Genomic DNA, 60,948 nt, shown 5'->3' on the forward strand with positions numbered 1-60,948 from the left:
TTGTAGTTTGTTTTTGAGATATTAATATAAATGACTTAATGCAGAAAATGTGGCAATTGTTAATAAATGAAACAAAATGTTATCAATTTTTTTGAGGTACTTGTCTTTTTCTTCTCCTAGGTCCTAAATAGTGATCTCAGTTCAATATTTTGTTAAGGTTGTCATTTATGTAAAACAGGTTCAATGAGAACTTCTCTGACTATAGCAGTTGGTCAATCTCCATGATATCAAGTTGAGACTTCAACTACTATTATGTTCGGCCAAAGAGTGATTCTCTTGAGTTTTCTTAGTTAACAAGTACTATTCTTTAAGTGATTATATCTTCTTTACAACTTTTTTGGAACAGTAACTATATGATCCATATGGATATATGTCAGTTTTATCCAATAATATTTTTTTTGTTAATGGAATTTGCTATTATATAGTGATAACTTGGTTTATTTTTAGTGGATTTATAATAATACAATTAAGGAATTGTGATTAACTTTGGTATTTCTCATTTCACAGACCTTGTAAATGTTTTTCGAGAGTTTCTTCCAAAAGTCGTGCAAGAGTGGACAAGGTAAATTTTCACAATATGAAGATGAACAAAAAAGAAACCCTGCCCCCTAATTATGTATAAAAACAACTAATTTAGAATGCAAGTATTTTAAATAACAAATTCTCTAAGAACTTGAAAATAAAATTTTAAAGTTACATGTGGCATAAAGTTGTTGAAAATTAAAACACAGGTACAATGCCCAATCAGTGAAAGAAGAATTGAAACACATTAATTGTTATGTGCTAGTTTATGCATTTATCAATTAGAGACCAATGTTACGTCTCTATAGAGAACCTCTAACATCAACTTCTTCCTTTGGTAAACAGCAACATGTTATGGAAAAAAATTGTACTTTCATCGTTATTCTTGATCCGTTCCAATTTACAACGCTAATGCCAATTAATGTCTTGGCCTGCTAGATCTTCATTATTTTTCCTTAGAGAATATTGAGTCTCCTACTAACTAGTTGTTAATAATACAATTCTTGAACTCTCTTGGCATTGATACTTGCTCATCGCTTAACAAATACACCTTTTATCCTAACCTTGACGTTTGGCCTGCTCACATCATCGTGTAGCAATGCAAGTCATTCCTTTTCATCTCACTAGACGTTGCTTCTTGAGACTGGATACTTCGAGGTGTGAAGGTTCCACTTCTTCCATTACTTCAAATGTCGAATGACCCATCCTGAAGATAGCATTTAGGACTTCCTCTCCCTGCCTCAGCTCTCTGGCTCTCTAACTTTTTGGGTTTGGCTTTGTCTGCATAAGTATTCCACTTGGCTCTCATTTGAGTTGGGTCATACGCTCTAAGGAGCATTGCGCTTATCAACTGGCTCCTTAGGCATAATAGAAATTTTCATAGCTAATGTGCTATGTAAGACTACAGAGACACTCTGTTTTCCCTCCTTAGATCGTCTATACAGCCTTAGAACAATACTTCGAATAGCTTCAACAATTAACAAAATATATATGCTCAATTTCAATCCTTTCCTTTTATGTTCCTGGACACTTCTTCTCCCTAGTGGCTCTCTCATTTTGCCATTCCACACTCCAGACTTCCTCTTGTCCTTTCCTTAGAAAATCACACTCCCTTCTTCTCCCCCGATTACTTCTTCTTTTGATTTTTAGCTTTATTTATAGTGACATTCTCGTCTAAAAGTCACTCTCATATTTTACACCAGTCTCCTCGCCATTTTTTCACGTCATGCTGCCAACCCACACCCGACATGTGGTCCGAACATCAGTGGTGATTTGTTTTCTCATTGAGACGCACACCTTATCTCCTTAGGAAGTTCTGCTCTTTAACTGTCGAACTCTCCTCTTATTTTCTCGGGAATCATCAGATTGGTACTTTTTGTGTCGTCCAGTCACATCAACACGGTACCTACTTCTCGCCATACATTTATAGGCATGGGTACTTCTTTTTGCCTTATTAAACGACTAACTTTTGATATTCAACGTAGGCCTCTTCCTTGCTACTTACTCTTGTCGCATCACTTACATTTATGTGATGTGATTTAGACAAGCATTTCTCTTCTTGTCACCTTCTTCTCTTTTTCATGCTCCTTTGCAAAATGTCTCATAACTTATATGAAATGTCTTCTTAGCAAGGATCCTCTCCAACAGGCTTCCTTTCTTTAAGTCAAGGTCTCACGCATATTCCTTTTGGCGGAATACATATTTTATTATCAGAAATCTCTTCTCTCAGCATCCTCGGCGCAGTGTCTTTGTCGCCTAGGGTGTACACAATTAGGGCCTTACACAATGTATGGGGGGTGACCTTCCGTCTGCCACAAGCCAAAGAAGAAAGCATTTAGTGTTACATAAAACCTATAAGCAGTCACCATTTTTCAAATAAGTTTAACACAAATAATGAAGCCATATGAATGAAATATGAGAAAGTAGCTATGATTCTTAAAACAATCAAAAGATAACAAAACCTACCTATTCAAAACCAAACCTACCAATTTACTCAATTAGCAATCAAATACTAAGAAAAAGACATCAATTCAAAATCATAACCATAAAGATCAGCTCTAAAAAATAGCACACGTAGTAGAAAGTTTAGATAGATGGGGTACTAAAGCAAAAGAGAGAGATCAAAGCAACGACGAAGACTATTGCATATACATCACAAACATAGTAGAAAATCATATTGCCCATCAGTAAAATACCTTGTTATTTCGAGTAACTCTAAAAGAGTTGCTTGATAATGAAGTGTCTCACTTCCTGCCATAGCATTTTAGAATTTTAGAGCAAATTTTAAATTAACTTAAATAAATTACTTGCTGGAAGAGATAGGAATGGCGACAACACTAGAGGACATGGGCAGTATTTTAGGGTTTTCTATCGTTCGCTTTCTCTTCAAACGTGGAGGAAATTTATGTCGTTTGCGTTCACAGATTTGTGTTTGGGAATGGAATTTAAAGGAAAACTCCCAAGGTAATCTAATATGTGTCGGGAAGTTCCCTTAATTGTCACGCCTTACTGAAAGCTTTGGCAGTTGTCAAACATCTTCTGACGCCTACACAATACGACGTCGAGAGATTCAACTAACTTTCGATGTATTTTTTATGTGTCGGAAGATATGGTATCTCCCGACGCTCCATTTGTTGTGTCATAATATGTGTCCTATCTCCCGATAGTGAAAATCTACGTCTGGAGTTTCAAATTTTCTTTTAGTGATGGGCCACTCCTTTCGTGATTGACTGATTTTGTAATGAAACTCTAAACTATCAAATAAACTAAGGGTCCGTTTGTATTGAATTAAGGATTGAATTCAGGAAAAAATATTTTTTAAGAAACTCATTTTTGTTTAAACACCTTTTCCTAAAAATTGTTTAAAATACACTTAAAAATATATTTTGAATGTCCTCCAAACACTTTAGTTTTTTTTAAAATAACTTACTTTTTAAATTAAACACTTGAAAATGTAATCTAAACACACCATAAGTTTGTATCTTTAAATTGCTTACTAGTTCTCTTATGCAATCTCATGTCTTCTTGACATTTGTTTGAGGAGGGTGACACGATTGACGCATATACATATTAGTTACATAGCTATAGGTTTGTTACAAATTGTGAAAGATTCTAATATAGGTTTGTCTTTTAATTATATCTTTCAAAATTTCAATATATCAGTCTATAAATATTTTTACAATAAAAATGTATTTTTAAAAATGTGTTTTTTTAATAAAACGTAGAAATAAATAATGTGGGGTTTTTTTAAAAAAAAGAACAAAACACGAAAATATTTACATCGTATAGAACAATTTTAAAAAAGGAAAATGTCCACAACGTGAAATAACAAAAATACATCTGTAATTAATCGATCACACAAGAGTGAAAAATGATTTTGTACTCAATCTAAACGATCTCGTAGCAAGTCTAAATGATCACGTACCAAGAGTCTAAACGATCTTGTACACTTGTACCTGATCTAAACGATCTTGTATCCAATTTCCAACGATCTCGCACCCTTGTACCCAACCTAAATGATATTGTACCCTTGTATCTAGTCTAAACGATCTTATATCAAATCTAAACGATCTATTAGTGATAGTGGTTTGTCTCTGTCTATCTAGGATATACAAATGATCGTTTAGATACTGGTACATTAATCATTTAGATACTGGTACATTGATCGTTTAGATCCTGTACCAATAACATTTAGATCTTGTACCAAGAAAAATAAAAAGATGATAATGAAGAAGTGGAAATATGAAGAATGAGAATTAATAATATAAAAAAGAGAAGAATAAATCGAAAAGAACTGAAAAATCATCTCGCAATAATCAAAATCCAATAAAAATAAATATGAGATTTATGAAAAAAACAATTAGCTTCGTAGCCTTTTATTAAATTGTCATACGAACCTTAAATATTTAGCACTATTGTTATATCTATCGAAATTTACCAAAATAACAATATGGGGGAGAAAAAATATAATAATAAAAGAATTAATTAAGAGCATGGCCCCCTTGTCCCAACACAGAGGTACCTATGATTGAACCAACTTGATTTCATTGGTTAAAATGAGTGAGTCAACTTGGTTTTTAATAAACCGTGAGTGTACAACTTATAACCTAAGAAAAATAAGAAGTATATAAAAATTCCCTTTACATTATATTCTTCTCATAACCCACTTTATAATTTCACACTTTCCCTTATTTTCTCCTCCTCCCCTCCATAACCACTCCTTTTCCCCATTCTTTCACCTCCAAAAATTAAAACAAAACAATACAAAAATATTGAGATTGTGAAGATACTCAAAATGGGAAGCTTACTTGGGTTTGAAGAGACAGAGCTCCGTCTTGGTCTGCCCGGCGGGGACGGAAGAAACGATGGCGACGCCGTGAAAAAAAGAGGTTTCACTGAAACTGTGGATTTGAAGCTGAATATTGTGACTGATTCCAACCAAGGCAACAAAACGACCGACAAAAATGTCGTTTCGAGCTTCGTCAATAAAGATCTTCCGAAGCCTCCTCCGGCCAAGTATGAACTCCCATCTCTCTCTATTTTTCATTATTATCATTTCAAAAAAAAGATTAATGACAGTTAATAAAGAGAAATTTTCAGCATCAAAGGTACACAATTTTTACATTCTATTCTCACATATATTTTTATTTTCTAGAAAACAATTAGATGAATAAAAAGAACTCAGTATTTGCATCCCCCTAGATTTACTTCTATGGATTTTAGGCTCAGAATTAAATATTTATTTTTAAATTTAAAATATAATTAATATTCATTAAAAAAAATGAATTTGCAGTTGAAATAAAAATAATGTAAGGATGATGTGTATATGGGCATCAAAAATTGAGTTGGGAAGAGAAAGAAATGATGACCAAGTAAACAAAAAAAAAGAAAGAAAGAGAGAGAAAAGGCAAAATAATTGTGGTTTCGGATTTCATGGAAATTTTTTGTTTTGTTGTCGGACAAATACACCAAAACTACAAAACATATGGAATCTTTTCTTTTTCTCAATAGTCAATGTGTCCAAAAGTTATTAACTAAATGTTTCAAAAAGATAAATTCAAAACAATTCTTCTAATTCTTATTTCTCTTTGCTCATATCCTTCCAAGTTTATTTTTATATGCTATATAAATCACCATAAATTACTACTTATATATCTTTTATATTATGATAGATATAGATAATATCGTACCATAATTAGATTGTGTTATTTGTACCTATAAAAATATTTTTCATCATTATTTCAATTAATTTCAAATTTTATTCGTAATGGTTTAAATTGATTGAAAGTTAACGCTAACAAAATAAAGTTAGAGGAACTAATTGGATAAGATTATCTTACTTATACACATATTTTGTTCCACTAAATTTAATATGATAGTTTTGAGAGATAATGACATGACTCCCTAATAATAAATCATGGAATGCATGAAAGAAAAAGAAATTAAATTGAAGATTTAGAAAGAACCGAATTGAAAATGAAGTAAAATATGGTAAAGTTAAGTAATTAAGTAATGATTGGTTAGGGAGAATTATTGTTTAATAAAGGAATAACAATAAATTAGTGATGTGAATTTGACAGGGCCCAGGTTGTGGGTTGGCCACCGGTAAAGTCGTTGAGGAGAAACATCGTAGGGCCGCCAAAGAAGAATAAATTAGAAGAAACCGAGAAGAACGCCGTCATAAGCGGCGGTGGCTGTAGCGTCGGTGCGGCAGCGTTTATCAAAGTCAGTATGGACGGCGCACCGTACTTACGCAAAGTGGACTTGAAGATGTACGGTAGCTACCAAGAGCTTTCCGATGCCCTACGCAAGATGTTTGCCTCTTTCACTGCAGGTCATTTCCAAATTAATTACCCTTTTTATTATTATTATTTTGTAGGAGTTTATGTGTAGGATAAAAAGTTGAATGATTGGGGGTTGAAATTGAAATATCAGGTCAGTGTGGAGCACAAAAGATGAGGGATTACATGAATGAAAGAAAATTAATAGATGTGTCAAATGGGTCTGATTATGTGCCTACTTATGAAGACAAAGATGGAGATTGGATGCTTGTTGGAGATGTCCCATGGGAGTATGTCTTTCCAACTCTCTCTCATTTTTATTTCAAATTTTTAACTCCCCAACTCTTTTTTTAACTGGTTCTTCATTCACAAACTAGTCAATTTTTTATTGAATTTTTCATTTTAATCCTTAAAATGTACCATTTAATAAAAAATTTAAGGAACCAAAAGGATTGGTTTGATCCCTTACTTTTAAAGAGTTTGATTATGTACCAAAATTATAAGTTTGGCTGTAAAATATCTAGCTATTATCTACGTCCTTAACCTTTTAATGTTTTGTTCAATAGATATGTCAGGAACTAATTATAAATGTTGTTTGATTGATGAACAGCATGTTTGTGGATTCGTGCAAACGCTTGAGAATAATGAAAGGATCTGAAGCCATTGGACTTGGTAAGTTATAATCTAATTAAATATAAGAGTTAGTTTTTAAATATACTAAAATAAAATTGTAAAATCTATTGATAACATTATAAAATTTATTTGTATTTTATTATATTTGTAAATATTTTAAACAAATTTATCATTGAAAAAATGAGATTAAGGTTCTTTAAAAAATTTCTTAAAAGTAAATTAAATTGTGTGGTAACGATGAGCGATGTATTTTCCTTGGATTTCTTTTATGCCCAATTTTATTTCTTTTTTTTCTTAATACTTTTGAATATTTTTTTTATAAACGTAAATTAATATATTAATTGTCAATTTTACAGCACCAAGAGCATTGGAGAAGTGCAAGAACAGAAACTGAACTACTAATAGATTTTAATTTTTTTTTATTTTGTGAAATAATAATAATAGTAGTAATTATTGTTATTACTATTTACTGTCATTTGGTAGGGTTGCAATTAATTGTTATGTCCAATTGATGATCATATATCAAACTCTACTCTATAGAGGGAGGGAGTTTGATTTTGATATGTAACATATCACCTTCTGTCGATGTAATTACTATATAAATGAAATATATTTCTCACCAGATTTTGTATTCTATTATCTTAGTTAACATGCAGTGAAAATATGTTATCTAAATATGTAGTTTATCTTTGATATAATACGTAGAGAAAATGATTAAATCTCAAACCTTTTTTAGAAGTTGATAGTAACGACAGTTGAATTGTGTTCATGTCTACTACAATAAAGACACTCACCTACTTGATGCTTAAAATTATAGAAAACCTACGAAATTGTTGGAAATTGTTTTGCGGATGTCATAAATGGTTCGTAGTCAAGGTGACAGTCAAGAGACCTGGCAAATATACAATTAACTGAAAATTACAAACACTACTCTTGATGTCAATAATACACCAGCTGGTGTACCTTACCTATAGTCATATATGCATTAAAAATTCATGCATCGCCCAAGGGTAAACCCTAAACCCAATACACAAGTTTTTGTAAATACAATATCAATTTTGAACATTATATACACAAGTTTTATGTGCCAATAAATTAATTGACGCATTACATTCAAAAGAAATTATATTTATTTTTTAAAATTGATATTGTAAGTGCAATATCGAAAAATTGCATATCTTTAACAATCGATTTAAACAAATAACCACGGACATAATAGCATTGAAATGAAATGAAATACAAAAAAAATTATTTCAAAATGCAGTTAAACGGTGAACGTCAATTAAATCGTACATTAGGATAGTACACAATAATAAATAAAAAAAAAACAATCGAAACCAAAACAAAGACCAGTTACGCACTTCAAACAGACACACAATCACGAAATATTTGATTTAAAATTTATAGTTTTATGGAATTAAAATTATTTAAATATGTGTGGGATGAATATTTAATTAATTATTGAATTTGGATTTTGAGTGTGTTGAATTTTGAATTTAATTAAATAATTTTTTATATCTATTTAATTAAATTAAAAAGTGAAAGCTGGTTAGAAATTTGATAATTATAGGTATACGTGGATATATATATATATAATTGTTATGGAAAAATGAAAAAATAATGTTTATCTTTTAAAATACAATTATTAAGGAAAATAAATTTTAGAAAAAGAGAAAAATTTGATGTAATATATTGAAGAAACAGAATAATTAAAATGAGGATAGAAAGTGATTGAGAGGAAGAAAGAGAATGAATAAAAAGGATTAAGGGAAAATACACGAATTAAATACTAAAATAAAGATGTTTTGAAAACTTATTACAAAAAAAAAAAAGTTGATTTGGACTTTTTTTTTCTTTTTTTTTACCTAAAGAAGGGGGCAAATCTTTTTAAAATATAAATAAAAAGAAAAGAGATGGGCGAGTACTCGCCCTCTCCAACTTTTGTTTAAAAGGTTTATTTAAATATTTATATTTCTTTTATATCTTTTCTTAATTATTTACTTTTTTTAATGTAAAATTTATTTTTTAATTATTATATATATTTTTTAAAACTTGATTTTAAATAATTAGAATCATTATTAATATTAGTATCCTTTTTCGAGTAAATAAAGTAAAAAAAAAATATCAAATTTGATCATAGCGTGTTAGATCCTAGAAAATTGATATCTTAATTTTGGTAGGATTAAAATAAATTTCTTAGACACTATGTAACGTAAGGATACCAAATATAAATGATCTTGTTAAACGCGTTTAGACTTATAATGAAAAAAGAAGGACACAATACCTGATAATGAAAAAAGAATAAGGAGATGACATCGAAGATGAAGAAATGACAAAGAAGGAAAAAAATTGTAGAAGGGAGATGAAAAAATCACGAATAAGAACATGTGAGAATATGAAGAAGAAGAAGAAGCATTTAACACAAAAATCAAAACCAACAAGAAAATGACAAGCAAAAATGTGTCATTTATGTTGTTTACAATTGATCATATTATAGATGGGGTCGATGGGGTTGATTATGACCAACCTCCACGTGAAAACTTAAATAGAACGTAAGATCTAATTTGGGCATAAACTTAAATGCACAATTAGTGTGCGATTATAAAGAAATAATAGCTAACAATAAATATAGAAACTTTAAAACAGACACTAGTGATGACTTCGATGATCATAAACATCAATTTCCTTCCAATATATTGAGTGAGTTTGAAGGAAAAGACTCCACCTGGGAGGAAGAACAAAAACTCCATTATTTCAATAAATAATTTTGAAAGAGCATTAATTTGATAAATAGTTTTTGGAAAACTAATGTAAACATAAATTGTTTTTTCTACCTCCTCTTCCATAACTTTTTTCCTTCTTTATCATTTTCCATCTTCGACGCCATCTTCGATGTCATCTCCTTTCTTTTTTTATTATCAGGTATTGTGTCTTTCTATTTTCATTATGAGTCTAAACGATCGTTTAACAAGATCATTTAGATTTGGTATTCTCACATTACATCAGTAATGTCTAAGAAATTTATTTTGATCCTATCAAAATTAGGATATAAATTTTCTAATATCTAGGATCAAATTTAATATTTTTTTTACCTTTTGGTCTTATTTGCTGCTTGGAAAACAATATTAATATTAATAATGATTCTAAAATATTTAAAATACTTTTAAAAAAATATTTTAAAACATATATATAATAATTAAAAAATAAATTTTACATTTCTAAAAAGTAGAATTAAGAAAAGGATAGAAAATAAATATAAATATTTAAATATGTTTTATTTAAATGTAAAAAGAAAAAAAAAACTTTTAATCAAAAGTCTCATCTCATTTCACCCCTTTCTTTTTATTTATTTATTTTAAATGGAAGACTCTCCCCTTTTTTTTAAACGTTAAAATCAACGTTATTTATGTAAAAAGTTTCAAAACTACGACATTTTGGTAATAAGTATTGAAAGCAACTTTGTTTTGGTATTTAATTCGAAATAAACTTATTCTTTTCCCCACTTAATCCTTGCCCCAAACGTGAAAAATCATTTTCTTTCCGTCCCCAAACCGCCTCTAAGAAAATTGGAAAGGAGGTTGTCTGTCGATAAGCAACATCATCAATAGTATTAATTTTTTAAAAAATTAAACGGCTCCATAAAAATGTGTGGAGGAAGTGATTGAGAGAAAATAGGGAGAAGAATCGGTGTATATTTTTTCTTTTCTCATTTTTTTAAAAAGTAAATTCAAATTTCTTTTATAAAAATAAACTAAAGTAAAGTACATAAATGAATATAAAAAATAAAAAATGAAGGACAAAATATGTTATCTATAGCTGCCATACTAATCCATTGTGATAGTATTGCGGCTATCGCAAAAGTTCATAATCGTTATTATAGCTGTAAGAGACGACATATATGTTACAGTCTGATTACAACTTGACTAATCCTTTTTTGGAAATGAGTTTAAAATTTAAACACTTAATGTTTGGTTAGACTTTTTTTATAAGTGTTTATATGTGAATTTGATTTTCTAAGATTTCTCCGGAATAGATTATTTTATAAATGAATTTTTAAAAAATGCATTATTTTAATTTGTCAAACACTACCATTTTTTTCAAAATGGTTTTTTTGACGAAATTAAATACTTTATAATCTCAATCAAACACACCCTTAATCCCATAGAAAACTGAATCACTTATGAGATAAACCCAACTTGAAAGACTGGAGATCCCAAGAAACAAGTTCAATAGGTAATAACTTATCACAAGTGTTATGAAGAGAATCATGCTAAAATACCTAAAAGTTTCATTCTTTATGATTGAAAATTAGCATGACATCCTGAAGTGTATGAAAAGATTGAACTTAGTTATTAATGAATTCTATACTTGATATCAAGTAGGGTTCCTAGGTGTAGGAGTACTTATCATAGATTCACTTTTGTGGATGTGGAAGTGAGGACCGCTTTCTATGGAGTTCTACGAAAATTCCTAGAGCATTCACTAAACTAGGATATACGTGCAAGGCCTTAAAACACAGTCAATTTTAGAATTTCACTCGAACAATGTTGTGTGAGTAATTTTATTAGAAGTAAAGTTCAAAACTACGTGTTTACTTTACAATACTCTAAATTATTGTCACTATGTAAATGTTCAAGTCATTAGACATATTTTACTAAGCATAGTATTATAAAGATAGACATTGCTGGATGAAAATATTTTATTTCAAGTGGGAAACTGATAGTAAAAAAAATTTAAGTGGGGATTGTTGATGAAATTATTTGAAGATGTCATTATTACAAAATATTCATCCAAATGTGATTTTGGAAAGGTGAGAAGATAAACAAATAAGTTGTGTTATGCCATTCTAGACGATATGGCTAGGCGGTTAGATTCACTAATCTCCATTCGCAAAACGCCATTCTAGGCGAGATGGCTACAAGATTTGTTGTATTCTTCGCGCACATGCCACCATCCTAGGAGTGATGGGTAGGCGATATGATGTAATAGTGGCAAAATCTTTATGACCATTTTGTGTCATAAAAGAACTAAACGTTTTATTATCGTTTTAAATTTAATTTCAATGTTATCCACCATAAACTACAAAAGTTATTTTCCTTAATTACCATCGTTTCCAAATTAAATCTCCTTTTAATTACCAACTGTCTTTTCTTTTCCTCCACTTTATAAATTCATTTCATTCTTCTTTCTTATGAATGAGAAAAAAACAAGAAAAACTTTCTTTGTGAGATTTGAAACAAAAAGTGTATGTTTGAATGTTGAGATTCAAATTAGTTTTCAATGCAAAACTGATTGAAGAACACAATTGTTTTATCTTAGGGACGACAAAACTTTAGAAATTTGTTTGCACAAAGTAGTAGAGTCGTGAAACATATTAAAGAAAGCGAGATTCGCGACTAAACCTTATTTCTTAACTACTTTCTATTTTGCAGTAGGCCTATTGACAAGAGGCATTTTGTTCAGGCAAGCAAATCCTTAGTCGAACTGATTAGTACATAGTAAGTTCTTATGAGCTGATCCGTAGACATTTTAATCTCTACACAAGACGAGACATCAAGTGTCAAAACAAGGAGAAATACAAATTTCACCCGTTGAAATACAAACAACTATTAACCTTTTAGTTATGATGTAATTAAAATTTTCTTAGAGTGTCTCATAGTTTGAACATTTAATGGAATAATGAGTTAATTTGAGTAAATTTGGGTGTCACCACAAAAGACCTAAATGATTAAAAAGTGGTACTTCATTATGGTTGATACTTCGGCACAATTTAGAGGTGGTTGAGACGATTATTCTTATATGTGACCAAACCAAATTTAAAATTTGGGAAAACCACGATTGGTATTAAGTATGCAAAAGCAAAGTCCCCCATTGTAAGTTTAATGGGGCTAAGGCATCCAAGAGAGATGAGCATTGTAAGTTTAATGGGGCTAAGGCATACAAGCGAGATGAGAGTTTCACTTTCACTCTCACTTTCACTTTCACTTTCACTTTCGAACGCTCAAATAACTCGGGATTCGGACAAGCTCAATCTAAACCTTAAAGGAGCTTCTGCAAGCGTTCTGCTACGGCCGAGACATCGGCGGGACTTGGAGAGATGGCCGAGAACCTCTTCGAAGGCCTTCCACCGCCGATTTCAGCCACAAACCTTTCGCCGGAGACCCAATTACCAGACGCACCCACCAATCAGATTCGGCCCTCCGATCCTTCTACCAATCCCGCCCCGGTCATCAAGAGCGCCCTCAAGCGTCCCAAGACTGCCCAAGAACCCAACTCTGCAGGTTTCTGCTCTCCTCCTGAATCTCTTCGATTTGTTTTTGTTCATTATTAGTTTTGAGATTTTGAGGGGTTGTTTGATTTCGTAGTTTTTTTTTTAATTTTTTTGGGCGCTGTGCTCTTTTGGTCCCTTTTTGAACTTTACACTTACCAGACAATTCATTTGAACTCGATTCTTCTTTTTGGATTTTTTATTCTCGAATCTCGTTTATAGTTATTAGAAGTAGAAAGGACAAAGGAATAGGAATTGGGGATAGGATTTGAAAATGAAAGGATGAAAGGTGAGATTTAAGAATTACTTACTGAGAATTATTGTATGAATTTTCATTTGGTCTTGAACATTGAATTATAGGTTGAATACAGTTGTGTCCTGCAATTGTAGATGGTGACGGTCATATCTATTAGTCTATAAAGTTTAAAAAGTTGTAATTACGTTCTTGAAATTTGAATTCTGATTCTGTATGCCCCCTATGATTAATACCTGAATAATTATAACAATGATGTGAAATGGCTATTATATTAAGCACCTTTAGGTTGATTTAATTGGTAGAAAAATGACAGAGGGTAGAGAACTAAAAAGAGTAGAGTGGTCTATGAGGTATCAAAGTTGTTCCTTGCACTCAGAAAGACCTAACGAGATGGGAGACTGGGGAAAATACTCTCCCTGTTGGATAATCAACTTCTCAAACAGAGCAAGAGTTTAACAAACCCTAATGAGAAACAAAACAAAAACCCTGCACATAACCCCTGCATAGTCTCCTCTTCCCCTCCCTACGTAACAACTTTTACATGCCCCTACCCAATTGACGTGGGAGAAGTTCCTATCTTACACATCCTCTCATATGTATGTCAATAGGAGGTATTACAATACCCTCGAAGTTGAAACTCACCTTATCTTCAAGATGGAATGTAGGTGTTTGGTTCTTCTTGAATTCCACAGATTCCCACATGGCCTCCCTGTCTTGATGGAGTTTTCATTTGACTAAACAATCCACTTTCTTTTTCTCTCATTCCACCTCATTCTCATAATCCTTATGGTGTCGTTAGTAGCTTGGAACCCTCTGTATAAGATGGGTAATGAGACTGAATTATTGTGCTATGTTCATTGCCTTTCTTCAACTGATAATAGTCCCTCGTTTACGAAGGTGTGAACTATTAGGAATAAGAGAGAGAAGGCATAAGGAGAAGGATTTAATATGTGAGGGGTCAAAGTTGTTTTACAAGATTGTAACATATGATTGTCTGGGAATGGGGATGCAATTCGTTGGACAAAGGTTTTCGACTTTTCATCGTTTTGTCATATTGTTTTGTAGTTCTTTTGAGTGTAGAGGAGAAGGGGAAGATTTCGAATTCTCTTGCCTTTTTTTCCCTAAATAGTGAATACAATTACTATCAGTCATCAGATACATGGCAGTTGTTCTTGTTGTGTTTGGTAGTTTCGGATGGTAATTCCACCCTATTTCTTGCTTCCCCAATCCTTTCCAACACTGGATAAAGGCCACAAAACTAAGGACAAAGTTTTTCAAACCTTTTTATAGCTTGGGAATGGTGACGATATTGATAGGGGTATAGCTTGAGGAAGAATACTTGGAGGAATGAGATAAGCTACCATATGTGGACTAAGTTGGGCCTCTATTGAATTCAATTTGATTTTTATGTTGATAGGATCCCCAATGCAAAACTCAATATCTCTACGTTTTTGGTCAGCAAACTTCTTCATGCAACTTTGAGCTACATTCTATTGTTATTTCAAAGCTAGCAAGGCCACATCTTAATCAATCAATTGTTGTCCAAGGAGCTATTTGTGCCTGATGGTTATATATTCCGCAACCACTTCATAATTAGAGGTTTTTGTAAACAGCAACCTTAACTGTTCCACCCACTTCTGATGAATGTAGTTGTGGGTAGCTCCACAGTCAATAAGAACAATCACTTCCTTATCTTGCACCATCCCCTATAATTTCATAGTACCTGGAGCATGTTCGATCATATTGCCCACTCAGCATTGTTCCCCACTTCGAGTGAGATAGCTTCTGTTGGGTAGCGTTCTATGTTTCTGGTTTACTGGGAATGGGTAGCGTTTCAACTTGTTTTATGCTTTCAGGCTTACTTTTCCTGAAGAATAACTTTTACTTGGGTTTTTCCCATGGGTGGGCACTGAGGGGGTTATTTTCTACAGCCAAATCCATGTCGAAGTTCTGGTTGTCAACAATATGGACCTCTTTCAAGATCTCTTCAAGCCTTAATAGAAGTTTTGGTTACCTCCACCTCCCACACTTTTTTCTTTCTTTTTTCTTTTTTCTTTCTTTTTGGTGAAAAGGAAACAAAAACTTCAGGTAACTAAATGAAAAGTGACTAATGGTCAAAGTATACAACAATAACGACAAAACAACGTAAGTACCTTAGTAAAAGTCGAGCCCATTGGTAATCAACTAAATGCCCCATTCTTAGACCTTCACCTTCAGTGTTGGAGCTAAGTCATTGAGGAACGTACTCATTAACACATCATCTGCACTCAGGAAGATCCAACAACACAGAAATCAGGGGGAAATATTGTTCTTATGCCATTGATAATCAACTTCTCAAATAGAGCAAGAGGTTAATGAACACTAATGAAAGAAGCAGAGCAAACAATTATTGACAAAACGAAGAAGAACAATAACTTCCGATAGATTCACGAGCGTCAGTTTCCTATCCTTCAACCAAGCTTCCTTTGTCAAAATTTCCACACACATTTGACATTCCTCTGCCACTAAACCCTTGAGAAACTTTGAATTGGTTCCTTTCTCCCTCCATACATCATCAATGTTGCACGACCAAACTGTCATGGGTGAAGTTCCCTTTCTTGCCCCTCCTCTCATATGTATGTTTAATAGGTCTTACATCTAGTTAACAAATGAAAGGGAAAATTACCTTTTTAGTCCTCAAGTTTTGAAGAATATGTGAGTTTTAAAAATATACTTTTTTAGTCCCCAAGTTTATAGAAATAGGTTTATGTGATCTCTAAGTTTTCAAAATGTACATTTCTGGTCCTTGAGTTTTTTAAAACAGGTTCAAAAGGTCCTTAAAGTAAATTTTGTTTGATTTTTAAAAATAATTATATGATATTTAAAATTAGAAAAAATTAGTGTTAAGAGCAATATGATTTTTAAAAATTATTCTTCTAATATAAGTGTCATATAATTATTTTAAATAATAGTATAAAGTTATTTGAGGGATTTTTAAACCTATTTTTAAGAATTCAATGACTAAAAAGGTACATTTTGAAACTCAAGGACAAAATTAGCCTATTCTTATAAGTCTGGGTTCTAGAAAGGTACATTTTTAAAACTCAATGACCAAACGTACATATTCTTCAGAACTTGAGGACTAAAAGGGTAAATTTTTTCTAAAGTGAAATTTATGCCACTTATCTTGTCCGTTATTTACCACATTTGGATTAAATTAGTTAATGTTTGTGCAATAGACAAGGATGTCAGGATTTGTTTCACAGTCAGGACTGCATAGAATCCCAGATTCACAATTCTAATGTTAATAACAAAAACATGATCGGAACTTTTTAAGATTAGAAACTGAATAGACACTATTTATATTTAACCTTGATTCTATATTTTTGTAATAACTCTGGTAGAAGATGACATATGGAGTTTGGTTTTCAGCTACAGCACCGGCACCAGGAAAACGTTTAAGGTTCAAAACCACAACAGATGCCTCAGAGACCCAAGTTTTGGAGGCTATGCAGAAGATAGCTTCGCATATTAAGAACCCCACGAAGTTTGGCAAAGCTGCAAAACTTGCCATACAGCTCATTCAGGCAGGAAGTGTGAAGCCAGCTACCAGTGATTGTTTCTTTACCATACTTGAAGCTGCCATGTCCATGTCTTCATCCACTCCTTGCACCGATGCTTCAGTACGAGGAGACTATCATGCATTGTTTTCAGCTGCACAATCTACCATGGAAGTATGATGATCATATTTTTGGTTTTACGATTGATGCGATGATATTTTCTGTCTTCTCTAAAACCGATTTTAATTTTCTAGTAATGGTTTCTTATTTTAATTTTCAGTGCCTTAACAGAAAGCAGAAGAACCAGTTAACAACCTGGACAATTCAGACTGTGTTGGCAAATGATTTGTTGACAGACGACAGTTTTGTGGTAGAGATCATATCCCCTACTTGTGTAATCAAAACCACTGCTCCTTTGATGTGATATACATAAAGTATATAAAATCTACATGTATTTTCTTTGTTTGGTTTATTGCTTTAGAAAACATCCCTGAAATCTTAGAGCAATTTCAAAGTTTTTTATAAAGTTACTTTTTTTCTTTAGCCTTCAAAACGTGGCTTTGAAAAGTGGCTTTAAAAATGGTTTTTGAAGAAGTAAATAAGCTTAACTTTTAAAAAGTAGAAACATCATCTGACGAGTTCTTTGTCATTTTTGTTGGTTATTTTGAGACCATTGTGCTCTCTTTATTCGTGGAACATCAATTTTCCATTTTTCATACTTGGATTTATGAACCATGTAGTTTTCAAAGACAGCTGGACAAATAAAAGAAGCTATCTCTGATCTTCCAGTCGCAACGAAGGAGGATGATTCTGAGGAAGCTGAAGCACTTAAAGGTCATGAAGAGAGCACAGATGATGAACATCTGAAAAAGAAGAATGCTGCTCCAGCTGAAAAGAAAAACCAGGAAGAATCCGATCCATTTGGTCTAGATGCTTTTCTGCCTGGTTCATTAAAGAAAGGTGAGAGAGCAAAGGTAAAAAATGATGTGGTATCCAAGACTAGGAATGATGAAGAAGTGGAGGCCAAGAATTTTCTCAAAGCACAAAGAGGTGCCCTGATTAGCTGTTTAGAAATTGCTGCTCATCGGTACAGAATTCCATGGTACAAAATCTGCACTGTCTAGAATGACAGTTCCTTGCATTGTTTTTAAAACTGGAATGTGAAACTGACTTGCAATTTCTCTTGTTAGGTGTCAAACTGTCATTGATATCTTAGTGAAGCATGCCTTTGACAATGTTACAAGGTTCACATTGCAGCAGCGGGATGCAATTGGGAAATTGTGGGCTTCAGTAAGGGAACAACAAAATCGTAGGAAACAAGGGAAATCAGTGTCGGGTAAACTTGATGTAAATGGATTTGAATGGCTTCAACAAAAATATGCCAATGAGAAGATCAGCATTCGACATTCTGTTGGGGGTAGCGGCGATCGAAAAGCACAACAGTGGCTTGGTTGACAAATCAGCGTTCCCTTAAGTGGGGTTTACTTGATGTTCGCTCATAACAAAAAAAAAGTGCATTGATTGTATTGTTGAAAGTTCTATGTACATGAGTATTTAGATATAGGATCACAATCTGGAATCTTATCTTACCAATAACCCATACAAGAACAATATCCTTCACTGAAGTGGTGAAATCGGTTTCTATCTCTAACTATTATTGTTCGTCCATAGATTTTTGATAATAGCTTCGTTGCAGCATGACAATCATCACAAATCCTCAAATTCTTAACGATTCGGATGGGTGTACCAGGAGCTGTGCTTATGAGTCCAAATGCTGTAGCAAGTTTCTCGCTATGGTAACTGAGTGCAGATTCCTTCTCTTCCTCATCTATGTTTAACAAAACTGCTGCTGTGTTCGGTGTGTATCCCGACTCTCTCAATTTGATGCACATTTCGGTCACCATTTCATATACTTTTGTAGTTTGTGTGCATGCCTTGTCTCCAGATTTGAAGTGGTGAACTGAACCACTTACTTCAATCCAGCTGAGGCCTGGTTCTTTCTTCATTCCTGAATGGCTCATTGCTTCTCTAACGCTTGTTACATCATTCCATCGCTTTGCTGATGCATAGATGTTTGACTTAAGAACACTATACCCACAGTTTTGTGGATCCAATTCAAGAATCTTTCTTGCAGCCACCTCCCCCAAGGCCAGATTCTTATGCAGCTTACATGCAGCAAGCAGAGCACCCCATATAATTGTGTTAGGCCTCATGGGCATGTTTTCAATGATGTTGTGAGCTTCGTCGAGATGTCCAGCTCGACCAAGAAGATCCACCAAGCATCCATAGTGCTCCATCTTTGGAACAATTCCAAAGTCGTGAACCATTTTGTTGAAATACTTTTTTCCTTCTACTACCAATCCGGAATGACTACAAGCATGGAAAATGGAAACGAATGTGATATCATTAGGTTCAACACCATGGCTCTCCATCTCTGAAAAGAGTTCCAAAGCTTCTTTTCCACAACCATGCATCGAGAATCCAGCCATCATTGTGTTCCACATGCGAATGTCCCGTTGCATAGCTTCATTGAACAGGCTACGAGCAATTGTTACATCTCCACATTTTGCATACATGTTGATTAAAGCTGTTTCTAGAATGACATCTACTTCAAGACCATGACGGTTTATGTATGCATGAGTCCACTTGCCAAGGTCAAGGGCTCCAGCCTCTGCACACAAAGAAAGAAGGCTAACCATTGTCACGTTGTTTGGTTTCACGTCATTGTTCAACATCTCGACGAAGAGGTTAAAAACTTGATCCATGCAACTCACATGTGCATAAGCCGATATTAAAACACTCCAAATCTTGACATCTTTTTTCTTGACACCGTTGAAAAGAGCTCTTGCATATCCAACTTGCCCACACTTTCCATACATGTCTATGAGAGCAGTGACCAAAGCCAAAGACATACCAAACCCATTTCTTAAGAGATACGCATGAAACCATTTGCCCAAATCCAAGGTTCCCACGAAACCACATTCAGTAATCAAACTTAGTAGTGTAATCTCATTGGGGAATAATTTTTCTTCGAGCATTCTATTAAAGTTCTTTGCCCCTTCATCTAATCTGCAACTGCGAATACAACCTGCTATCATCACCGTCCATGAGACAACACTTCTTTTAGATAACCTGTCAAAAAGCCTCTGTGCTGATGCTAAACATCCACCTTTGCAATACATATCGATCAATGCAGTAGTCATTGAAACTTCCATCTTCTCATCACCAACATTTCTCACGATGTAACCATGAACAGCCCTCCCCGATTTCATATCCAAGAGATTTCCAAATACAGCAATCAAGCTAATCAAAGCAACACCACTGAGCTTCACTCCCACAAACTGCATCTCCCGTACGAGTCGAAGCGCTTCACCAAAAGCTTTGCTCCGTACATAGCACCCAAGCATAGTAGTCCAAGAGACAACATCTCTTTCGGGCATTTGATCAAACACCAAGCGAGCAGAAACCAAGCACCCACATTTCTCATACATGTTCATAAGAGCGTTGCACACAAAAACGTCTGAAGCAAAGCCGTTCTTTTGGGCGAAACCGTGGAGTTCCCTGCCTAAATCCCCAGAGGAAGCTTGGGCACAAGCTTTGAGAAGTGAAGGGAGAATGAAGTTGTCAAGTGCAGCAGCATCGTTTGAACGCATATGGAGGTAGCAGTTGAAAGAAGCTTGCGGGAGGTGGTTGTTGGTGTAAGATGAAATGAGGAGATTGTAATTGGCTTCAGGGGTGAAGTGGGATTGAGAGAAGAAAGGGTGAGGATTATGAAATTGGGTTTTGATGAAATGGGCATGGAGTTGGTGGGTTTGTTGGAGATTCAAATGGGAATGGCCGGAGCAGCCAGAGAAGGAAGGGGAGCACAGAATTAGTTGATTCATTTACGACCTTTGCCTTTACATCTCCACATCTTTACTAGAAATATCTTTATTTCTTCTACAAACAATTAATTAAATAACATAAATTCTTTTTTTTTTTTCAAATTAAAATCTGTATTCGACTCATTTTTATTCAATTTTCTTTTCAATGTATAATATTTAGGCTCAAACATATATAAGTTAGATAATTTGATAAGAATTAAATAATCAAAGACTTAAACGATCCTCAAAAACTTTTGTAGATTGTTCAAAACGTAGTCGGAGACATGCTTCTTATAAGAGTCATCCTGAAGATAATTGTTCTTTTTGCACAAGTTTATAAGCAAACTTCAGTGATTGTTTTAGAAGAATACAACAACTAACTCTGGTAGAATTAACTAAAACCTCGAACAGAACTTTTGGATACTTGCTCTTAACTCAACTCAAAAACAAAGGAAAGAAATAAAGAAATGTCAAGACTCTTTAATTTGAAATGAGATACTACAAATGAAAAAACAAGTTGTTTTTTTATAGGATAGCAACTTAATAACTCTAAAAAATACAAAAACAAAATCAAATAAATAATACAATTGAAACATTTATCAAATTTAATTCAATTTAGTTGTTTTTCTTTTACTAAAATTGAATAGTTAACTTTCGCGTGTTAAGTTTGCATCCTTTTATTTTGATGATTTCAAATACAATTTCAAGTTTCGAATAAATGAATTTAATCTACCCAACTAAATCCATTTTAGACTTGAATCTTCCTAAGTGACTCTTCATTGAACTTACTGAAGAAATAGTGAGACCAAAAGTTGGAACTATCCTCTCTTTCTTTGATGAATTGAAACTGATTTACATGCTGTTGTGTCTATTTGAGTTCTAGACAAAATCTTGAATTCACACGAACTTTAAAGAACACAAGTCATTTGAAAAGTTCTCACAAGTAATATTAATTAAGAGTATTTTTTCATTACATTGGTTAGGTTATCACCACATAACTCATTTCATAGAATTTAGCTTCATTTATATTTATGTATTTATGACTTGCTCTCTTGACAATCTTTTCGTACAAAGATTTGCAAAATTCTCTTTTAATTTTGACATACTCAAAAGAAAAATATTTCATTACATAACAATTTGTCTTATTGAATTACACATGTTTCTAATATGTCGTGACTTGTCATTATAGACATTATTCTTGGTTCTCATAGAAGCCATTAAATTGTCATAATATATACATATTGCACTTACAGACTTTGGTTACAATAAAACATTCTCAAGAAATTAACACACAACATTACCCTAATTAAACAAAACTAGGTAAAAAAAAAAACATACATTCGTAGCTTCCCGATCCTTATAAGTTCCTCAGAACTTGGGGCCACCACTAGTTTTGATCTGCTAATTTTTAGACTTAAATCGGGTTGTAGAATCTGATAAGTGAATGAGTTAAAGAAGAGAGATGTGATGAAAATTGAAGGAAAAACTGACTTTTTGGTGTGAGAGAGAGAGGTAAAATCTTCGGGGAAGAATTAAAATTGAATAATTTAAAAAATTATCAAAAGTTTTTTAAAATGAATTTTTGAAACATTTTATAAAGAATTTTACATGTAAATCATTCACGTTTGATTTGATCTAACACGTCGTGAGACAAGTGCTACATGGGATGTTAATCTAGGTGATTAAACCTATTTTTATGTTTAAATTGTTTCACTTTTATTTTTTTAGCATATATACATCCAACACTAAATTGTTTTTTTTTTTGTTTGATCAAATTAATTTTATAACAAATTAAAGATTAGAGATTAGCTTACCACCCAGAAACTCATCCAAATTCTTCAAATATTTGTAACTACACAAAAAATGTGATCCAAATATACAATTTTCCTTTTCTGAGGGCCAATAGAAAGAAATCTCAACAACTTTTTGGGAATATCTTACAAATATTGGAAACATAAGGATGTAATTGCAAATTCCATTACTTTCTAAAACCCCAAAACCCTAATCTCTGCTCCTCTTTATAACCCAAAGATAACAAAGGAGTTTTCATCGCATTCTCCAGACCTTACCTTCAACTTCCTCAAAGGTAGATTCTTTCTTCATCATTGATTTCTTCTCTACTCAAGCGAATTTGAGAACTCTTCGTTCTGCAATTGCACATATCGAAGGCTTTCAGGTTCATTGTATAAATGCCTGCTGAGCTCAATACTTGTGCCATATTATTTCATCGTCTTTTGCTCTCTTAGCACGTTCTTTTCAGTCTATCGACCGATTTCGTGTCCGCCCTCTACGGGATTTGAGAGTGATGACGAACATTTTCTGATACATCTTTCACCCTTCTTTGATTGGGGGATTTTCTATTTTCTTATTCTTTGCCAGAGTTGGAATTGTATTGATATTTCTATTAATTGTTTCTGCTTTTTAGTTTTTCTGTCTTTTTTCCCCCACTGCTTATGCTTGTCGATGTGATTCAGATTACTTAAGTCTCTTGAGAGTGTGATGAATTGCATGCTGGTTTATCTGTAGATTACTTTAAGTGTTTTGTATTGTTGACATGAATACTATAATTTCGGATCTTTGGTATTAGAAAATACGCTGTCGAAAACTATATGGAGGTCATTTGTAAAGTAATGACAAGCAATAGGGTTATTTTCTGGGTAATGGGGTGTTAAGGATTGTGTTTCAAATAAATCAGATCTGAAGTATTTGCTGAAAATTTTGTTTGAGACACAACGTAAAGTAATTTCGAGTATTATTTATTTGAATGCCTTTTGAATAATCCTTAATTATCAAAATAAGCATGCTTTGCTTTCTATTGACTGATGTTTAGTGTAGAAGACGGTTTTGAAGTTAATCGGGGCTGAAAATTCTAATCTGAAAATTGGATCTTTGAGACACTCCTTCAAGTTAATCTTATGGCCACCGTTTTCAAGTGTGGTTTTACTCGAAAAGCATGATTATCTCAAGTTGTTTGTATATAGTAGGATTGTCATTTAACCGTGCTATTTTCTAATTATATTTTAATAATTATCTTTTGAAGAATCTCTAATTGTGAAAAAAAAAGCAAACGTGTTGTTTTTACTTTCTATCGAGTGATTTGTTAAGGATGGAAAAAGCTGAAGATTGTAATTTGACAGAAACCAATTTGAAGTTTGGGAGCAGTAGAAGAGAAGAGAGCAATGACCAACCCAAAAGTTTTCTTGGACATTCTGATTGGGAGGGTGAAAGCAGGCCGGATTGTCATGGAGTTATTTGCAGACACAACTCCAAAAACCGCTGAGAATTTCCGAGCCCTCTGCACGGGAGAGAAGGGGATTGGAAGATCTGGGAAACCACTGCACTATAAAGGCTCAAAATTTCACCGTATAATTCCAGATTTCATGTGCCAAGGAGGAGATTTCACAAAGTCTAATGGAACAGGAGGAGAATCAATCTATGGCTTGAAATTTGCAGATGAAAACTTTAAGTTGAAACACACTGGACCAGGTATGGTATCAATGGCGAATGCTGGACCAAACACCAATGGTTCTCAGTTCTTCATTTCCACTTCGGGGCCATTGTCATGGCTTGATGGGAAGCATGTTGTGTTTGGCAAAGTTGTGGATGGTTATGATGTGGTGGAGAAGATGAATGAGAAGGGTACAGAATCGGGGGACCCTAAGGTTCCAGTTGTGATTGAAGATTGTGGGCAGATAACTGAGAGCTGAAGTAGAATTTCCCCTTTCAATTGAAGCTAATGTTTCTTTGGGTGATCCCTGTAGATTGGATTAACAATTTAAATCAGCACCATGTTAGTCCGTAAGTACCACGTCAATGTGGAGTTATATTAAAAAAATTAACAATTTTTTGAAAAGGGACATTTTTAAAAATCAAAAGTTTTGGATTCTATAGATACTTTCTATCATGAAAATAGAGGGAGAGGAGGAGAAGAGTAGGGTTTGCTAAACTTTTTCTTTTTGCATTTTGAGAGGGAAGTGAAAATGAGGGAGGGAAACAAAAAAAATTAAATTAAAAAAATCGTTTATGTTTTCATAAAAATATCACATTTGAAAAATGACAAGAAAATATAGATTCAACTATGTTGTTAAAACATCGAGTAAATAGTAGCATGGAAAATATCTGAAAAATCGTCTCATCTTCGTGTTTTTTTAAAAATTATTTAAGTTTTGTTAAAAATCATCAATTACTTGATGTTTTTATTTTTATTAAAAACGTCAAGTATTTGAAATTGCAAAATGCAAATATTAAGAGAGGTTGTTTTTCTAGCTGTGCTTGTATTTCAGGTATAATTTCTATTTGATTGATATCTAATTTTACGTGATTTTCATCCTATATTATAATTTGTGATTTCTATTTGATTGAGATATGATGCATTTCATTATTGGTGTTATGATGTATTTCATTATTAGTATCAATGTGATGGATTTCCTTTTTCGTCTTCTATTCTTATAGGTTTTTGTTTTTGGTCTTTTATTCTCCAATTTAGGGTATTATTCTCAACAACCTCAATGAATTAAAATGGAACAGAAATAACTACAATTATCTTAAACAATCAGATAAATATAGTAGAAGTTCAAAATAGAACTCCAATAAAAATATTAGAAATTACTAATTATGTGAATCAAAAGGACAATACGGTAATTAGATAGAAATCATACAACAATCAATATCACTAATAATCATATAATAATTAATATCACATATTCATATAATAATTAATATCACATAAAAGTTCATGATAAAAGTTCATGGTAATCACGTAGCAATCAAATCTAAATTGGAAGGAAAAACTATGCAAAAGTAAATAAGACAATTAAATTGCAATCAAATTTCATACGAAAGATGAATCAATATGGATATTTTTGAATTGACAAAAAGTAATAACATGAAAGTCCCAAGGTTATTAAATGAACTAACTAATTGTGAAAAAAAATAAAAAATAATAAGATGGTAATCGCATAAAAAAAAAGAAAAAATCAAAGTTATTATTATAACCAAATCACCTCTAGGAAGATGTATTAAGCAAAGTTAAAATTACAATCCGGATGCGTGTATAGGGAAAAGAGAAAAGAAACAAAAGAGGAAAAGGAAGTGGGAATTGAAGCACATAAAATTGAATAACCAAAATCAATGGTACAACATTTGTAAGTGTAGAATATAATATAATAATACCTAACACTGAATAGTTGTGAGTCTGTTTAGTTTAGTCCCAATCTTCATCACTCAATTGATCATCTTCCGTCTCCCTTGGTGGCCTAACCACCAACAATACTGTTCCTAAGCTCTCCTTCACTCCCATTTCCATCAATGCATTCCCTCTCTCCACCTTCAAATCCCCACCTCCATCGCCTCCACCCATCAGATAAAATCCATCTCCCGCCACCACCTCCCTTCTACTCCGATCAGCCACTACCAGAATTGGCTCCTCCTTGTACCACCTGTTCACTCGCCATGGCAGAACCCTCGCATCCTCAAACGCCACTACTACTCCACCGCCCTTCACCAACCCCGCCACCGGCTCCCATCCCGGTAGCACCACCCACCTGCTCCACCCCTTTTCCGCCACCACAACCCCGAATTCTCCCTCGCTTCTCACCTCCATTGGCGCCTCTCCAACTCCCTTTTCCCCTTCCCCTGCCTTGCACACCGGCATCACCACCACTGTCGTCGCCTCCGCAACCTCCCCAATCTTCATCCGCACCACCGGAACTTTAACTGCCGCTCCAATTTCCTCTTCAACCCCGTCCTTCCCATCTCCTTTCCCCTCCAAATCCCCAACAATCAGATCCCTCGCCTTCTCCGTCACTACCACTTTCAACGCCTCCTCCAACGCCGCCGTCCTCCTCTCCGTTGAACTATTGTACTCTCTACTCAACCTGTAATACATATACGCCAAACAATCCCCAGCAAAATCGTAATCAAAATACTCCCAACCTTTGTCCCCTCTTCGTCGAGGAAAATCCTTCATTGCTCGAGCCAGATCCTGGGCGCCTTTGCTATCAAGCCTGTTCTCCACTATATATTTGGCCGCCGCAGCGCGTTTCTCAGTACTTAGAAGCCGAATTTCATAGAGCAACTCCGCACCACCAGTATCGAAGGAGGCGATTACATCTGGATCGGAGTCATTGGACTGAAGTAGGGATTCGCGAACCTGAGCGCCAACGATGAAGCTATTCTGCTGAACACCGCTAATTCCGGTGATTTCTTCTAGAACAGGAGGAGTGAAGCCCTCTTGAAGCAAGGAGGAAATGAGGGGGGCGTACTCGAACCATAGGCCGAGGCGGTTGGAGAGGATATTGAGCTTGCCTTCGGTGTCGAGGGAGCGGTATTGAGGGGGAAGAGGAGAGGGAGGGGGGCGGAATGGCTGGTACACTTGTTGCTTTGCGGCTAAGGAGGAAGAAGAAGGGTTAATAATGGCGGAAATGGGGTTTAGACGGCGACGGAGGAAGAGGCGGAGAGGGGAGTCTCTGGGTTGATGGAGGAAGATGGAGGTGGTGTGGGCAATGGAGGAGAGAGAACTGAGAGAGTTGGCGTTGGTGATGGTGGAGGAGAGCATGGTGAATGGAAATGGTGGGAAGAGAGGAGGAAGAGAGTCTCTGTATCTTATCTATTTGATATTCATTTTGGAAATATGGGATTGGGGGATATTTTTTTAATAAAAAGATATTGTAGTGAGGCTAAAATAGTAATTTGGTTATATTGCTTATTGTGTATATTTATTTGGTTTCGTAACTTCTTGGAAGTTGGGTTGGTTGGGGAAAAAATTCAAAGAAAACACAACATAAGGAAAGGATCTTCATCTTCATCTCCATCTCCATCGGATGAATATTAATAGATAGATGATGTGCCTCTAGAATCTCTTAATTTTTCAAGCGTGTGATCGGTGTGCAATTTGAAAAACGATTTTTATCTTAACAAAAGCAACATACTAATTATACATTAGCAAGGATAATAGACATCCATGCAACACAACCTAAGCACGTGCACTCGTGTGGTTGGAGATATAGAGAAGTAGAACTTACTCTTGAAGATTTCAAACCTCATGTTTCCTCTCCTTTGTCACGAATCCATACCCTTCTGCAATCATTGAAGAACACGCCACATGATTTTACCCGTAATTTTCTTGAATTTCTTAAAAAACTAAATGTGTGGGGCTTCTGCAAAAATAGAAAAAAAAATTTATGATAACACAGCTCATGTCACAAAATTTTCTAAATTCGCAAAAGTGGCAAATTTAAAAGTGATAACTCTCTGATAGCCATATGATTACCGTCTGATGTCATGAGTTGTTTTTTCTAAATGTTTTTGTCATTTGATGCAATTTGAGTTTTTAACTCTTTTAAGGACTATTTGGATTGAGGGAATTGGAATGGAAATGGGAATAAAATGCTTGTGTTTTTAACTCTTTAAAGATGCTTGTGTTTGATTGTGCAAATGAATTTATATGAGAATAAATTCTTTCTGTATTTCATTTGTAAAATTAGTCATGAAAACTCTATAAATCTTTAATATATTACTTCATATAAACATAATTCAATATTTTTAGAAAAATTAATTATTTAAAAATAAAATAATAATAAAGTTTTTTTAAAAAGAAAACACAAACTATTTGCACTCTGTATAAAAAAAATCACTAAAAAGACAATTTATTTTCCTTATTTTATATGAAGTTTAAATATTTTGTAAACTTTTCTAGGAGAATTTTCAAAAATAGCAAATTTTACAAAATATTTACCACCTATAACAAATTCTATCACGGATAATCACGAATATGTTATAGTGATAGAAGACTATCAGTGATAGAATTCAAAAAGTTGCTATAGCTTGTAAATATTTTAATTTATTTTGCTATTTTTAAAAATTTTCTCATTTTTCAATTTGTGACCATTTTCTAATAAAATAATATTAGTTACTAGTATTTGTAAAATGAGTAATTTGATAGGATAAATTTGATGAATGTATATAATTGTGATGTATTAATTAAAAAAAATTTAATTAATCAATGGCAAAGTAATTATATAATTCTTAAGAATTAAATTCATACTATTGATCATTAACTAACTACAAACATAATTAATTAATTAGTAGTTTTATTGCATCAGTTCTTTATTGTTTATGTAACACATTGAGTTTAGGAGAGACACATGAATAAATTGGTATTATATTTGAATGAGAGGAATTCTGAGGACATGAAATGAGAATATGAAATGCATCATGGACATTTTGAATTCGTGTTGATGCCTTTTGGATTGACCAATGCCCAAGTCGCTTTCATGAACTTGATGAATAGAGTATTTCTTCGTTACCTAGAACAATTTGTCATAATTATCTTTATTTATGACATTTTGATTTATTTGCAAGATGCGGTACGACATGCGAAGCATTTGAGAATTGCTCTATAAACCTTATGAGAAGAACAATTGTTCACAAAGTTTAGTAAGTGTGCGTTTTGGCTTAATCAAGTGGTGTTCCTTAGACACATTCTATCCTCTAACGGATTGAAGGTTGATTTAAAAAAAGTTGAGGCGATTGAGAGTTGGAAACTGTCACGCCTCACCTCGCCCGCGCTCTTATACTTACTTGCAATGCAGATTAGAACATGACTTAGAAACTTTGAACCTTAAACAAATAATGCAAACTTAATAATAACAGTAACTTCACAACAACCTAACTAATGCAACCAACTACAACTCCTATTAAATTTAAACTCAAGAGTTCTACAACAATACAAGATACAAATTCTTAATACAAAAGCTTAACAAAGAAATGCTTCACACCCATCAACCTTCACAATCTAGCTTGCTTGTCTTCTTTAATCCAACCTTGTCCTCAATGCCTTACAATCTGGGGAAGGGAAAAATTAAATCGTAAGTCGATGACTTAGTGAGTGATAGTTTTGAAAACCTTTTGGAAAATACAATTCAATCAATACATCCATTTTCACTTCATAAATAGGCTTTCAATGTCTTATTTCAATAAAACATAAAAACACACATTAGTCCTTCACTATTCCTTTCGACAGGAACATGAACCATTCCCTACGCCAAAACTCGGCGTCTTGTGTTTAGACTACTGTGATGTCATTTTCACCAACGACACAACCTGAGTTTGCCTTGCCGCCACCTATAATAATTTTAACAATAATAATAATAATAATAATAATAATAATAATAATAATAATTATTATTATTATTATTATTATATAAATTAATTAATAATAATAGGTTTTAAATATATAGAAAGCCATAATTATAATAATAAAGTTAAAAAAAACGTTAATAACAAATAAAAGATATATTAATAATAATAAATAAATGAACTTAAATTTAAGTGCATAATTTTCTTTTTCCTCTATATATATGTTTTTAAAAAGAATAAAGTAAAGATCAAGAAAGAAAAAAAGTGTTTAAGTAAATTTTTTAACTCATTTTAGGAAAAAAAAAATTGTTTCAAGTAAATAATAAGGCGTTAAAGGAGAGCATTTTGGAAGAAGCACATAGTTCACCTTATGCGATGCACCCTGCCAGTACCAAAATATATAAAACCTTGAAAGCCCATTTTTGGTGGCCAGGTATGCGACAAGAAATAGCAGAGTTTGTAAAGTGTTTGATTTGCCAGCAAGTCAAACCACAACGTCAAAAGGTGGGTGGGTTATTGAGGTGATTCTAGTGACCTGGAAGAAGGTGTCGAAGAAATCTATGTATTCCCTCTACCTAAAACCTTTTTGCTACTAGTCTAACCTTAAACTTATCTACTTATCCACCAGATTTGTGTTTCTTTCTTAAGACCCATTCGTTGCCTATTGCTTTACAGCCAAAGGGTAGGTCAACTAGGTGCCAAGTTCTATTGGATTCAAGAGAGTCCATTTCATCATTAATAGCTTATTTCTATAAGTTGGCATCTACTCAAGATAAGACTTTTGTTTGATCTTTTGGATCTTCTACGTTATACATGTTAAAGTTTTTTCCAAAGTCTTTTATGGTTCTAGCTCTCTTGCTTCTTCTAGGTTCAGGATCTACTTCTTTATCTTGGGTTTGGATCCTAACTGAAGGTAGACTACTTGAACTTGAGCCCCCACTAGTTTGACTATTTAAGTCACTATTTCTAGATTTAAAAGAAAATTTATCCTAAAAAAAATCTACATCGTTTGATTCTATAATCACCTTATTTTCTAAGTCATAGAACCTATAGGCTTTGCGATTTTCAGTGTATCCTATGAAGACACATTCATATGCGCTATGGCTAGTTCTCTTCTTTTAGGATCAAGTATCCCATGTTCTAAGATAGGACATGTTTGATGTTTTATTCTTAAGGACTTCGTATGGTGAAGTTCTACTGTTTGATTTTGGAATCCTATAAAGAACATAATTAACTGTTTTAATTATTTCACTCCACCAAGATGGTGTTGCTCCTGATTCAAGCAAGATAGCAACTACTAACTCAGTTAGAGTTCCATTCTTCCTTTCAGCTTTCCCTTCATTCTAGGAGAGTAAGGTGCAATTGTTTCGTGTATTATTCCTTTTGAGTTATAGAACTCATTGAAAGTAACTGAATCATATTCGGTTCCTCTATTGCTACGAAGTCTCTTAATTCTTTTGTTAAATTAATTCTCTATTTACGTTGTAAACACGTTGAACATGTCAAAGGCATCACTTTTATTCTTAAGCGAGGTAAATAAAAGTGTAGTCGGAACAATCATCTATAAAGGTTATAATATACCTTTTATTGTTCTAGTTAAAGTACCATCGAATTCACATAAATCGAAACGAAATAGTTCTAAAGGCTCTGTTATCATAGTTACAGATTTATGTGAAGTCTTTGTTTTCTTAGCTTGACTACAACATGCACATTTCTTAAATTCATTCAAAGATAACTTAGGAATTAGATTCAACCTACTCATGTTGCTAATTAATATTTTATTAACATGATAAAGTCTAGTATGTTAAATACTAAATGTAGACAACATGTAAGCAGAAGGTAACTTCTTATTCATTTCCAAGTTTAATTTAAATATGTCATCAGTAGCGTAAAATTTTCCCACAAATACATTATTTTTCGTTAAGGTAAATAATTTGATCCTATAGTTTGTGTGAAGCCACCTTTGTTGAGGAGATATTCGGAGACCAAATTCTTCCAAATTTCTAGAGTATGTAGAACTTCCTTCAGTTCAAGCATTTTGCCATATGTGAATTTCAGTTCTACTTCTCCAACGTCGGCCATCTTAGTTGTGCGATGATCTCCTAAAAGGATATTCTTGTCTTTGATCTCATTATATTTTCTAAATAAACTAAGGTCATGACAGATATGGTGAGATCCACCAGTGTTTAGCCTCCAACCTTCAGATCCCCTAATCACATTGACTTCTGTGATTATAGCTACTAATTCCTCTTCTACCAGGTTTACCTGCGAAGCAAGTCGATTTCCGTTCTATAATTTCTAGTTATATGCCTAGTTTTATTACAATTATAACAAACAACTTGTACCGTACTTCTGGACTAGGGTTTCTGCGAGTTTTTCTATTTGTTGGATTCGTGTTTCATCTTGTTCCTTTTCTACTTCATATCCAGTTTCATAACTGCGATAGACTTCTTCTTGGGAATTGCGTTTACTTCCTCATTTTGATCATGTTTTCTCGCTTCCTCCTTTATCCTTAAACGCGTGATGAGACTTTCCAACGAGAATTCCTTAGTTTTGTGCCTTAAGTTGTTCGTGAAATCTTTCCACATATGAGGCAATTTGTTAATAATAACTGCAACTTGAAATTGATCGTCAAGCGTCATACCTTCGCTGATAATCTCGAGTGCTATCTTCTGAATTTCATGCGATTGAGCCTCTACGAATCTATCATCAGACATTTGATATCGCAGGTACCGGCTAACCGTGTACTTCTTGGATCCCGCTTCCTCCGTGTCATACTTTTTCTGTAACGCGTCTCACACTTCTTTTTGCAATAGGCATGGTACTTTAATAATCATGCAGCTCATCAGTAAGACCATTAAGAATTAAATTCTTACATATGAAATCGATCTTTGTCCATGCGGTAAGATTCTTAACTTGCTCCGCAGTTGGGTTGGTCTCTGGGACTTTTGGTTTATTAGTGGTACAGGCGGCAACAACCTTCTTCAAGGTGAGGAAAAACAACATCTTTTGCTTCTATCTCTTGAAATGTGCTCCTTTAAAATGAAAAGGGTGGTTAAGCTCATAGGACATCAAATCGTCTTGGAATGGTCTGGCAATCGCAGCAGAAAGGAGACGTCTTAAAATTATTGTTGCACTTCGTCTAGAAGGAGTTGTAAGTTGAGAAGCTTTAACGTCTAGACTGAACGCGGGCTTCTTTGTCTTGTATCTCTCATAATGTATTGGTATCTCGCCTGGTGAAGTCGCCTAATGGTAAAACACCAAATGATCTCGCTTACTGATTACCTTGCCAACTGATCAAAACGCCAAGTGGTCAAATTTCCATGTAGTCAAAACGCCTGGTTAAATCGTCTGGTCAAAATGCAAACTGCAAAACAGAAACTGGTTAGAAAATGGTTGAGTCGCAGATCTCACTCTCTTTAAGACATTTTGCGGCTCTGCTCTTTTTATTCAAACAATTTGATCGCCTCATCATCCTCAAGATAAAACAGCTTCGTTCTTCAATTAGTTTTGCACTAGAACTAATTGAATTCACAACACTCAAATAAATACTCAAATGCTTATAATACTAATGAGAGTTTTTTTTAGAGAAATTGTTTCTGTATATGTTGAAGTGAGAAGTGAGACCATATATATAGAAACGGGGAGGCAACCAACGGTCATAAAACAAAATTAATGACAAAATAAAAAAATCAATTGATAAATACCATTTAATTTGAAACAGTTTCGATTTTGAAAAGTCAAAGAAAGCCGTTTATAATATAGAAAACGTTTGAAGATAGTTTTAGCAAAAATTATATTATTATTTTATTCCTCCTCTCCTCGCCACGTCTGACAGGACGGCAGCTGCGACATGCATGGAGATATAAGCATATCTATATTTGCCTATCTCCATACCCCTTCCAAAACATGGGAGTCCTGAGGGTCCAAACCCGTGAGTGAACGTATGAGTTTATAAAGGAGACTTCCACAATGTGAGAATGCATGTGTTAAATAAAATAATAATAAATATTTGCTTACTCAAAATTTTCATTTAACACCTATTTTTACGAGGGGGGGTCATCAATTATAAACACCGTTTTGAAAGGGCCTAGAAAAATACAAAAAGAAAAAAAAAACCAGTTGTACACTCACCTTTGCTATCGAGTGAGCAACAAGATTACCACTCCTTGTCGTATGACAGACGTCAACACGCACAAAAGCAGCAAAGATGTAATTGTTAGGCAAACTAAAGATCCTCCATGAACGCCAGAGCTTCTACTAATATAGGGGAATAATAAATTTGAATCAATTGTGTCAAAGCTGCCACAATAACCCTCGACTCATCCAACAAATGAGCATTGTCTTCTCTTCCTGCTGCCTAACCCACTCCACTTGTGCAAATTGAAAATTCCTCGATATACAACACAATGATGGATCTAGATTTTCATGCGGGACACAATTTCGTATAAGATTAGAGCCGTACACCTTTAAATTTTAAATTTATTTCTATAAACGGTCTTCAAACTTTAAAATGTGTATAATAGGTTTCTAACTTTTATTCTCAACAAAAAACTAGGTGACTCGTATAAAAAGTAATAGAAAGTAAAGAAATGAGAAAAGTTGTTGATAGAAACTAAGGCAGATTCAATGTAAGAATTAAGAAATGACATAAGTTAAATAATAATAATAATAATAATACCTATAGTGTCACATGTCACCCGTTGAAAGGATGAGTTAGGGAAATTTTCCCCATCAATAACTTTCCAAATACTAAGGTCCATTTTCACAAATCCAATCATGGGAAAGTCTTGAGTACTACAAGAGTATGATGCTCATCTTATCATGCTTTTACTATGATATACACAACAGTATATGAAATATAATTCAGTTGATCATAATGTTTATAAACATATATATAATTCATATTGTGTATTGTGATGTGCAAATGTACATAATATTTGCTTGAAGTCAATCACAAGTAAATAACAAACATCTGACTCCTCAAAAAGTCAACTTAAGCTAACTAATAAGTCTCTACTAACCATGTAAATGATGAATTATTTGGGGTGACAATTTTGTGAAGTATACAGGAACTTAAAAGAGAGAAGGAAAAAGACTGGAGAGAGAGTTAAAGAAGTGAAAAGTGAAAACCATCTAAGAAAGAAAAATTGAAAAAAGTGATTATCTTTTGAAGAATCAAATTAGCGATAGAACATTGTAAAAATAGGTTGTTAGTATCTAATTGTTACCATATTAGTCTATCTATAGTTAAATCATAATTTACCACGTGACAAAGAAATTTTTTTAAAAAATTATTTTCTATTTGTTTTTTTCTATGTGATCTGTTATTAATTTTATTCTCCTATGTAATTTATTTTCAAATTTTAAGGATTACTTGTTCAAAATCAAACAAGTTTTTTTTTTGTTGGAAGGTCTTGCAATCTAATAAGTATTAGTTTAGGAGTTTTCAAATTAAGGTGGATATTTTTTGGAATACCTTAAATCCTAATCAAAATATGTTTGAGAAATATTTAATTTGTTTTCTTTTTCACTTTAGGATTAGAAAAGTGTGCTATAAGTCATCTAGTTCTTTAGGATTTATTCATTTTATTCATTCAATCAATTTTAATTTTGAAACTCTAATAAAATTTATTTTCTGTAGACATAGCTAATATCAATCTATAAATCGACCTTTTTTTTTTGTCATTATTCACTTGTTTTCTTTTTTTTTACCTACAATTATTTTAGAGAGCATAATACTAAATTATTAATTGAACCTAGACTTGTATGAAAATCTATAGTGGCCATTTATGAAAAAATAGTGGATATGGTCATGAATGAAAATTGGATCTTATTTAAGGCTCCCAACTTTAATAGTTATTTCACTTACGTATATAATCCAAAAATACCGTGGAATGCAATTTCGATGGATTTGCCAATTTCGGCCAGATTAAAATTAGGTCTATATTTTCATAAACTGAACCAAATGGAATGGCCTACAGGAGAGAAGACTATGGACATAGAAATGTTCAACTGAAAATAGCCTAAAAGCCTGACATGAATAACAAATGGATGCATAAAAGAAACAAGGATAAAGAGGAAAAAACAATACGAGTACATGTACAACTCAACTGCTCTTGTTTCAAAATTGTTTTCAAATCATCAGCTCGTTAGAAAGAAATTTGAAAATGGTAATATCTCATAATGTTTGGATCCTTTCGAAACAATCCTTCTCTCGAAGATCTTTTACCAACCCTTGATTCAGCTCTTAAAGAGCATTTTTTTAGGCGATCATGGATCTCTTCCCATAATTTGATCAAAGTGTTAAAATTGTTTTGGAACATATTCAAGACGCAACATTTGGGTCAGGATAAACATATAAACAACTGAATTTCAAAGTGGAAGTGACGCACAAGAAATACGGGCATCCTTTTCACCTTGATAGCCACATGGAGATCCCTAAGAATGGAAGCATAATGACCAATCCATAGTTCACTAAAGTATCAGCATCTTCAATTCGTTCCATCTTATTATGCAAACTTCTCCATATACTTCTTAAAGCCTCATGTTCATCCTGCATTACGCATGGTTTACCCTCACTTAGCAATGCTTATCAATAATTCTTCTTTTATTTGTTCATTCATTTTATTCTTTTTTTGAGTGTGGAAGTTACAAGATAGAAATAAAGTTACCCTTGTGCTTGGTTCACTAAAATGATCCGGATTATCTGAAGATATCAATGTCCTTTCATTGTGCTGCGACACTTGATGTAATTCAGGTTCACCCCTGTTGTAGTCCTTTCTTGAGACAATCTTGTAAGCAGAATCGGTATGAACTGTTTCCATTACCGAGCCAAAGAAGTTCGTTACAGGAACCTAGAAAGAAGAGAAAGGGACAAATTAGCAACTATTCTACAGGAATAGACAATAAATTGGTGAAAATTAGAAAGTGAAGCATGACTGCTGCTATGATTTTGTTAGACCACACATCATACACACTTATGCTAGGAGGGGTAGTCTGGGAAATTCATACCTAGAGTAAGTGGGGTCATATATATATACTACTTTTATATTTTGGGACTTAGGTTATGTTTTGATATTAAACTTGATTGGAGAATGACTCCTCGAAAGAGCCAGTGCATTTTGTTCTCAGTAAATCAAGGTGCTAAACTCTCAGTAGAGGGTTGTTACATTGGTATCAGAGCGTTTGTCTTGGTTAAATTTGGGAAGATGCCGCTGAAGAAACATGAGGAGAAAGGAAAGGATTCCGACCAGACTGTGACTGATGTTCTGAAAGGATCAGATGTGTCCATGAAGGAACTGGCAGAGAAGGTTAATTTAATGATGCAGCAAATGAATGAGCAAAGGAAGATATCGGTTGAGAATTAGAAAAACATAGAGTTGATGTTCCATAACTTTAAGGACCAGAGGAGTGTAATCTCTGCCTTATCTCGGGGAGCCTGGATTCAAAGTATGGAGGAAAGAATGACCCCCCAAAACAGAAGTATCCGGAACGGAAGTACCCGGAGGAATTTGGAGAGTCTCTAGTGAAGAACGTGAATGACGAAGTAGGAGGACAACGTGTGAAAACAGAGGAAGGGTATGCCAATCGGAGTAGGTTTAGAAAGGTAGAGATGCCGATGTTTGATGGCAGTCGTCAACCTGACTCCTGCTATTCAGGGCAGAAAGGTATTTTCGTATTCTTCGGCTTTCAAATTCAGAAAAGATTACGGTGCCTTCCATCAGTTTACATTGGTATCGATGGGCAGATAACTGCCAAACGATTGAAGATTGGAAGGATCTAAAGCTCCAGCTACTTTATCAGTTCCGACCAATACGGGAATGTACCCTATGCGCACGTTTCTTAGTCGTCAAGCAAGAAACGACAGTCACCGACTTCTGTGAGCGTTTTGAGGCTCTGTCACCCCATTACCTCACCTCTTTGACAAAGTACTTGAAAGCACTTTCTTGAACGGGTTAGATGCAGAGATCAGGGCTGAAGTTGTTTGCTTTGAGCCAGTTGGATTGAGCCAGATCATGCGTGCGGCCCAGAGAGTTGAAGATAAAAAGGTAGCATAGAAAAATAGAATAGGCCCATACAAATACACTAAGCCTTTCAGCCCCTCCAATCATGCCCAGAAAATCCAGGTGTCACCCCAGCCAAGACCATTGAGACAGTGCCCATCCATTCCATCATGTCGGTGTGAAAGGACACTCCAATTAAACGCTTGTCAAACTCCGAACTACAAGCACAAAGAGCGAAAGGTCTGTGTTACCATTGCGACGAGAAGTACACTATGGGACACCCCTACAAAAGTAAAGAGCTGCAGCTACTTGTGGTGGACAACGAGATGCCAGGAGAGATTAACGACATGAGCATGGATACCGTTCCATCGGAGGAGGAAATGAAGGAAGTAATGAAACTATCTCTTAATACTGTGGTGGCTATCTCTAACCTGGCACCCTGAAGCTCAAAGGAAAAATTGAAATGGAAGAAGGGATGTTGTGGGTAGCTTCGCAGTCCACGAGAACCACAACTTCATAGCTCCTCAGGTAGTAGAAAAATTGAAATTACCACTAACCGATACCACCAACTACAAGGTAATCATGAGAACAAGTTCGACAGTGCGCAGAAAAGAGATTTATAAGAATGTGGTGGTCTCGCTATAGGCATCACCATTAAGGAAGACTTCTTACCATTGGAACTTGGAGGGGTCGATCTGATCCTTGGAATGCAATGGCTGAGAACATTGGGCATGACGGAGGTTGGTTGGAAAAATTAAACCTTGTCCATTGAGGTGGGTGGGAAGCAGATAATCATCGAAGGAGATCCTAGTCTCTCGATGTGAGAAATAATGCTTAGAAAGATGCAAAGCACTTGGGATAAAACCGATCAGGGTATTTCGTGGAGTTGCGTACAATCACGGCAGACATGCAAACGGAAGAGGGTGAGTGGAAACCATTGGCTTTACCATGGGGCAACCGATGCAAGGATTAGTTGAGCATTTCACGGAAATTTTTTAAATGCCTAACCGATTACCGCCATACAAAGATACTGACCACCGAATCGTTCCCAAGGATGACCACGAAACAGTGAACCAACGACCTTACCGCTATTCATCATATCAAAAGGATGAGATTGAGAGTCTAGTTGCAGAAATTCTTCACGCAGGGATCATAAGGCCTAGCCATGGACCCTATGCTAGTCCAATCCTCTTGGTTAAGAAGAAAGACAGGTGTTGGCGATTCTATATCAACTACAGAGCATTGAATGAGTTAATGGTGTCAAATAAGTTCCCCATTCCAGTAATTGAAGATCGTCGGATGAGCTGTTTGGGGCAAAGATCTTCACCAAGCTGAATCTCCGTTCAGGCTACCACTAGATACATGTTCACAAAGCAGATATTCTGAAAACGGCATTTCGTACTCATGATGGGCACTATGAGTTCCTAGCCATGTCGTTTGGACTCAAGGATGCTCCAACTACCTTTCAATCAGTAATGAACAAGGTTTTTAAACCTTTCCTAAGGAAATTTTTCCTAGTCTTCTTTAGTGACATCCTTATCTACCGCATAGATTTAGAATCTCGTCTCAATCACTTGACCCTAGTGTTTGAACTTTTGCGCAGCAATTCACTATATGTAAATTTCAAGAAGTGTCGTTTCGCTTAGAGTCGTTTGTAATACTAGGGCCATTAGGTGTTGGTAGAGGTAGTTGAAGCCGATCCACAAAAGGTACGGGCAATATTGAAGTGGCACCAACCCACCACAGTTCGAGAATTACAAATTTCCTGGGGCAACTAGCTACTACTATCGGTTTGTAGTAGCCTATGAACAAATAGCACAACCATTACATCGGATGATGGGAACTGATGCCTTTGTTTGGTCAGAGGAGTCTGTCCAAGCATTCGAACAATTGAAATGGGTCATGGTAACGTTATCTGAATTAGCTTTGGCTAATTTTCTAACACTTTCATTGTTGAGACCGATGCTTCAGAAATGGGGGTAGGAGCGATTTTGACTCAAGGGCATAGGCCCATTGCCTTTTTCAGCAAGGTTCTCTCTCCCCGCACACAAGTGAAATCTGGTTATGAGATGGAGCTTATGACTATTTTAATAGCTGTAAACGTTGGTGTTCTTATCTATCGAGACGACGATTTATCGTAAGAACTGACCAGCAATCTTTAAAATATATCATCGAGCAAATGGTGATCCAACCAGATTATCATATTTAGGTATCCTAGCTTCTCGGCTATGATTTTGAAGTGCACCACAAAGCCGACCCTCGGAATAATGTTGCCGATGGCTTATCATACATGCCACCTCGTGTGCATTTAGCAAACTTGACAGCCCTAGCCATTCTCGATGTGGATGTCATCCGTGATGAGGTTACATCTGACAACTATCTCCGACAAATAAGGAAAGATTTGGAGGTTAGTTCGGACCGTCAGCCAGGCTTCTTGGTGGTTCAAGGCAATTTGTTATACAAAGACAGACTAGTCCTATCTGCCCATTCCTCCTTGATTCCCACAATCCTTCACATATCATGATTCAATGCTTGGAGGTCATTCCGGCTATTTGAGAATGTACAAGAGGATTTCTAGCGAACTATACTAGCGAGGCATGAAAAATCTGATTAAGCAATATGTATCAGGATGTGAAACATGCCAAAGGAACAAAGCTAGCACTTTAGCACTCGCTGGCTTGCTACAACCCCTGCCTGTTCCAGATTGAATTTTGGAGGACTTATCCATGGATTTTATTGAGAAACTGCCACGTTCACAAGGGTGTGATAGCATCTTGTTGATGGTTGACCGACTGAGTAAGTATGCCAGGTTCTTACCCTTGAGTCATCCTTATACAGCAAAAATTGTGGTCCAGTTATTCGTTAAGGAAGTTGTACATGAGTTTGGGTTTCCCAAATCTATTGTTCCTGACTGGTATAAAGTATTTATCAGTAAGTTTTGGGGTGAGATGTTTCGCTAACAGGGAACTCAGCTATAGAGAAGCACGACTTATTACCCACAAACAGATAGACATACAGAAATCATGAATAAGAGTGTGGAGGCGCATTTGCATTGCTTCTGTGGTGAAAAATCAAAGAAATGGATGGAATGGGTGGACTGGGCCGAGCATTGGTATAACACTTCCTATCATGCTACTTCAAAATCCACTCCCTACCAAGTTGTGTTTGGCCAACCACCACCAGCCCTCGCTTTTTATGGAAGCCAGAAAACTTCCAATGCCACCCTCAATGAACAATTGCTAGAACGGACAAGGTGCTGCATGAGTTAAAGTATTACCCAGAGAGGGCTCAAGAACGAATGAAACAATACTCTGACCGCCACTGCCGTGAAGTCGAGTATACCGTGGGTGATTGGGTGTATTTAAAATTAAAACCTTACCAGCAGCATATAATGGCACGGCAGTATAGCGAGAAATTATCCCTTAAATATTTTAGACCCTACCAGATTGAAGAAAAGATCATTATCGTATCTTATCGTCTCACATTACCATCAACGGCATCCATCCATTATGTGTTCCATGTCTCTCAACTGAAGCAAGCTCTCACTAGCACAACTCCTATTGAATCTTCACCCCCTGCCTTTACCAATGACTTTGAATGGGAAGCCATACCGAAAGTGATAACTTGTAGAAATACAATTTATTACGGCCTTTTAGGTAGAATAATGAAGCCTTAACGCAAAAAAAAGAAAGAAAATGCATAGCAAAATAGACAAAATAGGATAATTACGCATTACAAGCATCAAAAGAGTAAACCACCTATTTATAACGATTTTCATATCTTAATGCAGGTCTTTAAGCGAAAGAAAGAGTAATGGCGACGCGACAAGCATCACGTGAATAGGCCACATGTCAACTAGGCAACAAGAGGAAGGATGCTAGGTGATCTACATTGCTAGAAGACAAGAATGGTTTGTGTGGATGTCAAAAAAGAATGAAAAGACGTTTGCGGAGCCACGCAGCAATGTTAGAGAATTAATGACACTCAGACTATGTTAAGTCCCATCGGCCTTTGCCTATAAATACAAGGTTATATCCTCCAAACAAACTGTGCGAAATTTATGGAGAACAAGCTCAACTTTATCCCTTATCTTTCTTTTCTACTTTAGGTGAGAGCTTATAGGAGATTCGACAAAAGTCCAAACCCCATTTTCCCCCTCGGTTGTAATAGGCAAAAATAGAGCCAATGAGCATAAGAAATTGTGATCAGAGGCTTGACTCATTTCTTGTAACTTTCATTTGTATTTTCTATTTATTCATGTTTGTGATCTGAACCTCACGGCCGAAAAGTCTAAAGTTTTCTTTATGAATGCAAAACATTACTACTTTCACTCACCCATTTCTTTACCGTTCCATGATATTTGTTCTTTGTAATCATAATAAAATGCAAAGTATAAATAGTTAGTAGAGAATCTGAATGATGGTATTATCTATCTTACTTAGTTAGGTGTTGTACTCGGTACATCATTCTTTTCGAAAGAAAGAATGAAATATTTAGTGTTGTCACTCGGAAGAGTAATGACCTGAACCTCAACTAAATAGGCGGTGAAGAGAGTGTAGAGATACAATCTTGTCACTAAATTCCTCTTTAACATACATATCGGAAATGCCAAGTCACTAAACAGGCAGTGAAGAGAGTGTAGAGATACAATCTTGTCACTAAATTCCTCTTTAACATACATATCAGAAATGTGAGTGTGTGGCGATAAAGCGCCGAAAGGTTGCTTGCCTTAATAGATGGTGAGTTATAGATAATGCAATCAAATAGATTAAATATAAATCATATGGTAATTTCGAGTATTTGCATCCCGAAAGGCTAGCAAGTATGGCGAAGGCGCCGAGAGGAGGCTCGTCCTAAATTTGAAATTAACAAGTAATTTGAATCGCCTCAATCTACTATTTAACTTTGTAACACATCAAAATTGCACAGACATTCCTTCCTCCATCTCGCCTAAATAGAATTGAGTTCACATCATGCATAACCACCACATCTTGTTCCCCTCGCACTTAGTATAGTTAGACTTAGAATAGTTTATATTATGAATACATCAATACTATACAGTCACCACATGAAATTAACGTACGCGTTATAACCATGACCAGTATAGATTCTCTATGTTCAACCCTGACTTACCCAGGAAACCTCTTTTTTTGCTTATGCTTAGTCAAGAAAGAGGAAAACTTGTACACAATTGACAAATCCTTGGACTTAGCTTACGCATAAGTAGGCGTCAGCCCCTTTTATCGCATGACCCTAGCTTAGTCGCATACTTAGAACCTAAATTCAATATCCATATAGCACAGAACTCATTGCACATAATGAACAAGCAGGAAGATATAACTGCTTATCGCTACAACAATCATAAACACAAGTGGGCGTTCAGTGGATGGAACTCCACTTTGGAAAGTTTAGAGTTGATCAAGGAACAATTTCCTTCTTTCTCCCTTGAGGACAAGGAAGCCTTCATCCATGAGTTATTGTTAGACCACCCATCATGCACACTTATGCTAGGAGGGGTAGTTCGGGAAATTCACATACCTAGAGTTAGTGGGGTTGGGTGACGTATGTGGTGTTATATATATATATATACTACTTTGGTATGTTTTGGGACTTAGGTTATGTTTTGGTATTAAACTTGACCGGAGAGTGACTCCCTCTTGAAAGGAGTCAATGTATTTTGTTCTCAGTAAATCAAGGTGCTAAACTCTCATTAGAGGGTTAACTTTTGAGAATCAGGACATTCAGATATTTTAAGGTTGGTCTCAAAAAGAAATCAAGTCGCATTAGAGAAATGTTAAAAGTCAGAAAAACATTAGATGTGTTCTTACATATAAAATTTTGAGTTTTACTGTCAACTAAACTAGATTTGTTTATAGTGCACCACCCGCTGCATTGACTTCTAATGAAAACAAACAATAATGTATTGGCTTACCTAAAATGCTCAAGTGATTGTTCTATCTTAGTCCCATATTTCAAAAATGTTTACAGCTATAGTGCTAATATCAATATTAGAATACTATAAAATATCTTCCTGTCCTTTATTGTCTTTCTACCATTTCCTATTTAGGTAAGCCCTTGAAAACTTCTATATGTATCTCTTCAATCAAAGAAATATTTGATTCTGATTCTCTCCAATCTTAGCATGGTGCTGGTTCATGAAATTAAAAAGTTGCTTTTTAGTGGTTACTTTGTTTTTAAATTTTTAACTTATGATATCATCATTTCCTATATATATATATAGTTATGAACATATACACACACACATATATTGGTAAAAGTATCACTAGATATTATCAAAGACCAAAATCATAATTTAGTTAGAAGAGAACAGGCACTTCAAAAGTTGCTGAGGACCAAAAAATTTGTTAAAATCAACCATATGACTTATACGTGGAAAAATAATGTAGTAACATATTATTCATGACTATAAAGCAGCATATGAGAATAAAATACTTTGGATGGAAAATTCATACCTCCTCCAATCTACGTTGGTATAGATCAGTTCTATAATATGCAGTTGACATCAACAAACTTGGATTATATGAATTGAAAAGACTGCAAATTTACACCAAAAGAGATCAAAAACCTCCACACAGGTAAATTAACCGAACAATGATAAATTTCTTCCTTCTTTTTGTTTAAACAAGAACAGAGATAGCTATAAACGTACAAAAATCAAATACACAGTTAAAACTCTATATTTCTAGATGAAAGAACATGAGTTAGTACATTCCTTATTCGAAGGAAACTGTGGTGCATAAACCTCTTTACAATACATTCCCATCTTCAATCAATTTAAGATATAAAGATTTTACTGCGAACCTGCCTCTAGACTCAAAAATCCAAAGGTCATACCCTCTTGCCACCAAAACCTGAATTTTGGCTCCGACACCAGACAAGTTTTTAAAAATTGACAGCCAATGGTAAGCCATCCACTCAAATGATTTCTCAAAATTTAGGGCTATTTTTTAATATAGCAAAATTAACCAAAATGTTTACAAAATATAGCAAAATATCACCGTCGAACTACTGTGATAGACCTGTAGACTACTATTTGTGCTTGTATGAGAGATACAGATAATAGTCTATCTGTGTATATCTTGATCCATCATAGATGGATTGTGAATTTTTTTTAAGAGGGGGCAAGACTCTTTATTAATGAAAATCTGAAGGTACAAGAAGGTACAAGAGATATATACAATGAAAAAAACAAAGAGACCATGGGATCAAGGGACGGAACCAGACCTCTCAACTAGGTTGACATCCCCTTGGGATCCTCATCATATCATATCCACAAAAAGGAAACAATAGTACAAAGGTACATCAATTGGGCAAAACGACAAGAGTACAAGAGTAGTAAATCTGCCAGAAATGTAAAACCTGATCCAACTAAGGAAGTGAAAAACTTATTACAAGATTGATCAAAAACAGCTCTAAAACCACTCAAAAAAGGCCAGTAGGAAGAAAGCCACCATCTTTCGTCTTCTAGCAAGCTTGAGAGATAAAGGCCGACCAATTAAAGGACAAATCCTGAATAGAGTAGTCATTAAACTCCTTGTTCAGTGTGCACCAAGTAGCAGCATTCATTTTTGCTATATCCAATCATTCAGACCAGCGCATTACCTCCCATGGAAGATCATTTGATTGCACTCATACCATATTACCGTGAGGAAGGCTTTAGACATATTACCACATATTAATCTCAGCTCCTACTTCAAAGACAGACCCAGGAGAATCTGTTTAACGTTGGAGTTGAAAGAGCCGTCAAAAGCCCAAGCAACACCAAATAAAGAGAGCAAATTTTCCCAACATTTAACTGAGTGTGGGCAAGTGAATAAATGCTGCAAGTCTTTCCCTTCTAGGCATAGAGGGCACACCGAGGGCATGACACAACTATTTCGGAGTTTCCTTTGCATAAACAAGGAGCCAACTATTACATAACCAAGGAGCCAACTCTTAGAATTGGAATTAATCAAAACTTCATCAATAATTCTGTTACACTCTTTATTAAGCAGCCAACTATTATAAAATCTGAATGGTGAAGGGCCCCAAATTACTGCTCCTGCGTCCAACAACAAGGGGAAATGATCAGAAACAGTGTGCGCTTGTCGAGTGACTCTAGTATTGTCAAACTCATCACCCTATTCTTTGTTAATAAAGAATCGGTCCCATAAAGATCTGGAAACCGTGCTGCCCTCCCTAGACCATGTGTATGTTCCATTTTGAAGAGGAATTTTCATGAGGTTTGCCGAGACAACGAACTTATTAAAATTCTGCATACCTCGCGTGTTTCTCCAGAACGGAAAACGTTCATGTTCCCAACAGGTAATGTTAAAATTTCCTCCCATGCACCATACCTCAACACAATAATCCAAGAAGGATAATAGTTTCGACGAGACGAATCTCCTTTCTCGGTAATCGCAAGGGCTATAGACGTTAGTGATCCAGCAAGAGCGTCAACTATTGATTAGAGACCATTGGAATTCTGATCCATTAATGGTAAACTGGGACCGCTATTTTTAAAGAAGAAACACAACCATTTTCGATATTAATGGCAGATGACATTTTACCTTCCTTTGTCTTTTCGCCAACCAAAATTTTAAAAGAAGGATTAGCGGGTGGGACCAAGGCCCAATGGATTAATGGCACAGTATCTTCTATTGACTTCTCTCTCTTCCTTGAATGCGGGTCTTCACATTCTAACAGATTGATTGCATTTTCAGTCATACCGCCAGCCTCTGTCTTCTCCTCCGGCACCAGTGAGGAAGCTTGGATGTGATTCAAGGCTTCAAACAGATTTCTTGAAAAGGAAAAAGCTGTTTTGGTGGATTTAAAGACTAAGTTCTGGAGGGAAGAACGAAACATCAACATCTTCATCTTCCAAAGCTTGCCTAACCCTTTGTTGATCAACAGGGTTTTTGAAATCTTTAACAAGACCTCCTTTCAAAATACTTGGGGAATCCAAAGACTCAATATCACCAAAATTCAAGAAAATATTACCTCTATTAAAATCTGTTATTACAATAATTGCAGGTATAAATCCACATAAGTTCTGTTTAACTTGGATTCTCAATTCACTCCAATTGGTCTGATTAAGCGTTTCAGTGGCAACATTTTCCAACCCCCAATACTCTCCAATGACTTTGAAGGTTTTTCTACACCAGTAGCCCAAAGGAGGGTTTCTAATTCCCAACCATCCTTCAAAGCCTTTCATTACCAATGGTAGGTTGTGTTTATATCTATCCCATTTTTCAAACTTAAGGTGGAACGGCCCCATCTCCTACCGTCTCCCTGGTCCATTGATGAAGTCTTCAATTGAGCCCTGGTCTACACTAATAAAAATTGAATAGTGGGTTGATGATAATTCTTGTTTGAAAATAGATTTCCAGCTTTTTCCAAATCTCTCTTCAATCATCAAATGCAAAGAGCCTCGTAACAATCCAAAGATGTTCAAACTTCACTTGAATAACCCCTGAATTTTTTATCACCCACTGGCTCTGTTTTGTTGTCTTCAAAAGAGAGGAAGCCTGAGAACATTCTCCTTCATCTTTGGTGACAGACTAAAAGTCAACTTCAATGGTGCTCTGAATTTCCTTCTTTTTGCCAATGGCGAAGTTACCCTTCAATTCAACCTCATCTAGCTTGTACTCTTAGTTTGTGTTGGATGATGAGTCAGTGGCAATTTTACAGTAGTACCATTTTGTGTACTCTGCTTTTGAAAGGAAACTCTTCAGCATTTTGTGAAATGTCATCCACCCCTATTTGTCATCTCCTAAGCACATTCAGGTGTTTGAGTGCCCACTTAACATTGGCCAACATAGCACCCATCCATTTTTTGCTGAGAACTTCGACAACTTTAGTCCCTCGGTCTAACTCCCCATGTTTCTGAAAGAAACAATCTTCTGGACCTCTTAATAACTCTGATAATGCTTCCAAGAACCATCTCAGTTGTGCTTCAGATAAGGCTAAAATTCTTTGAGCTTCTACATCTTCAACAAGGAAGCTATCATCTTCTGACCAAATGCAATAATACGACTGAAGAACTTTGTAGCTTACCACTTCCATTGCAGTTGCACCTCAGGCAGAGAGCAAATAACGACAAGTCATCGTGTGATTTCCATTCACTGAAAAGATAGTAAAGCAAAAATGTCTTTACGTTCGCCAATGAACTTAAAGGGGTGGTATGTTTGTCGGTCGTCGTCAGTAATCTGAGGGAGGTGGTCTGAGCAGCAGTCATTGAAGAGCTTTGTCTGCCGGAGGGGGAGGCAGAGACGAAGGGATGGACGAAGGAGGAAAGAGAGAGGAACATACCTTTATTTTTTATTTGCAGATAGATTGTGATGTTTTGTTATATTTGTAAATATTTTCAAAACTTCTGTTATTTACAATAATTTCCTCAAAATTTAATCTTTTGTCCATTTTTAATTTCTATTTCTGAATTTTTTATACCAGCTCCTTTAATTCCTCAAGGAATTCTTCCTCCTCTTCCCCTGTTACATCTTGCATGTGATTAGTAAACCATGTCATTTTCTTCCCCATTTCCTTTCCACGTATAGTTCCTCACAGCATCAAATAGTGGAAGTAATGGAAACTCTCTATCACTGGTGGATCTGTATCAACTTTCATTTCGATCAAATTGCTTACACACAAATACCTAAGCCTCCCCTCAATTGCAAAGGGGAAGAACAAATACCTCATAATGTAAGGCATGAAAAAAAAATTGATTCTCATGCAAATACAAAAACACCATTAGACTTTTTTAATTTTTGGCACAATTAGGACCTTGAGATGATAATGATTTAGATCAAATTAGTGAGAGGTGATAAGATCCAACTAACCTGATTAATGAAGTATTATCATACATATTTAATCTCTCAAAGAAGGCTAGTGTGTAATAGGTGAAACGGTCAACTACAGAAACACCAACCTATTGATTAAGAAGAAGATAAAAATAAATACAATTTGTTGAAACAACAATATATAGTAAAAACGAAACTTAGGGGTTATGCCTTACATAAAATGATATGAGGAACACTTACATCAGGGTCCAAGTGATGTGAATATGAGTTCTCTCCTTTCTTACTACTTCCAATGGCTAAAACACCTGGGGAGTGAAGCTGCATAAAGTAAGAAACTCTATTTCAGTACTGAATTTTTATAGCTCTATGTCCACGGTCCACAAAGTTGGTTACACCCCATCCCACAAATATTTTCATTGTTACTTAAAAACTGGGTCATCTCTTCTATCAAATTTATAAACCATGCTACAATATTTGTTTTCCTTGTGAGCTTTTAACTTCCTTGGGTGCTCCAATTTATTCATTCACAGACGGCTTAATTCCACAACAAGGAACATGCAGAGGGGAGAAAATGGTTTGCAGAAGAAGGTTAAACATGGAAGTAAAATTGGCAATATGCACAAAAAAAAATGTCAAGAATGAAACTCCCGAATTATTTTTAGCTCTTACCTCTCAAATTTTTTTGACAAATTCTGGGGCCACAAACTTGCACAAATAAGGTAGGTGGCCCACGTCAATGATGAATCCCAATCTTAAGGTTGGATTGAATTAAGGGTCCACATTCATCCTTAAAGTACTTGAGAGAGTTTAGTTCATGAGTTTGTGTAACCAAAATTTGAGAAGCTAATTTGTTTAGCTTATGTTTATATGATGCAAAGACCAGAATTTCAAAAGCCTAGTTTCTATAATCAATATCTGGTTAGTTAATTGCCAAAAATTAGTATATAGTTTAGAGATAAGTTCCACAAATCTAGATTAATCTATAGTTTGGTTCTATAGACCACAAAATTAGCAGTTACAATCCAGGATAAACAAAAGTAACTGTTAGAATTTGTGGGCTTGGGCTGTGTTGAAAGCTCATGGGTTCTTTGTAACCCTAATTTTCCTTTCCTTTTTTGTCTTAGAATCATGTTGCCTCTTTTATCTTCCCCTCTGTATTTTTGTGATTATGAGAAAATAGTAAGAAAACAATACTGTGGTTTTTCTCCTTACACTAGGGTTTCCACGTAAATTTGTGGGTTAGTTTGTCATTATTTGCAATACAAGAATAATGATTAGGTAAGTTCTTTCCCCTCTCTCCTCTTTCCCCTCTCTCCTCTTTCCCCTCTCTCCTCTCTCCCCTCTCCCCTCTCCCCTCTCCCCTCTCCCCTCTCCGGCAGCCGGGTTTCTAAGCAGACCTCTTAGTTAATTCTCAATGCATAACATGGAGGTTGTTAGTTGCAAAATCAACGAGTCTCACTATTGCATTTGGAAAGAGGAAGATGTTTGCTTTATTGAAGATGTAGAAACCGGCAGAAGCATCTTTCTTTCCAATAGCCAACTTAGTTGGACCCAGTCAATAATAGCCGACTTACTTAGAATTCCGCTGGACAGCCATTTTAGGAAATTCGGGGACATTAATAGGGAAGATTGAGAATTTCGAAGTTTCAAGCTAAGTCTGGTTGGATTCTAAGTTGCGATCACTGGCCATATTCAGGGGGTCTTTTCAATATTAGAGTATGCTTAGGAAAAGATCGGGAAGGTTGGAATTTGTTTTGTACGATGCTGGGAAAATTTGTCGAAAAATTGGATTACAATAGATGGTATTCTGAAAATATCTCCAAAATTCCTTCTTCGAATATGAGAGGCAAAATAAGTTATGTTGAAATGATAAAATCCCGTCTTTCTAACTCCCTTGCTCCAAGGTCCAAAACCAAGGAAATCGGTCAAATTCCTAGTCAAAACAAGAAGCTTCAAGTGTCCAAACATTCTCCCCTCCAGAACAAAAGTATCATGAAGTTGTGAAGGTTAATTTTGGAAATCTATGGATTATATCAAAATTATTTGTCTCAGACGACTGGAGACTGATCCGTAAGAGGCTGGAAGTTCTTTTCCAAACAAAAATTGTTATAAATCCTCTTTATGATGAGAATGCCCTCATTAGCATTGACCAAGGATCAATATTAGACTTCATCCGTGAGGAAGGTAAATCGCAAGCCTAGGGAATTTTCACCTCAAATTTGAAAGATGGGATAACCTCAAACACCACTGGGGATCACTTGTTCAAAAAGGCTATGGCAGCTGGCTCAAGATTAAAAACCTTCGTTTGGATTACTGGTGTAGAAGTACCTTTGAGGTCATTGGGGATCACTTTGGAGGTCTCACGGATATAGCCTCTCTGAAACTTTGAACTTATCCGATGTTAGTGAAGCTTGGATTCAAGTTAAGAAAAACTTATGTGGTTTTGTGCCGTCCACGATTGAAATTACTGACCTAAAAGGGGAAAATATCTACCTTCCTTTTGGAGATTTTGAATTCCTAAATCCTACCGGTTCCTTCAATGTTCCTTCCTTATGGGATGATTTTAAACTCTATTGATTGTTTAAGAGTTAGAGATGTTTTGCTTGATGAAGATTTTGATCCTTCTTTCTTCCAATCAGTACTGAAAGTCCCGAAATCAGTGTTTGCAGTTCTTCCCTGAGGTAGAAATCCTTTAGAAATTCTGAAGAAGTTTACAGCCATCCCATTGGCGCCAAAGAAGAAGACAGTGGCCAGCATTCAGATTGAAGGTGATTTAATTTTACGGGCAACTGAATAGGCTCCTAGTTTGCCAAACCCAAGACTAACAGCTGTTGCAAAAAGACAGTGGGGTCCACTGCTATTGATCCAACTTTTAAAATTCTCGAAGCCGAAGAGTCATTAAATGAGTCATTAGGTGAGAGGATTAATGAAAAAAAGGCCCATTTTATTCTCATTAAGAGTAATTATGAATTTTGCCCAAAACACTTTTAATGCAAAAAACATTTCAGATTGCCTCAGAAATGGAAAATTCAAATTTTGCTAGTGCAATGGCCCGTCTTTCTCCAGATTATGGAATTTCCAATCATTTCAAGTGTGCCAAAGAAAGTAAATCATCTCATGCTCCAAAAATTCTCAAACATTACATCTGCAAGCAAACCTCCTTCAACAATCTTTGGACTGCCCTACTAAAATCGAAATTAAATGGGGCATGTGACCTTAAAGTTCCCCCTTTGGACTCTCTTCAGATCCATCCCATCAAGCACTCCATTTCTGATAAAAACCCAGATCTTCTGGAACTATACTGCTCTAAAGTTCAGGCCCCTGAATGCTTCATTAGGTAAATGCAGACTCTACATCAGAGATTTTCAATTTTTCTAATCCACCATCACTAACACAAAGGCTTCTATTCTGCGAGGGTCCCCCTGCAAAGCTGATTATTCTTTCAAGAACCAACTTGATATTTCCTCTCTATTCAGTGTTAGTAGTGAAGAATCAGTCGGTGCTCTCAGCGTGTTTGACCTTAAATTAGACTCAGAGATTAAAGGGGTGGATCTTAATGCTCTGTTTAATGATGAAGGCTTCCCTTTAAATAAAGTTCCCTTGGATCTGCCAAAGGATTTATTCACATTAGTCAATGATTGTGGAATTATTTTGGCTTAAATTATCAATTCAGCCCTCCTATGTTGTTTGACCTCCAATATTATTCCAATATAGTAAGAGAAAGCAGAAAGAGAATTCAGAAGTTTGTGTAATGGCTTTGCTCGAGATGACTCAGGGGTGGAATAGCTTTTCTCTGTTTCAAAAAAAAAAGATTGAAGCTAAAGTTCACTGCTTTAATCCTGAAGGCTTCACTGGTTTTATTGGTTTGCTTGAAGCAATTCCTTCTCATGATCCTGGTCCAGATTATCAACTATTTGAGCATTCACCTTCAGTTTTGAGGTATGTGATGAAGAAAAGGTTTGCTCGTGGTTCCTGTGGTAAAGTATTGCTGGCTTTTCATGGTGGTAACTACCAAGAAGTATTTAGTTCAGAAGGCAAAAATGTTAATGTTTTGTGCAACTCATCTTTGGAAGTCTTCATTGCCAGAAACTATGGCTGCTCTTCTACTATTTCTCAAGCTTATTCTCTGAGATTATCTTGTTCATCATGAATCGTGTTATGGTCGAAAAAGGTGCTGGAATCTATTAAAGTGGCTTATGGGAGAAATATTTTGGTAAGTATTTTTAATACTTCTACACGCTTGGGGGATGAGTTTTCAATAGGAACATCAAACTTTGTCTTTGAAGATTCAACACGGTGTGTTGAGGTGTTGTAAAGGAAGTACAACCTTTTGTTGATGCTGATATTTTGAAAGATTTTTTTGTTCCTCTTATGGGTTTGGACTACTTTGGCAAGATAGCTTTGAGATCACCAGTTGCATCTTTTTGCTAGAATCTAGATCTGAATGGTTTCCTTTTGAGAGAGTCATTTCGTTATGCTTTGTAATTAGATCTCTTCGTTTGGTTCTGTTTTAACTTCATTTTTTCTGTTGGATTTCACCTTTTTAGCTTTTTCTTTGCGTTTGTTTCTGAGTGGTTTAAAATAAATTGCATGCTTATCATAAAAAGGCAATCATAATTATGGCTAAATATAACTCTATTTGACTTCCGTTTTTGCATGACCCTTTTGGTTATGCTTATTTTGAAACCTATTAGACCATTTTTAATGTTGTTTAACTGAAATTTTTGTAAGCCCCTTTCAATTACAATGACTTGTTATATTTTGTTAATGATTTGTAATATTCAAAATTAGATCATTCATATTAACGCATCTGTAATCAAAATTAAATTGAATTAGAAGTACAAATTATGAAAAATAATCAATTAAAAATTTGATGCATGATATATTTAGGATGTACAGTTCACAAAAAAAAAAAATTAAATATATTAGACCCAGGAATTCAAAATCAGCATCTCAAACACAGACACAAGAAATCCAAATTTCCAAATCTTGCATCCCAAACACTGGCATTTGTAATTCCCAGACATCAAAACCCTAAATAAGCCCTCAGGCATTCAAGTCTCAGGCATTTGATTCTGAACATGCGCGCCAAACACCCCACTAAGACCTTTTCTACTGTTGCGACGTTAAACACCGACAGGGTTCTGCTATCTGTTGTTGTGAGTAAAGATTACCAACGGGATGTTAAAAACACATTCTTGAATGGAAACTTAGAAGAGGAAGTGCATATGAGTCCTTTTCCAAGCTTTAAAGCCAAGTTTGACCGTCGGATATGCAAGCTTCAAAAATCCTTGTATGGGTTGAAACAGTCACCGAGAGCTTGGTTTAACAGGTCTACTACCTTCGTCAAGTTCCAAGGATATACTCAAAGGCACTTCGATCACACTTTGTCCACGTAAGTCTCTAAAGCTGGGAAAACTGTTGTGTTAATTGTCTACATTGATAACATTGTGCTATCTGGGGATGACATCGTTAAGATGAACCAACTGAAAAAGAATATGGGGGATGAGTTTGAGATTAAAGACTTGGAAAATCTAAAGTTCAATCTCCACTTTTGCTCTGCCGCTAGTGACTCTTCACAAAACCTGGCTTTGATTGCTTATTCTCAACTTGTTTGCATCGTTGTCAAAATTGTGTTTGGAAAGATCCTAGAGATTCTTTTCCGAGCATGCTTCTCAACATAAGACCTTGATGGAGTCATCAACTTTTAGCCTCCTCGTGGTGTTCCTTCTTCGAGGATCTTGAATTAAACTCTGTGCGAGCTGATGGATGTTTAGTCAGATATAATCTTGCAGTTTTTTATTTGTGTTTGTATTTGTATTTCTTTGTACTTCTTTTGGTTTTGTTTTGCCTTTGGACATTACTCCTTTGTTTTGATTTTTAGCTTGTTTGGATATGATGAGGTTGCTATGGGGGTGTCAACCTAGTTAAGATGTCCAAGTGCACCTCCTGATCCATGGTTACATGCTCATTATACAATTCTCTTGTATTATGAGCTTTTATCTCATTATTATTATATTAATAAAGAGGTTGTCTCCTTTTCAAAAAAAAAAAGTACTTCCTTGGAATAGAGGTAGCCAAATCAAAAGAAGGTATGTTGGAATGTTATCTTGTTGATACACCCATCGAGTTCAATGCTAAACTGGGAAATCCAGTTGATAAAGAAAAATATCAGGGCCTGGTGCGAAAGTTGATCTATTTATCTCGTACTAGACTCGATATCTTTTATGTTGTTAGTACAATCAGTCAGTTCATGCAGACTCCTTACAAGGAACACACGGAAGTAGTTAACAGAATTCTACTATACTTGAAAGCCACTCCCGGTAAATAGTGGATGTTCAAGAAAACTGACAAGCGCATTGAGGTCTATACTAATTCAAACTAGGCAAGGTCTGTTGTTGATAGGAAATCCACCTCTAGGTACTATACGTTCGTGTAGGGAAATCTTGTAACTTGGGGGAGTAAAAAGCAAGGGATTGCAGTTAGAAGCAGTACTGAAGCTCAGTACGACTATGAGTCTGGGAATATGTGAGGAAATCTGACTCCATAAGGTTTTATCTAATCTTCGTCAAGACTATGAGGTGCCTATGAAACTATTTTGCGATACTAAGGCTGCTATTAGCATCACTAATAACCCTATTCACCATGATAGAACCAAACACGTGGAAATTGATAGACATTTCATTAAAGAAAGACTGAACAATAGTAGCATATACATTCCTTCAAGTCAACGGGTTTCTTAGACAAAGTTTTGATTCCTGTGTGAGTAAGTTGGGTCTTATTGACATTTACGTCCCAATTTGAAGGGGAGTGTTAGAATTTGTGAGCTTGGGCTATGTTGAAAACCCATGGGTTCTTTGTAACCATAATTTTTCTTTGCTTTTTTATCTTGGCTCATGTTGCCTCTTTATCTTCCCCTTTTGTATCTTTTGTGATTATGAGAAAATAAAAAGAAAACAATATCGTGGTGGTTTTTCTCCCCAAGGTTCCCACGTAAATTTGTGTGTTAGTCTTTGTCATTATTATCAATAGTAACAACCAAATTTTGGTTCAACTCTCTAATCTTATTTTCAAATCTAATTTGTCTGCCAAACCCACTAACAGAATTGAGAGAATAGGAAGTTACTGCAAACCTGATTGAAGAGAGTAGCAGCTTGGCAAGTATCAACCATTATTAGCAGCTCCTTGAATCTATCAGTACAATATTGCCACCGAAGTTAATGTCAGCAAGGTGGTGTATATTAACTAAGAAAATAAAAATTCATTGTACAGAAGAAAGAAAATTAGTTTCCAATCAATCTGCAGTAACGATCGTTTTCGATCCATATGGTTCCAAGAGAGGTTGGACTCTGATTCATTTTATTCAGAATTGTTGTTTTTTAACCAATATTCATCTATTCACACTAATCACAAGAGACCATCCTCCAAATCAACTTATTTTGATATTTGAGAAACTTAGAGGGTTGTTTGGTGGATTGTAATGGAATTGGTTAGTAATGTAATGGAATCCAAAACTCATGTTTAAATTGAGCATTTTGGGCCTGATTTGTAATATTAAACACATTTTGTTCCCCTAGTTTTCAATCTAACCCTCTTCTCTACTGTTTTCACGCTTCAAGATTCCAATTATATATTTCACCCTCGATTTTTCACACAACCCAACACTCCTCAAATTTCCAATAGTCTGGTTACGTTCCAGCGCCCCAAACAACTTAGAGGAAATTTACAACCTAAGTGACCATGAAAACTAAAAACTAATTTCAAAGTAAACTTATAGTTTGCTTATCATCACTGGGCAGCCATCTGGATTACTAAAACTTCAGTTAATTGTAACAGTTGCTAATGTTTTTACTATAGTATAAACCAAACTAATCAACATTGGTGATTTAAGCTCACATGAAAAAACATTCCCACCTATGTTTTTCCTTCATTTGTTTCACAGCATCAGCTAAATCATGACTCTGGAGTTCTTCAGAATCCTGGAACTTCAAAAATTCATCTCCCCCATGTCCTGTCATGTATAGAAGAATGTGGCTTCCTTCGTCACTTAACAAGCGTTTAGATCTTGGAACAGCAGCCTCGTGGCGTCCAGTCAACACCCTTAAGAAATTTTCAACTGTCACCTCATAACCTCGATAATCAACCTAAGTGTAGACAAGACAGTAAATTTTTTCAAGAAATCATGACTGACTGGATGTCCTGAATTATGCATGCACCATATTGAAAGGAGGGGGCGTTCTCTATGATATATCGTGCAGAAAAAACTTCAGATTCTTGAAGAATGAACTATTTATTAGCAAAAGGAATCAACAGTGTAATAGAAGATTGGTATGCAATGTTTAGTATAATTTTGTTCATTTTATCTTTTAGATCGAAAATAAATTTTGTATAGACACAAGTGCAGCCCTGCTTTCTATAGAACATTGATTTCATATTTGGATAATAACTAATAATATTTTTTTAAAATAAATCAACGTAATTATATAATCATACAGAGCAATGATGCCCTAGAAAAAAAATACAGAAAATGGTAACTTCTATCAGGTATCCAGAGAAGGTAATGGTATTATTTTTAACTAACAATCCCAAATCCCAAATGCCACGGTGATGGTATCGAATTATATTTGATAGCTATATTTGAGAAAACAGGTGCAAATCCGGACAACTTGCAATACCAAGATAATGAATTCATAAGTCGGGTACAAATAAAATCCATAAACAAAAATGAACACAATTAGCAATTATGTGCAAAACAGTCTGTACAGAAACCGACCTCAACATTATCTCCATACAAGTTGATTTTATGATTTTCATTGTTAAACACTTCTGCAGGGTATTTGTTTCGAGGATTGCAAGCAATGTCATCTGCCAACATAAGTATAATCCTTTCGTCAGGTATTCCTAGCCTTTTCACAGTCCTAAAACAAAAATAAAGAAGATAATAATTTAGCGGACTTTTCACAAAAAAGGAAAAAATAACAAAGGCCTGACTAGATCTTACAAGAAAAATAGATCACCAAAGCTACTGTCTTACCTATACAAGGATAGTGTATTAGCCATGTGCCGATAATTAAACCTGAAAAACCACAATCGTTCATCAGGGTCAACAACTTACTGAAATAAACCACAAAAATATACACCTTAGACAGGAACTGGGCGCAATTTATCTCATGATAATTTATTCTCCAAACAGTTATAGCATTGCATCTGAAACAAATCTAAAATGTCTTTAAGACCACTAGTTTACTGATTTGATCCACTTGGCAGGACTAATTTACTCGAATGAACACCCATCACGAAGCACCCATCCAAGTAATAGAAAATAAAATTCTGACAATAAAAATTAGACAATCTCGAGCATAAACAAGTCGAATAATCATGAATTCACGAGAAACACACATACAAAAAAGTTGGAATAGGATTGGACAAACCAGTAGCGAGAGGTACAGACAAGAACTGCCCAGTTATTGGTGTGCAGAGTTGTCTCGGAAGGAGAAGCATAAGCCATACAGTTGCCCAAAACACCGAGGCCCAGAATCAGAATCAGAGGAAAAACCATTTTAGAAGTGTAAAACTGGTACATCTCGTAGAACTGCCACAGAGAACTTCAATTGGATCAAGACTTAATTCCCCTTGTAGAAAACTGAACCGTATTTCCCTAGTTTCACTCCATCTCTCGCAAAAAGTGCAGACACTGTGTTCTGTTGTTGCATCCACAAATCACAATCACTCTCCGTTCTTTTCCTCGCCTTCTGGATTTCAATTCTTCGTCGCCGGGAGCGTTGCGGGTGATTTGCCAAATAAAAAAGTGGCCCACATCTAAGAGGAAAAAAAAAGTGAATGAAAATTGACTTCCACCCTGCGTTGTGAATTAACCAAATTCATTTCTGAAAACACTCACGCACTTACAACTAAAAGCATTATTTGATTTGCTCTATGTTCCATATTTTATGTTATATGTTTTATCTTATATAATAGATATTAGATAATCAATTCTTGATCTCCCATCTTCAATATTCAATACTTGCCACTACTACATGTTTGATGTTCAATACATGAGGGTTGCTATTAGATGTTTGATGTTGCAATACTTGATGCTCTACGTTTTATTTATGTTATATGTGTGTTTACTTGATGTTCGATACTTAAAAGTACGTAAACGAAAATGTAGAACCAGAAAAAATTCAAAAAAAAGGCCAAAGACGAAAAAAAATATATATATATATAAGGAGTAAGGAAGAAATGCAAAGTATAAAGAAAAAAAAAAAAGAAAGGCGCATAAAATAAAAAGGAAAAAAAACGATGAAAGTTGCAAAACAAAGAAAAGACAATAATAATGCATTTAAGCTTAAAATTGTAATGATAAGATAAGGAGAAGGGCACTTTTTTATTGGTTTTTAAAAAAGCATCATTTTTCATCTAGGCTCTTATTTTAGGTCATTTGTGCAAATTTCTCACGTATCATTGGTGGCTTTGTCTTCTGTTTCCCTTTTTTCTTATACATATGGCCCATTCCACGAGCAACGTAAATGACCCACTATTTAGAATGGAATGAAAAATACTCTTTTAACTGTGTTTTCCCGTGGTGAAAAAGACTCCTTAGAACCTGAGAACCACATGCACGCCTATGATTAAAGCTCAACTCTCGCTATTTGACGCTCTATGTTTGTCACTCAATGCTCGTTACTTGATACTCTCACTTTGTCCTCTTCCTCAACCTCGTAGAGGAAGCAAAACAACTACCTTCAAAATCCCATGACCATGAGCGAATCCAATCAACATAAAAGATGAAAAAGAATCCATGGAACATGAGAGGGGTTGTGAAAGGAAGACAAATGAGTAATAGACAAAGATACAAGGTGAACCTCAAATCTAAAGTAAGATTGGAGAAAGATAACACCAATAGGGTTGAATAAGCAAAAACTTTTTAATATTGATATTCTACATCTTCAAAAGCATTACAATCCATTTTGTAGGCTAAATGGTCATGCATGGAGTGAAAGCCCAATAGTCATCCAAATACACTTAAATGCTAATTGAAGAAAATGCATGCATAGGGTGGAAGCCTAATAGTCATTCACATATATTTAATTGTCAATTTGAAGAAAATAAGACATAGAAATTTTAAACAAGATTGCATACTAAATTAAAGGTCAAATTGAAAAACTAAAAATGTAAAAAGTCTTCATAATGCCTTAAAATAACTCTTCTAGAATATGGCAACATAGATGTGCACGCTTGACATAGTTTGATATCATGTTTTTTCATGCAGTGCACAATTGAAGGAGTAGTGTAAAAATCTATTGAACTAACATTGTATAGAATTTATAGCTCAAAATTATTTATCGCTTATGTGAATTTGCTAACTTTTTAAGGTGTAGTGTAAAAATCTATTGAATATTCTTTGACTTGCTTTTTGCAATTGGTCATTCGGGTACATGCAAAGGTTCTATTGTTGAATGTGTATTTATTCAACAACACATTGTAGGTGACCTCCTTATCATATTGACAAAGTCGCCCCAATAATATATCATCTGCATGCATTGGTACTACATCACAAAGGATTTCATTTTTATATCTTCCCAAGGTAAAAGAAGTGAGAACTTGGGAGTTTACCGTAAGTTCAAGTTCACCTTTGTTTGTCAACCATTGAAGCTTGTATGGTTTCGGATGTGGATGAGTATTGAGTTGGAGTCTTTTTACGAGAAAATGTACTTACCACATTGGTGCAACTTCCACTATCAATTACCAAGCTACATAGAGTTTCTTCAATCAAGTATCTTGTGTGAAACAAGTTCTCCCTTTGATCTTCGACCTTTTCTTCCTTGATTTGTATTTAAGTACTCGTCTTGCAACTAAGGACATAGAGCTACTGAAATATACTTATTGTCATGTTCATCACATTTATTTCCGTATCAATTATCTCATTTCTTATCACCATTACCTTTTCATTTGTAAGCCCCCATTCCATTCTCCTTTTATCTATTAATATTTTAAATTTGAAAAACAAGTTTAAATCCGTTTGTCAATTCTTTGAGGTCGAAGCATTATAATAAGGAATGTGGAAGAAATTTTAGTTTGGAACAAGATTTGGAAATTTAAGTGTTGAAAAGATTTAAAAAACGCTTCTCATCTTCTTCTTCG

General features: G+C 35.0%; 6 protein-coding genes across 6 annotated transcripts; 3 read left to right on the forward strand and 3 right to left on the reverse strand.

Annotated features, from left to right (window-relative positions):
- The first annotated feature begins 4,591 nt into the window (after positions 1–4,591).
- Positions 4,592–7,569, forward strand: LOC101212477 (auxin-responsive protein IAA16). The gene is made up of 5 exons (XM_004142481.3): positions 4,592–5,037; positions 6,102–6,355; positions 6,457–6,592; positions 6,913–6,974; positions 7,292–7,569. The coding sequence occupies exons 1-5, from the start codon at positions 4,817–4,819 to the stop codon at positions 7,327–7,329; spliced, it is 711 nt and encodes a 236-aa protein (XP_004142529.1). The 5' UTR covers positions 4,592–4,816; the 3' UTR covers positions 7,330–7,569.
- A 5,297-nt stretch (positions 7,570–12,866) lies between these two features.
- On the forward strand, positions 12,867–18,649 carry LOC101212234. The gene is made up of 5 exons (XM_004142480.3): positions 12,867–13,216; positions 16,871–17,172; positions 17,279–17,368; positions 17,739–18,100; positions 18,189–18,649. The coding sequence occupies exons 1-5, from the start codon at positions 13,033–13,035 to the stop codon at positions 18,451–18,453; spliced, it is 1,203 nt and encodes a 400-aa protein (XP_004142528.1). The 5' UTR covers positions 12,867–13,032; the 3' UTR covers positions 18,454–18,649.
- LOC105436355 (pentatricopeptide repeat-containing protein At3g26782, mitochondrial) lies at positions 18,498–21,012 on the reverse strand. The gene has a single exon (XM_011661978.2). It carries the CDS (start codon positions 20,880–20,882, stop codon positions 18,585–18,587), a length of 2,298 nt encoding a protein of 765 aa, XP_011660280.1. The 5' UTR covers positions 20,883–21,012; the 3' UTR covers positions 18,498–18,584.
- Positions 21,013–22,828: 1,816 nt separating this feature from the next.
- LOC101211992 (peptidyl-prolyl cis-trans isomerase CYP19-3) lies at positions 22,829–24,751 on the forward strand. The gene is made up of 2 exons (XM_004142479.3): positions 22,829–22,947; positions 23,999–24,751. The coding sequence occupies exon 2, from the start codon at positions 24,041–24,043 to the stop codon at positions 24,566–24,568; it is 528 nt and encodes a 175-aa protein (XP_004142527.1). The 5' UTR covers positions 22,829–22,947; positions 23,999–24,040; the 3' UTR covers positions 24,569–24,751.
- Positions 24,752–25,820: 1,069 nt separating this feature from the next.
- Positions 25,821–27,499, reverse strand: LOC101203566 (rubisco accumulation factor 1.1, chloroplastic). The gene has a single exon (XM_004142526.3). It carries the CDS (start codon positions 27,415–27,417, stop codon positions 26,065–26,067), a length of 1,353 nt encoding a protein of 450 aa, XP_004142574.1. The 5' UTR covers positions 27,418–27,499; the 3' UTR covers positions 25,821–26,064.
- An 8,576-nt stretch (positions 27,500–36,075) lies between these two features.
- On the reverse strand, positions 36,076–58,752 carry LOC101211756 (GPI-anchor transamidase). The gene is made up of 10 exons (XM_004142478.3): positions 58,236–58,752; positions 57,839–57,880; positions 57,578–57,722; positions 56,719–56,948; positions 55,938–55,995; positions 49,045–49,122; positions 48,844–48,932; positions 44,479–44,560; positions 36,674–36,856; positions 36,076–36,555 (listed from the first exon to the last, which is right to left on the reverse strand). Exons 1-10 carry the CDS (start codon positions 58,385–58,387, stop codon positions 36,415–36,417), a joined length of 1,200 nt encoding a protein of 399 aa, XP_004142526.1. The 5' UTR covers positions 58,388–58,752; the 3' UTR covers positions 36,076–36,414.
- Between the last annotated feature and the right edge of the window lie 2,196 nt (positions 58,753–60,948).

Source organism: Cucumis sativus, chromosome 1 (assembly GCF_000004075.3).
Source record: "Cucumis sativus cultivar 9930 chromosome 1, Cucumber_9930_V3, whole genome shotgun sequence".
NCBI classification, from domain to species: domain Eukaryota; kingdom Viridiplantae; phylum Streptophyta; class Magnoliopsida; order Cucurbitales; family Cucurbitaceae; genus Cucumis; species Cucumis sativus.

What these genes read in the sequence shown, in the direction of transcription:
- LOC101212477 (XM_004142481.3), top strand. Translation starts at nt 4,817, where the DNA reads ATGGGAAGCTTACTTGGGTTTGAAGAGACAGAGCTCCGTCTTGGTCTG. An exon ending in CCGAAGCCTCCTCCGGCCAA is followed by an intron (nt 5,038 to 6,101) that starts GTATGAACTCCC and finishes TGAATTTGACAG; the next exon opens with GGCCCAGGTTGTGGGTTGGC. An exon ending in GTTTGCCTCTTTCACTGCAG is followed by an intron (nt 6,356 to 6,456) that starts GTCATTTCCAAA and finishes TTGAAATATCAG; the next exon opens with GTCAGTGTGGAGCACAAAAG.
- LOC101212234 (XM_004142480.3), top strand. Translation starts at nt 13,033, where the DNA reads ATGGCCGAGAACCTCTTCGAAGGCCTTCCACCGCCGATTTCAGCCACA. An exon ending in CTGCACAATCTACCATGGAA is followed by an intron (nt 17,173 to 17,278) that starts GTATGATGATCA and finishes TTTAATTTTCAG; the next exon opens with TGCCTTAACAGAAAGCAGAA. An exon ending in TGACAGACGACAGTTTTGTG is followed by an intron (nt 17,369 to 17,738) that starts GTAGAGATCATA and finishes TGAACCATGTAG; the next exon opens with TTTTCAAAGACAGCTGGACA.
- LOC105436355 (XM_011661978.2), bottom strand. Translation starts at nt 20,882, where the DNA reads ATGAATCAACTAATTCTGTGCTCCCCTTCCTTCTCTGGCTGCTCCGGC.
- LOC101211992 (XM_004142479.3), top strand. Translation starts at nt 24,041, where the DNA reads ATGACCAACCCAAAAGTTTTCTTGGACATTCTGATTGGGAGGGTGAAA.
- LOC101203566 (XM_004142526.3), bottom strand. Translation starts at nt 27,417, where the DNA reads ATGCTCTCCTCCACCATCACCAACGCCAACTCTCTCAGTTCTCTCTCC.
- LOC101211756 (XM_004142478.3), bottom strand. Translation starts at nt 58,387, where the DNA reads ATGTACCAGTTTTACACTTCTAAAATGGTTTTTCCTCTGATTCTGATT. An exon ending in TGTATGGAGATAATGTTGAG is followed by an intron (nt 56,949 to 57,577) that starts GTCGGTTTCTGT and finishes GTCTACACTTAG; the next exon opens with GTTGATTATCGAGGTTATGA. An exon ending in CAAATGAAGGAAAAACATAG is followed by an intron (nt 55,996 to 56,718) that starts GTGGGAATGTTT and finishes TTGTACTGATAG; the next exon opens with ATTCAAGGAGCTGCTAATAA.